This window comes from Tachypleus tridentatus, unplaced genomic scaffold (assembly GCF_004210375.1).
Source record: "Tachypleus tridentatus isolate NWPU-2018 unplaced genomic scaffold, ASM421037v1 tig00000122_pilon, whole genome shotgun sequence".
Classification (NCBI taxonomy): domain Eukaryota; kingdom Metazoa; phylum Arthropoda; class Merostomata; order Xiphosura; family Limulidae; genus Tachypleus; species Tachypleus tridentatus.
The window spans coordinates 1-63,416 of record NW_027467791.1 but is presented as its reverse complement, the minus strand read 5'-3'; the positions used below and the strand labels follow the sequence as shown (position 1 = coordinate 63,416).

The following is a 63,416-nucleotide window of genomic DNA, read 5'->3' as shown; positions in this document are numbered from 1 at the left end:
ATACAAGTTTATCAACGTCATCTGGTTCTGCTGGTCATTGGTTATCATGAGTAACTCTTTGTTATAATCCATTTATTTATGCCATATATAATGTAAGTATGTTTTAAACGTGCGCTGTCGTATGCGACCTAAAACTACAAATTTGTTCGTTTATTACTTTGGCTTATGTATAGAATTACAAAATAATAACGTTCAAGTCTTTGCTGCTGTTTGTCCCAAAATACAGTTTCAAAACCTAAGTAGTTCAGAAGGATACGTTAGCAGACAAAGCACGCGGTGTAGCTTTGTGCTTAGCAATGTGTAAACCAAACCAAATTTTAAAGAAAATATATAGAACAATGTTTTAGTTTTGATCAGCGTTGAGTGGAATCTGTATTCATAAACAATGTCAAGAGTGGTTTGAGACAAATAGATTTTAAGGTGGTTATCAAGATAATTATTCCTGGAAATAAATGTTACAAATAAATATCAGTTATAAGAGTCATTTTGTGAACTCTGATCTGTTCTTTCTTCATTTTGTAAGTCGCGAGTTCGAAACCGTCACACCAAACATGATCGTCCTTTCAGCCGTGGAGTGTCATTATGTTCGCTCAATCACACTATTCATTGGTAAAAAAGTAGCTCAATAGATGGCAGTGGGTGTTGGTGAATAGCTGCCTTCCTCTAGTCTTACACTGCTAAATTATGGATAACTAGCGCAGATAGCCCTCGTGTAGCTTTGCGCAAAATTCAAAACACAAACCATTTGATATACCAACATGAATACAAAGTGTATAAAGACTCAAACTGTTTAAAGAAATATGGGAAGGTATGTGTATTATACACTATACAAACATTCGTATCTAAAGCTATTTTAAAATCCCTGGCGTAACACGGGCCAAGCTTGGTTAAAGAAACAACAAAGTTCCTGGTATAAGCTGCAGTACTTAGCTGTGTTTTATCAAATATAAGCTGAAGTTTGCCTGATATAAAGTGAATTATTTATGTAAACGAAGTTCCCGCAGATACAGTGGTAAGTCTATGGATATTCCCTGGTGGACTGAGCTGATAGCCCGATGTGGCTTTGTTGTAAGAAAACACACACACAAACATAAAAACGAAAAGCAGAATGTAAACATTTCTATTTAATCCACGTTATTAAATTTGTTTTAATCTTAGGGAGTGCTTGCGTATTACTTCCTTCAGAAAGATCATTAAATATAAGTTAAAACTACCTTACCATTAAATGATAAATCCCATGTATTATGTTTAAGTTATTATAAATAAAATCAAACATTTTAATGTAGTACCTGTCACATCATAAAAGGTGTTTAAATTATTTCGTTTTCGTCTTACGTTATCATGTTTCTTTTTAGACTAATAGTAGAACATCTACATGTGTTATTTGTAAGTTAAAGTTATTTTCAAATATTATTTTCCAGGTATTTTCAACGTACTAGTTTGTTTATAAATGAAATTTTGAGCTACGTAGTTTATTTACGGTCGAAGCCGTATAAAAAGGTACATTTTTATAGATCAAGTTGATATAAAAAGTAATAACTACAAACATATCAAAGTGGAAAGAAATTCACTAAATTACGTAATGAGTTAATTTCAATAGCTTTATATTTTCCTGATAACATGACACAAGCCACATTATTAATTTAAGACTGCTTTGATCGTTTTTTAATTTTAGCGTGATAATTCCAGAAACTGTTACTTTTACCAGATGTTAATTATTTTTACAGCTTTAAATTGCATTATCCACGTCCTACAAAAGCTGCCCTATTAACCAATGGTAAAGATGTTTAAACCGTTTATTTAAATAGTAATATATTTTTTATATTTTATCACAAAAACCAGTTTATAGTGAGAGAAAATGTTTCTCAGAGTACGGCAGTAACTTTTTTATGGCGTGGATTTTTCCTTATATTTTTTTATATTATATTTCTGTTAAATACACGCACCCCATTAGCACAGTTAGAAATCGGGTTTCGATATCCGTGGTAGGCAGAACATAGATAGCCAATTGTGTTGCTTTCTGCTTAATTTCAAACGACCACCATAAAATTATAAATATAAAAGTCTATATTTTTCAAAATAGCTTAAAACTCAATTTTTGTTTAGCTTTGATAAAAAAATACGCATTTTTTTTTCAGGTGGGGCCAATACGGAGAACAAACAGATACAAACGACCAGTACGTTTGTTTTGAAATCTGATAATTTTCATAGAATATTTTAAAGAAATAAACGTTTAGAAACGAAACTGTTCCTAGTTTTAAAATATAATAAAAATCAATAGTTTCATTTTGAGTCCACTTACTTATAATAATACTTATAAGTATTATTTCACTTAAAGCTACTGCTTTTACAATAAAAATATTTTTTCCCTATGAGTTCATTTACTGATTACAAGTATTATTTCATTTGAAGCTACTGCTTTTACAATAAAAATATTTTCCCTATGAGTTCATTTACTGATTACAAGTATTATTTCATTTGAAGCTACTGCTTTTACAATAAAAATATTTTCCCTATGAGTTCATTTACTGATTACAAGTATTATTTCATTTGAAGCTACTGCTTTTACAATAAAAATATTTTCCCTATGAGTTCATTTACTGATTACAAGTATTATTTCATTTGAAGCTACTGCTTTAACAATAAAACTATTTTTTCTCTATGAGTTCATTTACTGATTACAAGTATTATTTCATTTGAAACTACTGCTTTTACAATAGAAATATTATATCCTATTATAAAGTCGTAATGTGTAATGAAGTAAAATAATACAAAATTGTTTTACTTCATAATTTTAATCGATGATGACGAAGTGCGTCATTAAAATATGATGGGCGTATGAGACCGTTCCCATTGTTTTATATTACCTTTAAACTGCATAATTATTACGTAAAGCAGTTTTATTGCATTTTGAAAATATAAATATTTTTAAACATTTATTGTACACTGTTTAACGCAGTTGTGTGAAATCTTACATAAGTGTTCTCATAGTTGCTTGATGTAGAAATTGCGTTTATGTATATTATTTCTGATTGAAAAATGTCAACTTGTAAATAAAACCTGGTTAGAATTGCATAATTATATCATTTTATTTTAAATAAAATTGTACATTTAGCATATTTTTTTATCTTTTTTAGTATTCAACGTAACTTGTTTAATTCTGTTATAAAATAGATTGTCGTTTACTCTTTTCGTATGTACAACTTACTAGATTTATTTAACTTACACAGTCATTATATGCTACAAAAATGACCTATGTGTAAAACATCTAATTTAAAATATTTGGAAATAAAATATATTTTAGTCCATGTTAGATTCTATGAAGACTCTATTTTACTGATTGCAAAATCCAGGTTTGAGAATAAAAGTATTTGAAAAGAGTTTTTTTTTAGTTACTATCTCGACCTTTAAACTGAACTAGCTAGCTTAATTAAAAGGGTCAAGCATTTCCTATTGCTTAGTGAGGCGGACTATAGAATTAAAGTTCTGTATTCCGCGTTTCATTCCCGCTTTCCTTTTTCCAACAAAAGGAGAAATCGCCCTCTGCTCATTGGGGGGACACGTGTACTTTATAAGAATGAGAGAGAAATAGTAGCTCAAGTGTTGACGGTGGGTGGCTCGATTAGCTGTCTTCTCTCAGGTTTATCTTATCAAGATTAGAGGACGGCTGTTGCAGGTAGTTCTCTTGTGTGATTTTGCGAGAAGTTCCACAAATAAAGAAAAAGCCGAAGCTTTCAAAGCCCAATTACAAAATACATCTAAAACTCATTCTGATCCAGACATGAATACCTATTTATATAATAAAGCTACCAACTATACACTAAACAGTAAAAAAACAATTTGAACCAATTTGCCCAACGAGTATATCTGAGAAAAATACAAGACACATCACAAACTACGAAGACACGATCCTAACGAAAAAAATATCCATACATGAACTTCTTGAAGCAATAAAAACACAAAAAACAAATCTCCGGGTGAAGATGAAATACAAGTCATCCTTATAAAAAAAAGGGCAGTTTGAAATTGTTTAACCACATAAAAGCGCTTTTTGATCTATCACTATCCTCAGGATACATACCAGTTTTTTGGAAGCTTGCTGATATATCAATGTTCCATAAGGAAGGAAAGCAAGCCAATAAACCTAATAACTACTGACAAATCAGCCTGACCAGCTGTGCAGGCAAAATTCTTGAAAGAATAATCAGTAACAGACTATCCACATAACATCGAAATTACCAGAAGAACAAAATGGATTCAGGATATTTAGACAAACGACAGATCACTCAAACAGATTAACCGAAACTATAATAAATAGCTTCAATAAAAAAAGAATGCACTGTCGCTTGTTTCTTTGATATCGAGAAAGCATTCGACACTGTATGGCACGATGGTCTAAGGTTCCGAATGAATGAAATGGGACTACCACGTGGAATTATTCGCTGGTTATCTAACTTTTTGGAAAATAGAAAGTGTAGAGTGAATGTAGAGAGTACCTTTTCTGAGTACTTTACTCCAGAAGTTGGTGGCCCTCAGGAGGGGTGGTTAGCCCTATACTCTTTATCATGTATGTAAACAATGTACCATTGAAGGATCCTAATCATGGATTCTCTTCACAGTTCGCTGATGATGTGTCAGTCTGGAAAAGTGCCACAACACCAACAATAGCAGCCACAACATACAACCGCAACTAAATAGAATAAGCAAACACTGTCAAAAATACAGAATAAAAATAAATACAGCAAAAACACAACTGGTTGTCTTTACAAAATTGACAAAATACAAAAAACTACATCCTGAAATATATATGAATGGAACACTATTTCAGACTGTCACATAGACAAAAGCTTTAGATCTAACCTATGATTCAAAATTAACTTGGATTAACTATGTAAACGAAATTAAAAACAAAGTCTGGCAAAGAACCAACTGTGCTAGGAGTCTAACTGGCAAGAACAGTGGAGCATCAACAGACAATATACTAAAAATCTACAAAACATCTATTAGACCAGTAATCGACTATGCAGCTCCAGCATGGAAAACTGTAAGTGACAAAACAATTATAACCAAACTACAAACAATCCAAAACACACTCCTCACAACAGCATACAGAGTTCCTAGAGCAACATCATCCCAATGTCTACTTAAATATTCTAACATACCAACCATACCAGATAGACTCCTACGTAACACAATAACGTATTGTTAAAAACTGGATGATAAACGAATTACTATGCGAACTAGACAGGTACCTCATACATGATGAAGACAGTCCTGAACATCTCTCCCCGATCAACATATATTCTAAACACAAAAATAAGTAAAATGATAATAATAATAAAATAAAAATATACATATGAAAATATAATGTAATAAAAGTGTCACCAACAAATTATACATCTTCCGGATAGGGCAAAACAATATCTATACATGTATATCAATACATGTACATTGCCCTGATAAGGGTCGGAGTAAATTCAACTCACTCTGACCCAAAATGCAGTAACTACCACCATCAAACACTGCACGACAACACAAGTACAGGAAGGAGGAAGAGGTCAAAGAGCACCTGACCCTCCAGGGTACGTACATATCATACCCAAACCCCGAGAGAGAGCGAGAAGTTTATCAAATAAGCTAGGTTAGTTAGTTTAGGACATTTTAGGCTTGTGTATTTATAGTGCAGAAAATAATTACGTTCTAAGGCTCTAAAATGATGTATTATTATATGTTATAATAATCAAAGATAAGATACAATGTTCTAAAACAACACTAAACTATTAATTAAAGAAACTTCCAAATAATTTGGCTTTTTCCATGAACATCAAACTTTGTTACGTTTATTTTATGAATGATTTTCTTCTATTATTCTCATTGCAATTACTGACTTTATCGCCCATAAACTTTATCGATCACTTATCTTTAATTAGGTCTTCCATCATCTACCCTTTATCTAATTTAATTTATTTGCACTCACATAATTACATATACCATCCTTAGTTGTCTCGTGTATTTTTACACACACCACATTTAATTTGATTAAATATGACTACACATAGTAAACTTATTTGTCTTAAAATCCTCAAACTTTTAAACTATAAATTTCTGTATTTTTTGTACAATTCTTCAAATACAATCCAGTAATTTTGGTTATGTGTTGTTAATGCATTACAGTTTCTTGATAATCTTTTGTAATCCAAACATCCGGGTATAAAATTTTGTTTTATCTTAAATCTAGAATCGTAAACTCATTTGAAAAGATATTCTGTTTCCTTCTTTAGAGAGTTATTATAAGTATTACTTCTCTTCCTACTTCTATTGAATCTAGTTTTAAGCTCATTAACTTTTCAGCTATCTACAAACTTTATCAATTTTCAGTTAGCACTGAACATATCAGATTTATTTTTACATTATTAAACTTACAAATGCTGAACTGTTTAACCTTTATATTTTTTTTCTTTTCGACTACTTTACAAATCCCATCTTTTCTTATATTTAACGCCCTCACATTTACAACACTTTTTCCTGATTTAGAATTTTAAATGAAGTTTCAGTTTATGTCTAGTCTAATATTTACTTGTTCTTCTTTAACTAAGTGATGAAAATACATTTATTATCGCTTATTGGCTCTTATATAGGAAAGGTTCAGGCGAGAATTCAGAGACAGAATGAATCAAATTAACCAATGCCAAAGTCTCGAATTGCACGACACCAATTCTTTGATTCTTCAGCCTCAACGGCCAATCCGTGGATCGAAAATGGAACCAAGTGTCTGTCATTTTAAACGTTATCTTTTACACTTGTCGTGATAGTAAACTGCTAATAAAATATTGTAATTATAGTGCTGTATATAATTATCATTTATCACAGCTTGATTCTACAGTATCGTTCACTTGTTTTTATAATTATAATACCACGATATGATGGCTTAATAACGTGTTTTTTTAAATGTTATTATGCTATCTTTAATTAAGTCGTCTTCATGTATTTCTCTATAATGTTAGACTTGAATTCTTCCATTGCTTAAACATAAAAAATGTTTATTTTGTTTTTGAAAAACAGCTCATTTTTAAATCACAAATACGTTTATACATTATGCATTTTTATAAGTTTTGTTAATATATAATTATATTTCATACTCTAAGATATGTGCCATTTAACACTTCATTTGAACTACTTAAACTTGAATGCCAGTTGCTACGTTTAACTGGTGTAATTAGAACACTGCTTAATCTAGTCTTAACGTTAAAATATCTCGTCAAATATCAAAAACTTGGAAGCATAAATGTGTCTATAGGAATGTGAAATAAAGTTAAGTGTGTGTTTGATGCATTTGTTGCTTAATCATTAAGTAAAATTGGTAACAAAACTTGTATGTTTGCTTTGTAAGCGTGATAAATTGCTGCTGAGCCACAGGGGAGCAAGAAATCACTCAAAGGATAGTGGATATAAATATAATTGTACTATCAGTGGTCTGTTGTATATCTATGTAACTGCTCCTAAGGTTGTAAGTGGATCTTCACCACTACTAAAATGGAGGTTCAGTTGGTCCATACGTGGTTACACATAATGTTTCAGTTTGCATTTTGCCGATTTAAAGGGCGTTTTTGCATATTTTATTACTACCTCACCTCACGTTGGAGTATCTTTACCAAACTTGGCGTGAAGGTTTGTTGGGGTCATGCGGAAAAACACGCTAACTTGTTATTTCACATTTTGTGTTTTATAGTTTTTATGGGCGTTTTCTTGCATTTATTTACATGTCCTAAGATAATCCTTTATTAAACAGGCATTCACATAACTTCCGTCCAGGGGGACGAGTACTCCAAATAGTTTGTAATAACATATAGCTGATTAAAGATCATCGTATATAAGTTATTTATACATTTAAACGTTGTGAATGAATTTCTCTGTTTCTGAACTCGTTTCTGCCTTAGTACTTTGAATTAATATTATGTTCGAGAAAACAATCACTATTTCTATTCTTCATGTTGTACACATTTTACTTACGAAACTAAATATAAATTCAACTTGTAGCTTTGTAAATATGTATGTCCAACTAGCTTTTCTACATTTCTGGCGCTAATAGGACCAAGTTCGGCAGACAGACTCAGAATGGTATTGTGTGGTTTATCTATATGGTGTAGTTCTCTTTCAAAGAGGTGTCAGAGGGGGAATAAAACACATCTGGAATGGCACACAGGTATGATGATGGTGTAATAGTAGTTTTACAGGGTTGCCTAAATCGAATCTTCCGTCGGATTTTCTGTTTATGGTTCTCGCTTAAGATTCCGAAGGCGCGCCATCTTTGAAATTGTGTTCACACCATCGCTAACAAGTTAGTCGGACCGAATTTGATGCACGAGCTCAGGTATCACTGACGGATGCCCTCATGAGACTTTTCTTTTTAATATGTGCTATTCTTATGCTTCACCTTTCCTTCTCGTGTTCATCAGCTTTATTTACGTTGTACCTTTTTTTCTACTATGAACTGACTCATACATTTGTAAAAAAAAAAGACTTGTTATTTATTACTTGTAATTCGTAGCATATAGATGAATAAATATGTTTTATTTCTTACTGGAAATATAATACTCCCTTTCTTTCTCTCTGACCTCATTTGTTAGTTCTCTCTCACATCTCCCGATCTTTTCTTTCCTTTATTAAACTACTGTCTTTTATATTCCTTTATTAAACTACTGTCTTTTATATTCCTTTCTCAAACCCACACTGAACGATACCCTTACTTTCTGACCTTACATTTGTTATCCGTATAATAAATGATAGTATTTCGCAACCATAGAGAGTCATATGGACTGAAAATAAAAAGGCGGCTACTCCTTAAAATATATTTTTTAATTCCTTAGGGCCTGGTAATAGGCTATTCTCTTTTTCACTCCTACAAACTGCAACGATGTCCTTACACGAGCTTTTCATGTTAGTTCTTGTAGCTCATTAAAAATATTATTATTACGTAAAGTTGTAATTCATAATCTCCGTTTGGTAGGCTTGAAACTTCGTGAGTAGTTTCATTTCAGAAACGTGAAAAATGTTTGTAAAAGTCTTATAAAAGTTAAATAACTTATATTTCTGTTTAACGACAGCATTGAGTTTTATAGGAAGTCATTTTATTATTCGACTTTAATAAATTTCACACAAAGTATCATTTTCATTTGTAAGGAAAATATGTGCGTATAACATCACGATTGTAAAGTATGTAGGCTTGTATAACACTAGAACATTGTAGCGTCTCAGCTCATTTGAACAATTTAATATTGCAGGGTTCCAATTGGAGGAATACAACCCTGACACACAGTTTCAACGACTTCAAACAGAAACATCTTTCAACAAAGTGTACCAACGACGTGTAGAGATGTATCTACCAAATCAAACCAACAATTCCGTATTATGTTCTACCAAATCGTTTAACGAGTTTATGTATTCACCTTGCCAGAATGTACGAGATGCAGTCTGCTTAAACGCAGACTGGATTATAAAATTACCTTAATTGAAATGAATTTGTAAGGATAGTTTTCAAACTCACCAAGCTTGTTAGCATTTATTCCAACTATAACGTCTTCTAATAAATTATAATATTATAAAAGTTCTAAAGAAAGATGCTTTTATGTAACTTAAGCATTTTGGCTTTCTATCAAATTTAGTTTTAGTCAATACAAAGATTTTCATAAGCATCACAAAAAGTTGTTTCTTTTTATTAGGTACTCTTATTTCAAAGGTAAAGTGAAAACAAAAGAATGACTTGATAATTTATGACTAAAAGTTAGTAAAATCATATATAATAAGAAACAATGTATCGACACCTGAAATATGTGCACTAGAGAGACAACCTGAATAATTGTGCAACTCGGGAAAAGTGTTTAAAGCCAAGAGTATTATTGACTAATAGCTCTAATAAAGCCATCATATCATGATATATGAGATCATATATTTATATTAGTTTGTTATAACTAAAATAAGCCGAAACAAAATACATTAAAATTAAAAAAATCTTATGTCCCACAATATAGCCTGTACTCTGGGATCCTTTCAATTGGGGCAGCGTTTTTTTTTTTTAACTTATTGTTGTTTCCGCTTGCTTTTGATTATAACAAACTAATATATTTAGTCAGAGGTTGGAACTTGCTGTTTTTAAAGCAGTCCTTTTGTTTTTATTTTGTTCGTTTAGCTCTATCAGTGTTAATTTTAGTTTAAAATATTATGTATATATGTATGATTTCATATCATGATAAATGATTTTATTGACTAGATATTTTATGAATAAAAGTCAATAAAATTATATGTCATGGTAAACATTGTATCAACACTCTGAAATATGTGCAATAGAGAGACAACCTGAATATCTGTGCAACTTAGGAAAATTGTTTAAAACTCATAGAGTATTACCGAGCTGTTTACTTTATTAACCACAAGTTATAAAGGCTTTATAGTAGCTCATAACCAAGTAGAAAATTACGTTAATTTATGAAAAAATGTATTGAGTGGTGAAAAATATTTGTTAAGCTTTTAGTCACTATTCACAATATTTTTACTCTGTTATTTATTAATTCTTTTTAAATGTTCGCAAGTTTACAATACAGGTTTGTATTACCTTATTGAACATGAAGACTATAACGTTTCTGCCTTACATAGAATGAACCATATCTACTGTTTTAACATATTGTGATGATTCACCGGTAACGAAGGATTCTAAACTATAAAAAAAATGTTAACCAAACTTGTCTTAGAACTACGTCCAAGTTTTACTATGAACATAAAGTACGAACTTTGACCAGTCGTGAAGTGATATTATGGTTGCTCCGATATGGCTATCATAATCTGGCACATAGCTACTTTGAAAATATATCAGAATTGTTTATTAATAAAATTAAAATTAGTTTAACGTACGATTAAATTAACAAAAATGCATACACTTAATTACATATTAAACTACAGTTAAGGACGACAAATACTACATTTTTGTATCTAAATTTCGTGCAAAGCTACTCGAGGGCTATCTGCGCTAGCCGTCCCTAATTTAGCAGTGTAAGACTAGAGGGAAGGCAGCTAGTTATCACCACCCACCGCCAACTTTTGGGCTACTCTTTTACCAACGAATAGTGAGATTGACCGTCACATTATAACTCCCCCCACGGCTGAAAAGGCGAGCATGTTTGGTGCGACGAGGATGCGAACCCGCGACCCTCAGATTAAGAGTCGCACGCCTCAACCCACCTGGCCATGCTGGGCCTAAATACTACATGGGATCAGTGTTAAAACTAAAGCCAGTCTTAGCTTTTTTGGAATATTAAACTAAGAAATGTTTTTTTTTATTAACTTTAGTTATGTTTTCCTTTTTTGTATATAAATATACTAGATAATAATGTAAAAATATTTTTAAAGAAAGATATTAATGTGCGTAGCTTTGCACGAAATGAAAAACAAACAAACAATCATTAATTTAAAAAATCAATTGACTTTTGAAATGGCAGGAACATCAGCGCCCTCTGCAAAGATGAGCTATATATGCTGATTCGCTATCCAGATACTTTATAGCGATAATTATTCCATTGGTTTATGCAGTGTACTTTTTCCCTTATAATAAGGATATTTAAAAATTATCCACCAGTTTTCTAGTATAAAAGAAGTCCCAAAATATTTTTGAGGGGGAATGGGGAATACTACCATATTAGGAAAGAAGAAAACGAAAATTTACCATGGACTTTTTTTTATATTATTAAGGTAAATTACTACTTCCACATACTTTAAACATGAAAAAAATCTAAGTAAAAATGTAACATTAGTTTTTCCACGATTTTCTTTAAAACGTATATCTCAACAAAAGACATACATTTTTAATCTTTCAGAGTAAAAGAAGTTGCCTAGGATTTATTTTGGAAAACTAAAGCCGCGATTCAAGGTCAAGGAAAGATAAAACAAAATTTCAAAGTGCTACAGTTTGAGAAACATTACTCAAGGTATACGCAGTTGAAAACAAAATAGATATCAACCATTACCTTAAGTTCTTTGTCTCGTTCATCACACAACAGTGCCAACACTATACCCCTATCATCTACTAGAGTATATATAAATTCTTAAAATTCTAAGTCTAAAATATTACCTTGTCATTTTTCTTTTATTGTTGTTAAAATATGGTGTGTAGTAGTATTGTGAAAACGTGTCATATGTTGAACAGAGATTTAAAACGACGTTTATTTATTATACATCCTCGTGGTGTTATATTCAACAAGTCCTTAACGTGTTAAGTTTTGAATTCTGTCCAATATATAAACACAAATCAACTACAGTAACAGTGTTCGTGTGTGTATTTTTTTGTTTGTGAATATGTTCGTAGTATAAATCGTGTTTGTTTTGTGCACAATGAAACGTGAGGTGAAAAATAAACAGCAAAATATTAAATAAAATGTTTGTCTATTTTACGCGTTTAAACTACAATTATGTCAAAATATTTTTAATGGAATATATTAATATATCTATTTTTTAGTTGACTCTTACTTAAAAGAGTTTCTAATAGTAGGGTTCTGTATCTCACAATGGCTGGTACGGGTATTAACACTTATTGATAAGCAGAGAATGTGAACTTCTTAATCTGAAGATGACTTAGGAAAGTCGAAACGTTGTTCTCTTCTTATCAATAAGTGTTAATACCCATACCAGCCGTTCTGAGATACATCTTTAATTCAAGTGGGTTTCTCGTTATCAAGGATAGTAAAGTTAGGTTTATGTCATTTTGTCTGTCTCATACCATCACTCTTGTATTTTTCAAGTTCATTTGTTTGTGTGTATATTTCTAATATAAATCATGGTATTATTTGTGCACAATTAAACGTGAGGTAAACACATACTACAAAATATTAAATAAAATTTTGTCTATTTTCTGCGTTTTAACTACGATATAATACTGACTGTAAGTGAATGTTATAGATGTTTTCTTCTCGAAATATTTATATATTAAATCATTTTCTTAATGTATGACTTGAACATCTCAATACTTCTATGTACAACTACTATGAATAAAGCAAAAATGTAAAATTTCAACAAAATCTGTGTTACCACGCTTCCTAACTCAGAATTGTTCCTCACATAAAATTATCCAAAAATATCAATAAAACTCTACTTTGATTAATTCTACCTTGTTAAAAGTACATTAATTGTGTTATTCGTGATTATGAGGAAAGACAACTTCAAGTAATATATATATATTAGAGACGGCTAATAAAAATAAGACGGCTGGGTATTAAAAACTTTCATTTGAAAATATAAAACAAGTTTCAACCTCCTTAGGTCATCATCAGGTTAGGGTCATTTTAGAAATATCTCAGAGTCATTTATTGGTAAAATAAAAATTAGTTTAACATGCGATTAAATCAACAAAAAATGCATAAACTTTATTACATATCAAACTACAGTTAACGACGATAAAAACTACATGGGATCAGCATTACAACTAATGCCAGTCTTAGTTTTGTTTTGAATGTTAAACTAAGAAGGGTTTTATTTTTTTATTAATTTAGCAGCGAAAGACAACACTAGAACGAAAGCAGCTTAGTCATCGTCAACTCTTTTACCAACAAATAGTGGGATTGAGCGTCACTTTGTAACGCCCCCACAGCTAAAAGACTGAGTATGTTTTGTGGGACGGGGATTCAAGCCCGCGACCCTTCGACCCTAACCACCTGACAATGCCAGGTCTGCACGGTAAAAACAACGATTAAATCACGCTATTCGATCAGACAACAAACATTGGCGATGGGTGATATCGATAAGCTGCTGTCCCATTAATTTATTACTTCAAAAGTATAGTTTATTTGATTTAGCGTAAAGATATACAATAAAAATATGCATCCTGTCCACCATATAGAATCAGTTCCTAGACTCTTTTTCTAAAAGTCCATAAACTCACTGGTGACGCACTAACATCAGCACTAAGTTTGACGGACACAAACGTAGGAACACCTACGTGAAAACAACGCTTGCATAGCTTTATAGGAATAACCGAAACAATCAGTCATGAACATAAAGGCACTAGAATGGGCATCTTACTATAAGATGATTCATTATGGGTGTGTATTAGCATCCATTACTCACAGCTGGCTGGCTGGATTATAATAACTTGTTTATGGTAAATGTAATGTGTCAGACCTTGTATGTTGGCTTGCTTGTTTTGAGATTTTATTTTTTTTCCGTAAAGGGAGATTTAAAAAAAGGCATACTGAAAAACAACAACTCTATTTTCACTTTATTACAGACTTTGGCGTTGAATTTAAAGGCGCAAGTGCTCAATTAGTTAAATGAGTCAATTAATTTCCAAGTGCTTGATTAGTTAAATTAGTCGTTTATCAACTTCCACAAAGCAGAGTATGTAATTAGCAGCTAACGAGACCACTGGGGATTTAATAGCCAAGAATTAGTAACATTGCTCTAATATACAATATTTGCCTCTTTAATGAGTACCCATAATTATTAATAATAACAATAACAATTTGGTAGCAATAACGACAAAGCAAAAGTTTGAGATTGTTTTAACTGCGAATTTCATGAAAAAATGATATTTTCTGCTCTAAAATAGTGTTTGAAAATATTGATTTAGTTCATTTTAGAACCGTTGAATAAACTAATAATAGTGGTTCAAGCGCTTAAATCATAGTTGTGATACTGTAAGTGAGATGTTTATTTGTTTCTTTCATTTTAAGATAGAAAAATAAAAAATCCATTTCAGTTCGTTTTATTCGTACAAAAGTGGCTGGTTGAAAAAAAAATGTTCTAAATCTCGAAAAGCAATGAAAAGCTGATTTGGTATTTTGTGACACTTGGATTTATTTTACACTGCTAAATTAGGGACGGCTAGTGCAGATAGCCCTCGTGTAGCTTTGCGCGAAATTAAATAACAAACAAACAAACAAGCCTATTCCTCTAAATCAGTGGTTCCCAAACTTTTTCAGCTTGTTACCCAATTTAACATGCCACATTAAGCATGTTACCCCTTTCACAAAATGTTTTCAACATTGATACATATGGCTAAATTAAACTAGAGATATATTGCACTTTATTTATTACACTTTATTTATTTACAATTTATTTATATAATTTATTTACACTGAATTACACTTTTAATTATTGTATTTGATCATTGTGCATTTCTAATGAATATTGCCAAAGATGTCAAGAACATCAGTGGGATGGATGGAGTTGCATACTTGAAGCTAGTTTAGGAATTATTGGCTTTGTGGTTGAAAGTGCCAGCCTGGTATCGTTTGCAACATTCAAGCGAGTCTTTTTTTTTGTTTTCATCCCCAGCACGGTTGAGAACCCTTCTCACAGATACGTTGTTGAGAATGATACCAACAACTTCAATGTTCTCTTGGACAGAGTTGGCGAGTCAGCTAGTTGTGAAATCCAAAAGGAATCTGCATTTTGGTTTTGGAATTTGACTTTCAAGGCTTCATTTGCTCGCATTGTGATCCACTCCTCCTTTGCAGGGAAATCATCATCATGAATGGCCTCATCAGGTACAGAAAAGGGATGAATGATCCACTGAAGACTGGCTGTTTTTAGGTCACTCTCTGGAAAGTAGTGCTGCATGCTTGTTTCAAGCCCCTTCAAATGGTCGCTCATCTCTTTGTTGATGGTTTGTAAAAGTGATCCAGTATCATAACTATTCTCCTCAACAAACTGGTCTAGGGTGGGAAACTGAGCGATCACTCCTTTCTCCAAGCGTCGAATCCAGAGTCTCAGTTTTCCAGAAATGCAGTCACAGTGTGATGGGCGTCAATGACAGTCGTGTTTTGGCCCTGGAGTTGCAGATTATCACTGTTCAGCTCCGCAAATATGTCAGCCAAGTAACAAAGTCGAGCAGACCACTCCTTATCAGTGAACTTGGTAGCAAAAGGAGATTCTTCTTGTTTCAGAAATTCCTGAAGAGCAGTTCGGAGCTCAATGACTCGACGTACAACCTTGCCTCGTGACAACCAGCGAACATCGGTGTGGTAGAGCAGAACTTGATACTGCTCTCCCATTTCCTTGCACAGCTCCCTGAATATGCGCGAATTCACATCCCTGGACTTGATGAAATTGACGATTTTCAACACATCTTCAAACACTAATTTCAGATTACCAGGCAGGCTTTTTGATCCAAGAGAGTACCGATGAATGATGCAATGATCTACAGAAATTTCTGGATTCACAGCTTGTATGAGGCCCCGTAATCCACGATTACGACCCATCATCGACGGTGCTCCATCGACGGAGACCTAGATTAAAAAAGAAAAACTATTATAGATTGCGTCAGTTAGTCATTCTTACTTATCTTTTGCATTATAATTATATGGTTTTAATTTAATTTAATTTATTTTGGTACTTTAGTATTTCAGTACGATAGGCACGATACTTTTTTGTGAATTATGTATAAAATATTAGCTACACTACAGCTACTTGTACAATAAATAAAACTATATGACTATACGCCATGTAATTCATTGTATTTATACTAATCTAGACTTTATATAAACATCTCTCCCTACCTGTTGAACGCTGTTCCAATCCATTTGTGGTAAAGAAACTGATGATATTGAAGATATCTCTCTCTTCGTGGTTGTCAGCAGATCTTCGCATAATAGGAACTCTTCTTTGATCTTGTCCTGGTGGACGTAACGAACGAACCCAAGGAGAACAACACAACTGGCTACGTCACACGATTCATCAAATTGCAAGGAGAATTTGCTATATGAGCTTTCCTTGACCTCTGTTGTAACTTGGGACAGAATATCTGATGCCATGTCATCGACTCGTCGGCGGATTGTGTTGTTTGATAGAGATATGACACTCGCTTGATCCTCCCCACATACCTTGCTTACCATCTCGTATGCATAAGGCATAATCAGATTCTCTGCAATGGTGTGGCATTTTTGTTGTTCGGCAACTTTATATGCAACAAAGTAAGATGCTTCGACCGCAGCTTGAAGCTTTTGGTCTTGAATTCCAGATGAACCGAACTGGATATTCCTCAGTGCTACAGCCCGGCGCTGAAAATAAGCCTGATCCTCATTTTGAAGATTTGGATGGCACTTCTGGAGGTGAGCTGAGAGTTTTTATGGCTTGAGGCTTTCATTTGTCAACACTTTGTGACATACTACACATTGTGGCCGATCCTCTCCACCAGAAGGTAAATTCACAAAGCCATAGCGAAGAAAGGCGTCAGAGTAGGTGCGCTTTTTAGACATTTTATTGTTTAATCTGCAGAAAAAGAAAAAGAAAAACTGCATAAAAAAGTGTGAACAATGTGAACTTATTATTTATTTTTTCATGGCATTCTAGATAGCATTAAAAGAGCTTATTCAGCATAGGAATGATGTAATAGTAGGTAAATACTAACTATACTGCACAGGGCAGTACACATACATACCAGGTTTTGTCTACCTCGGCTGGTGCTCACATAGAAACTGACAGTGTGAAATAGAGGCAACCTCAGGCAGTGAGTGACGCGTACTGGACACGTGATGAGTCATCAGGGTTACTGAGTGACTTGTGTTCTGAAGCATACTTGTCAAAATACTTTTAGGTTACCACACACTTAGATACATATTTTTTCTTTTCTACTACTGTATATTAGTTTTTGATGTTTATTGTTATTTGGTTTAACTTTATTACATACTTAAAATAGGTTTAATTTACAACTTTACATACTAAGACTAAGTTAACATTAATCCTTATACCAGCTACCTCAATGTTTTCTTGATGTTCAGAATTTTAACTCTTTTTCTGTCACCCCTCCATTACCCCCGATATATTGTTAAATTACCCCAAGGGGGTAATTTACCCCCAGTTTGGGAACCACTGCTCTAAATAGTATACAATTACGTACATTTGTGTATTAGTTTATTTATTAGCTACTAGATGGCAATGATTACTACTTAAGCCTCATTTCCTCATACAAAAACACAGCAGTGTTACTTTTTCTAAAATATTTAAATAAAGAAAGGAAATTTTATTCAAGTTTATTTGCTTGATAAACCTCTCCTGGTAATGTGCAAATAATAGTTGTTTTTAATCCTTAACTACTAGGGGGAAATTATTTGTATCGTAAGTCGTAGGTTGGGGTCACAATGGCACAAGTGTAATAAAGTTCATTTCTGTAATCCGTGAAGCCATAATGGCCCCCACAAATAAAAATCGAACTATTACAGTGGTGAGAAAGAAAAACACATCCACTTTGTTTAACATTCAACAACTGTTTTAAGAAAAACTACAGAAAATATCAGGTACAAAACATCACTATCTGAGTTGGAATGTTGGCTTGCAAAATCAACACGTGTCTTCCTAGCCCCAAATTGCTAGTTGAGGGTTAAGTGTCATACCATCACTTAACAGAAGTACCAACCGGAAAAGTATTTATGTTGTCATATTATAAATGTTCATTTTATCAGGTTACAAGTTTATTGCTGGCATAGTAGAAGATAAATATCTTAGAGTAAAATAATTCTTCTTTCCAAATAACTTCTTAAAAAAGCAAAATAGTTTTCGAAGAATTGAAGATCCATTCTGCATTAACAGTATGTTATCATTAGAAGGTTTTCGGTTTTACAGTTGATTATAAAAAACTAATTCTTTCCGAAGTATGTATAGAAAAAAAACTTCCTCAGTTGGATCAGGTTATTTCATAATGATTTCTTTCTTAGTTTGCGTTCTAAGTAGCTGTAACTTAGTGATCTATCATTTTCATGTTTAAAAGTTGACTCCGTCATAAACATTTATAACTATTACCTCTTCTCTCTGAGGGAATTCTTAAATACTGGATAAAAAATTGATTATAATTGAAGTATTGAAAACATCACTATTTGTTTTAAAACATAATTCATTAGAACTACTCACAACTTACATCTTCTAAACCCATTACTATTAATTCATACTTTTGAGTTGATGGCTACTGTTTTATGGTTATCGATCTGTTGGCAAAATTGTCACAAGAATTGAGTAACATAAATAAATATTTTTCTGCGACATTTAATTTTCTTTAATTAACAAAGAAGTATATATGTTATTAATAGTTGTACATATCTGTTAATTCATTCACCCCGCTTCAATACCCCAGTGGCACAGTGGGTAAGTCTGCGGATTTGCAATGCGAGAAATCAGCATTCAATGCTCGTGGTGGCCAGAGTACAGACAGCCCATTGTGTAGCTTTGTGCTTAAATAACAAACAGTAACAATCTTCACATTAATCGTAATGAGAATTGCGTATTTTTATTAAATTTAGTAGTGATAAAAAATTTGACTTTTTGTCTTATTAACTGACCTTTAACAGTGAATGTTCAGAAATGTTAACTAATAGTAATCACACGAAAGAACTTTCTTTCGTTTTAATTTTTCGTTAATTATTGTCTAATTACTAAAATGAGTATGGCTACACTAAAAACTTATTTCCTTTCCATACAGTTCTTAACTAAGTATATAATTTAATAAAATGTTACCTTTTTGTTTTCAAAAACGTAAAATGCTCGTTAACTTAACATAGATTTTTGTACTAATCTCATAATATCTATATATATATATAGTTCAATTGTTTATGAGAACGTGTGTTTAATTTACTCTTGTTCGTGTAAATCTAGTCACTTTTTGGCATCTCAGAATATATCAGAACTTTCGTCCTCGTCTTAAATGACAAATCAGATACAGTTTGATTTTGATGAATCTATCACAAATGAGGTAAATACGTCTGTGATTAATCGAAACACCAATAAACGGTTTAATCACATAAAAATATCTTAGTGGATAAATAAAAAAAAGTTATGAATGAGTAAAGAACAAATATAACTTGCTATTGTAGTTTAACAATTAATTCATTTGCTATATTACTCTACAATAATATACGAAGCTAAAAGGAAAATTACGATGATTTAGTGGTAATTGGCTGACATTCACTCGTATTGTCTTTTATACGTTTGTTTAAAATTTCACAAATATGTATATGTAATGTACTAATAATATTTTTTAAACCAAACTTCAATGTGGACATCAATACAAGAATTCATTTTTAAAGAAAGAAAAAAGGACAATAACAAACATAACAAGACTGAGTTCAATTTCCCAAGTTGATAAGAGTTGCACCAATACAAAAGGATTACGCTTTCGGCCAGTTTGTGAGTTTGTTTGTTTTGGAATTTCGCACAAAGCTACACGAGGGCTATCTGTGCTAGCCATCCATAATTTAGCAGTGTAAAACTAGAGGGAAGGAAGCTAGTCACCACCACCCACCGCCAACTCTTGGGCTACTCTTTTACCAACGAAAAGTGGGATTGGCCGTCACTTTATAACGCTCCCACGGCTGGGAGGACAAGCATGTTTGGCGCGAACCCGCGACCCTCAGATTACGAAGCGCACGCCTTACGCGCTTGGCCATGCCAGGCCAGCAGTTTGTGAGACCGAAAATAATGAAAAAATACTTACTGTAACTCAAGTAGTGTTTTCGCGCCACTATTTTGGTTGAAATGAAAAGTGTGGCTAAACGTTGTATAAACTGTTTCAAAAACGTTAAAGAAGGTGGTGGAAAGAGAAACAGAAATAAAATTAGGAGTACAATTTATATGTTAAATACATTCGTGGATTTGGCTAATTGGATATGTATATATCGTTATCCACAATCGCGGTACTGAACAAATTAAGTGATTAGAAGTTGTGTCTCATTGAATTACATTGTCTGAAAAATAGTCTAATATGGTAAAATGAGATACTGTTAAAAATTGGACTTACTCCTTGCTATTTATAAGTTACGCTTCGAACCAGTGAGAAGACGCCATTTTGAAAGAACCTGTCATACTCATCAGGAAGTGTAACACAAGTTTTCTGATACTGGTAGCATCGGGTTTGAAGTACAATGTTCGAAGAATATTCTTAAAGGACTGACTTTAAGCTGATTACCTTACAACGGCTAATAATTTCTTGCTACAGAATAAAATCTAATCTATTGCAAAGTCATTAAAATTGCCTCTAAAATATATATGTATATTGAAATCTCCTCGCATTTATGTGTTAGGGAAAACAGAATTTAAGATGTAAAACTCCGTGTTCTATCAATCTATAGATGTTTAATAAATTTTCAGTAAATTAAAGATAAATAATTTACAGAAGAAGCAGTTTTTTAAAATATCTCAGATTTAATAGAAATTAATTTGATCTATAATACAATAGCAATATATGTTTTCCTAAATTATTTCGCAATATTAAAACTTCAAGTTTTTTTACATGTGAAGTCTCACGAATATTGCCTAGTATATCTAACAATATATATATATATATACAGAATTGTATTTATTGTCTCTTCTTGCGTACATTAAGTTCATTGTTTGTTTGTTTTGGAATTTCGCACAAAGCTACTCGAGAGCTATCTGCGCTAGCCGTCCCTAATTTAGCAGTGTAAGACTAGAGGGAAAGCAGATAGTCATCACCACCCACCGCCAACTCTTGGGCTACTCTTTCACCAACGAATAGTGGGATTGACCGTCACATTATACACCCCCACGGCTGTGAGGGCGAGCATGTTTAGCAAACCCGCGACCCTCGGATTACGAGTCGCACGCCTTACGCACTTGGCCATGCCAGGCCACATTAAGTTCAATAAATTTTCTGGTCACATATGTTCACTGTTTTCTAATCAAGGGCAAACAATGTGGGTGTTACTAGTAAATCATGTTCTAGAAACGTTTTCTTAACTTTATTTGTCATATATGTTAAACTGAGTTTAGAAGATACTTATATGGCATATTGTGTTTGTGGCTCATTCCAAAGAATTATGTTTGTTTTAAAAGAAAGCCGCATTGGACTATCTGCTTAATCGAAAGCAGCGAATCGAGTCGCGAATGTTAATATTTTAAGTCCATAAACTTCCCACTTTCCAAATATTCAGTAACACAATAGTTTACTATATGAAAAACGCAGAACAGCTCATATTATTGTGTTACGTTATATCATGGCAATCGTGTAGAAAAGTAACGTCATAAATATGATTTCTTAACAAGAATTACGTACACAGGAGAGGTTACGATAATATCATGTCGGAGAGGTTACTACAATATTATGTCGGAGAGGTTACTGTAGCATCATATCGAAGAGGTTACTGTAATATCATATCGGAGAGGTTACTATAATATCATGTCGGAGAAGTTACTATCATATCATGTCGCAGAGGTTACTATATCATGTCGGAGAGGTTACTATGATATCATTTTGGAGAGGTTATTATAATATCATGTCGGAGAAGTTACTGTATCATGTCGGAGAGGTAACGTTAATATAATGTAAAAGAGATTACTATAACATCATGTCGAAGAGGTTGCTACAATATCATGTCGGAGACGTTACCGTAGTATCATGTCAGAGAGGTTACTACAATATCATGTCGGAGCGGTTACGATAATATCATGTCGAAAACGTTTCTGTAGTATCATGTCAGAGAGGTTACTACAATGTCATGTCGGAGCGGTTACTACAATATTATGTCGGAGAGGTTACTGTAACATCATGTCGAAGAGGGTATTGAAATATCATGTCCCATAGATTACTATATCATGTCGGAGAGGTTACTATTATATCATGTCGGAGAGGTTACTATAACATCATGTCAGAGAGGTTACTACAATATCATGTCGGAGAATTTACTACAATATTATGTCGAAGAAATTACTGCAACATCATGTCGGAGAGGTTACTGTAATATCATTTCGGAGAGGTTACTATAATATCATATCGGAAAGGTTAATATAAAATCATGTCGGAGAAATTACTACAATATCATGTCGGAGAGGATACTATAATATCATGTAGGAGAGGTTACTATAACATCATGTCAGAGAGGTTACTACAATATCATGTCGGAGAGATTATTCTTATATCGTGTGGGAGAGGTTACTATACATCATGTCGGAGAGGTTACTACAATATTAAGTCGGAAAGGTTACTACAATATTAAGTCGGAGAGGTTACTGTAACATGATGTCGGAGAGGCTACTGTAATATCATGTCGCAGAGATTACTATATCATGTCGGAGAGGTTACTACAATATCATGTCGGAGAGGTTACTAAAATATCATGTCGGAGAGGTTACTATAACATCATGTCGGAGAAGTTACTATCATATCATGTCGCAGAGGTTACTGTAGCATCATATCGGAGAGGTTACTGTAATATCATGTCGGAGAGGTTACTATTATATCATGTCGGAGACGTTACTGTAGTATCATGTCGGAGAGGTTACGATAATATCATGTCGGAGACGTTACTGAAGTATCATGTCAGAGAGGTTACTACAATATTATGTCGGAAAGGTTACTGTAACATCATGTCGAAGAGGATACTGAAATATCATGTCGCATAGGTTACTATTATTTCATGTCGCAGAGGTTACTATATCATGTCGGAGAGGTTACATTAACATCATGTCGGAGCGGTTACTATAATATCATGTCGAAGAGGTTACTGTAATATCATGTAGGAGAGGTTACGATAATATCATGTCGGAGACATTACTGTATTATTATGTCAAAGAGGTTACTACAATATCATGTAGGAGAGGTTACTATATCATGTCGGAGAGGTTATTGTAATGTCATGTGGGAAAGGTTACTATATTATCATGTATGAGAGGTTACTGTAGTATCATGACGGAGAGGTTACGATAATATCATATCGGTGACGTTACTGTATTATTATGTCAGAGAGGTTACTACAATATCATGTCGGAGCGGTTACTAAAATATCATGTCGGAGAAGTTACTGTATCCTGTCGGAGAGGTAACGATAAAATTATGCAGGAAAGATTACTATAATATCATGTAGGAGGGGTTATTGTGATGTCATGTCGGAAAGGTTACTATATTATCATGTAGGAGAGGTTACTGGAATATAATGTCGGAGACTTTACTGTATTATTATGTCAGACAGGTTACTACAATATCATGTCCGAGCGGTTACTATAATATAATGTCGGAGAGGCTAATGTATTATAATGTCGGAGAGTTTACTATAATAACATGTCGGAAAGGTTACTATAATATCATGTTGCAGAGGTTACTATAATATCATGTAGGAGAGGTTACTCTAATATCATGTCGGAGAGGTTACTGTAATATTATGTAGGAGAGGTTACTATAACATAATGTCGCAGAGGTTACTAAAGCATCATGTGGGAGAGGTTACTACAATATCATGTCGGAGAGTTTACTGTAATATCATGTCGGAGAGGTTACTATAATATCATGTCGGTGAGGTTATTATAATATCATGTAGGAGAGGTTCCTACAATATTATGTCGGAGTGGTTACTGTAACATAATGTCGGAGAGGCTACTGTAATATCATGTCGCATAGATTACTATATCATGTCGTAGAGGTTACTAGAATATCATGTCGGAGAGGTTACTATAATATCATGTTGGAGAAATTACTATAACATCATGTCGGAGAGGTTGCTATAATATCATGTCAGAGAAGTTACTATAATATCATGTCGGGGAGGTTACTATAATATCATAAAGGAGAGGTTACTATAATATCATGTGGCAGAGGTTACTCTAATATCATGTCGGAGAGGTTTACTGTAATATCATGTAAGAGAGGTTACTATAACATCATGTCAGAGAGGTTACTGCAATATCATGTCGGAGAGTTTACTATAACATCATGTCGAAGAGGTTACTATAATATCATGTGGGAGAGGATTCTTTAATATCATGTCGGAGAGGTTACTGTAATATCATGTCGGAGAGAATACTATAATATCATGTAGGAGAGGTCACTATAACATCATATCAGAGAGGTTAGTACAATATCATATCGGAGTGATTACTCTTATATCGTGTGGAAGAGGTTACTATAACATCATATCAGAGAGGATACTATCATATCATGTCGGAGAGGTTACTACAATATTATGTCGGAGAGGTTACTGTAACATCATGTCGGAGAGGCTACTGTAATATCATGTCGCAGAGATTACTATATCATGTCGGAGAGGTTACTACAATATCATGTCGGAGATGTTACTATAATATCACATCGGAGAGGTTACTATAACATCATGTCGGAGAAGTTACTATCATATCATGTCGCAGAGGTTACTATATCTTGAGGGAGAGGTTACTACGATATCATGTTGGAAAGGTTATTATAATATCATGTCGGACAAGTTACTGTATCATGTCGTGGAGGTAAGGTTAATATCATGTAGGAGAGATTAATATAATATCATGTAGGAGAGGTTATTGTAATGCCATGTCAGAAAGGTTACTATATTATCATGTAAAAGAGGTTACTATAGTATCATGTCGGATAGGTTATTATAATATCATGTCGGAGACGTTACTGTATTATTATGTTAGGGAGGTTACTACAATATCATGTCGGAGAGGCCACAATAATATCATGTCGAAAAGGTTATTATGATATCATGTTGGAGAGGTTATTATAATATCATGTCGAAAAGGTTATTATGATATCATGTTGGAGAGGTTATTATAATATCATGTTGGAGAGGTTATTATAATATCATGTCGGAGAAGTTACTATATCATGTCGGAGAAATAACGTTAATATCATGTAGGAGAGATTAGTATAATATCATGTAGGAGAGATTAGTATAATATCATGTCGGAGAGGCTACTATAATATCATGTAGGAAAGGTTTCTATATCATGTCGGAGAGTTTACTACAATATCATGTCGGAGAGGTCACTATAATATCATGTCGAGAAGTTACTATCATATCATGTCGCAGAGGTTACTATATCGTGTCGGAGAGGTTACTACGATATCATGTTCGAGAGGTTATTATAATATCATGTCGGAGAAGTTACTGTATCATGTCGTAGAGGTAACGTTAATATCATGTAGGAGAGATGAATATAATATCATGTAGGAGATGTTATTGCAATGCCATGTCGGAAAGTTTACTATATTATCATGTCAAATAGGTTACTGTAGTATAATGTGGGAGAGGTTACGATAATATCATATCGGAAACGTTACTGTATTATTATGTCAGAGAGGTTACTACAATATTATGTCGGAGCGGTTACTATAATATCATGTCGGAGAGGTTACTGTAATATCATGTCGGAAAGGTTACTATTATATCGTGTAGGAGAGGTTACTATAATATCATGTCGGAGAGGTTGCTGTATTATTATGTAGAAGAGGTTACTATAATATCAAGTCGGAGAAGTAACGTTAATATCATGTAGGAGAAATTACTATAATATCATGTAGGAGAGCTAACTGTAATATCATGTCGGAGAGGTTACGATTTTATCATGTCGGAGACTTAACTGTATTATTATGTCACAGAGGTTACTATAATATCATATCGGAGAGGTTACTGTAATATAATGTCGTAGAGGTTACTATAATAACATGTCGGAAAGGTTATTATAATATCATGTTGCAGACGTTACTATAATATCATGTAGGAGAGGTTACTATAATATCATGTCGGAGAGGTTACTTTAATATCATGTCGGAGAGGTTACTGTAGTATCATGTCGGAGACTTTACTGTATTATTATGTCAGACAGGTTACTACAATATCATGTCGGAGAGGTTACTATAATATTATGTCGGAGCAGTTACTATAATATCATGTCGGAGAGGTTACTGTAATATCATGTCGTGGAGATTTGTATAATAACATGTCGATGAGGTTACTATAACATCATGTCGCAGAGGTTACTATAACATTATTTCAGAGAGGTTACTGCAATATCATGTCGGAGAGGTTACTGTAATATCATGTCGGAGAGGATACTATAATATCATGTAGGAGAGGTTACTATAACATCATGTCAGAGAGGTTACTACAATATCATGTAGGAGAGGTTACCATAATATCATGTCTGAGAGGTTACTCTAATATCATGTCGGAGAGGTTACTTTAATATTATGTAGGAGAGGATACTATAATAAAATGTCGGAGAGGTAACGTTAATATCATGTAGGAGAGATTACTATAATATCATGTTGAGGAGTTTATTGTAATGTTAGGTCGGAAAGGTTACTATAATATCATGTCGGAGAGGTTACAATAATATCATGTAGGAGAGGTTTCTATATCATGTCGGAGAGGTTACTACAATATCATGTCGGAGAGGACACTATAATATCATGTCCGAGAGGTTACTATGATATCATGTTGGAGAAGTTACTGTATCATGTGGGAGAGGTAACGTTAATATTATGTAGGAAAGATTACTATAATATCATGTAGGAGAGGTTATTGTAATGTCATGTCGGAAAGGTTACTATATTGTCATGTAAGAGAGGTTACTCTAGTATCATGTCGGAGAGGTTACGATATTATCATGTCGGAGACTTTACTGTATTATTATGTCAGAGAGGTTACTACAATATGATGTCGGAGAGAATACTATAATATCATGTAGGAGAGGTTACTATAACATCATGTCAGAGAGGTTAGTACAATATCCTGTCGGAGTGATTACTCTTATATCGTGTGGAAGAGGTTACTATAACATCATATCAGAGAGGGTACTCTCATATCATGTCAGAGAGGTTACTACAATACTATGTCGGAGAGGTTACTGTAACATCATGTCGGAGAGGCTACTGTAATATCATGTCGCAGAGATTACTATATCATGTCGGAGAGGTTACTACAATATCACGTCGGAGATGTTACTATAATATCATATCGGAGAGGTTATTATAACATCATGTCGGAGAAGTTACTATCATATCATGTCGCAGAGGTTACTATATCTTGAGAGAGAGGTCACTACGATATCATGTTGGAAAGGTTATTATAATATCATGTCGGACAAGTTACAGTATCATGTCGTAGAAGTAACGTTAATATCATGTAGGAGAGATTAATATAATATCATGTAGGAGAGGTTATTGTAATGCCATGTCGGAAAGGTTACTATATTATCATGTAAAAGAGGTTACTGTAGTATAATGTCGGAGAGGTTACGATAATATCATATCGGAGACGTTACTGTATTATTATGACAGAGATGTTACTACAATATCATGTCGGAGCGGTTACTATAATATCATGTCGGAGAGGTTACTGTAATATCATGTCGAAAGGGTTACTATAATATCGTGTAGGAGAGGTTACTATAGCATCATGTTGCAGAGGGTAGTATAATATAATGTTGGAGAGGTTACTATAATATCATGTGGGAGAGGTAACGTTAATATCATGTAGGAGAGATTCCGATAATATCATGTTGAGGAGTTTATTGTAATGTCACGTCGGAAAGGTTACTATATTATCATGTAGGAGATGTTACTGTAGTATCATGTCGGATAGGTTATTATAATATCATGTCGGAGACGTTACTGTATTATTATGTTAGGGAGGTTACTACAATATCATGTCGGAGAGGCCACAATAATATCATGTCGAAAAGGTTATTATGATATCATGTTGGAGAGGTTATTATAATATCATGTCGAAAAGGTTATTATGATATCATGTTGGAGAGGTTATTATAATATCATGTTGGAGAGGTTATTATAATATCATGTCGGAGAAGTTACTATATCATGTCGGAGAAATAACGTTAATATCATGTAGGAGAGATTAGTATAATATCATGTAGGAGAGATTAGTATAATATCATGTCGGAGAGGTTACTATAATATCATGTAGGAAAGGTTTCTATATCATGTCGGAGAGTTTACTACAATATCATGTCGGAGAGGTCACTATAATATCATGTCGAGAACTTACTATCATATCATGTCGCAGAGGTTACTATATCGTGTCGGAGAGGTTACTACGATATCATGTTCGAGAGGTTATTATAATATCATGTCGGAGAAGTTACTGTATCATGTCGTAGAGGTAACGTTAATATCATGTAGGAGAGATGAATATAATATCATGTAGGAGATGTTATTGCAATGCCATGTCGGAAAGTTTACTATATTATCATGTCAAATAGGTTACTGTAGTATAATGTGGGAGAGGTTACGATAATATCATATCGGAAACGTTACTGTATTATTATGTCAGAGAGGTTACTACAATATTATGTCGGAGCGGTTACTATAATATCATGTCGGAGAGGTTACTGTAATATCATGTCGGAAAGGTTACTATTATATCGTGTAGGAGAGGTTACTATAACATCATGTTGCAGAGGTTACTATAATATCATGTAGGAGAGGTTACTATAATATCATGTCGGAGAGGTTGCTGTAATATTATGTAGAAGAGGTTACTATAATATCAAGTCGGAGAAGTAACTGTAATATCATGTCGGAGACTTAACTGTATTATTATGTCACAGAGATTACTATAATATCATATCGGAGAGGTTACTGTAATATAATGTCGTATAGGTTACTATAATAACATGTCGGAAAGGTTATTATAATATCATGTTGCAGAGGTTACTATAATATCATGTAGGAGAGGTTACTATAATATCATGTCGGAGAGGTTACTTTAATATCATGTCGGAGAGGTTACTGTAATATTATGTAGCAGAGGTTACTATAACATAATGTCGCAGAGGTTACTAAAACATCATGTCGTAGAGGTTACTGTAACATCATGTCAGAGAGGTTACTGCAATATCATGTCGGAGAGGTTACTATAATATTATGTCGGAGCAGTTACTATAATATCATGTCGGAGAGGTTACTATAATATCATGTCGGAGAGGTTACTGTAATATCATGTCGTAGAGATTTGTATAATAACATGTCGATGAGGTTACTATAACATCATGTCGCAGAGGTTACTATAACATTATCTCAGAGAGGTTACTGCAATATCATGTAGGAGAGGTTACTGTAATATCATGTCGGAGAGGATACTATAATATCATGTAGGAGAGGTTACTATAACATCATGTCAGAGAGGTTACTACAATATCATGTAGGAGAGGTTACCATAATATCATGTCTGAGAGGTTACTCTAATATCATGTCGGAGAGGTTACTTTAATATTATGTAGGAGAGGATACTATAATAAAATTTCGGAGAGTTAACGTTAATATCATGTAGGAGAGATTACTATAATATCATGTTGAGGAGTTTATTGTAATGTTAGGTCGGAAAGGTTACTATAATATCATGTCGGAGAGGTTACAATAATATCATGTAGGAGAGGTTTCTATATCATGTCGGAGAGGTTACTACAATATCATGTCGGAGACGTTACCGTAGTATCATGTCAGAGAGGTTACTACAATATCATGTCGGAGCGGTTACTACAATATCATGTCGGAGCGGTTACGATAATATCATGTCGAAAACGTTTCTGTAGTGTCATGTCAGAGAGGTTACTACAATGTCATGTCGGAGCGGTTACTACAATATTATGTCGGAGAGGTTACTGTAACATCATGTCGAAGAGGGTATTGAAATATCATGTCCCATAGATTACTATATCATGTCGGAAAGGTTACTATTATATCATGTCGGAGAGGTTACTATAACATCATGTCAGAGAGGTTACTACAATATCATGTCGGAGAATTTACTACAATATTATGTCGAAGAAATTACTGCAACATCATGTCGGAGAGGTTTCTGTAATATCATTTCGGAGAGGTTACTATAATATCATATCGGAAAGGTTAATATAAAATCATGTCGGAGAAATTACTACAATATCATGTCGGAGAGGATACTATAATATCATGTAGGAGAGGTTACTATAACATCATGTCAGAGAGGTTACTACAATATCATGTCGGAGAGATTATTTTTATATCGTGTGGGAGAGGTTACTATACATCATGTCGGAGAGGTTACTACAATATTAAAACGGAAAGGTTACTACAATATTAAGTCGGAAAGGTTACTGTAACATGATGTCGCAGAGGCTACTGTAATATCATGTCGCAGAGATTACTATATCATGTCGGAGAGGTTACTACAATATCATGTCGGAGAGGTTACTAAGATATCATGTCGGAGAGGTTACTAAAATATCATGTCGGAGAGGTTACTATAACATCATGTCGGAGAAGTTACTATCACATCATGTCGCAGAGGTTACTGTATCATCATATCGGAGAGGTTACTGTAATATCATGTCGGAGAGGTTACTATTATATCATGTCGGAGACGTTACTGTAGTATCATGTCGGAGAGGTTACGATAATATCATGTCGGAGACGTTACTGAAGTATCATGTCAGAGTGGTTACTACAATATTATGTCGGAGAGGTTACTGTAACATCATGTCGAAGAGGATACTGAAATATCATGTCGCATAGGTTACTATATCATGTCGCATAGGTTACTATATCATGTCGGAGAAGTTACTTCAATATCATGTCGGAGAGGTTACTATTATTTCATGTCGCAGAGGTTACTATATCATGTCGGAGAGGTTACATTAACATCATGTCGGAGCGGTTACTATAATATCATGTCGAAGAGGTTACTGTAATATCATGTAGGAGAGGTTACGATAATATCATGTCGGAGACATTACTGTATTATTATGTCAAAGAGGTTACTACAATATCATGTAGGAGAGGTTACTATATCATGTCGGAGAGGTTATTGTAATGTCATGTGGGAAAGGTTACTATATTATCATGTAGGAGAGGTTACTGTAGTATCATGTCGGAGACTTTACTGTATTATTATGTCAGACAGGTTACTACAATATCATGTCCGAGCGGTACTAAAATATCATGTCGGAGAAGTTACTGTATCCTGTCGGAGAGGTAACGATAATATTATGTAGGAAAGATTACTATAATATCATGTAGGAGAGGTTATTGTAATGTCATGTCGAAAAGGTTACTATATTATCATGTAGGAGAGGTTACTGTAGTATCATGTCGGAGACTTTACTGTATTATTATGTCAGACAGGTTACTACAATATCATGTCCGAGCGGTTACTGTAATATAATGTCGGAGAGGCTACTGTATTATAATGTCGGAGAGTTTACTATAATAACATGTCGGAAAGGTTACTATAATATTATGTTGCAGAGGTTACTATAATATCATGTAGGAGAGGTTACTCTAATATCATGTCGGAGAGGTTACTGTAATATTATGTAGGAGAGGTTACTATAACATAATGTCGCAGAGGTTACTAAAGCATCATGTGGGAGAGGTTACTACAATATCATGTCGGAGAGTTTACTGTAATATCATGTCGGAGAGGTTACTATAATATCATGTCGGTGAGGTTATTATAATATCATGTAGGAGAGGTTCCTACAATATTATGTCGGAGTGGTTACTGTAACATAATGTCGGAGAGGCTACTGTAATATCATGTCGCATAGATTACTATATCATGTCGTAGAGGTTACTAGAATATCATGTCGGAGAGGTTACTATAACATCATGTTGGAGAAATTACTATAACATCATGTCGGAGAGGTTGCTATAATATCATGTCAGAGAAGTTACTATAATATCATGTCGGGGAGGTTACTATAATATCATAAAGGAGAGGTTACTATAATATCCTGTGGCAGAGGTTACTCTAATATCATGTAAAAGAGGTTTCTATATCATGTCGGAGAGGTTACTACAATATCATGTCGGAGAGGTCACTATAATATCATGTCCGAGAGGTTACTATGATATCATGTTGGAGAGGTTATTAAAATATCATGTCGGAGAAGTTACTGTATCATGTGGGAGAGGTAACGTTAATATTATGTAGGAAAGATTACTATAATATCATGTAGGAGAGGTTACTGCAATATCATGTCGGAGAGGTTACTGTAATATCATGTCGAAGAGGTTACTTTAACATCATGTCGGAGAGTATACTATAATATCATGTAGGAGAGGTTATTATAACATCATGTCAGAGAGGTTATTACAATATCATGTCGGAGAAATTACTCTTATATCGTGTGGAAGAGGTTACAATAATATCATGTCGGAGAGGCTACTGTAATATCATGTCGCAGAGATTACTATATCATGTCGGAAAGGTTACTACAATATCATGTCGGGGAGGTTATTATAATATCATGTCGGAGAGGTTACTATAACATCTTGTCGGAGAAGTTACTATCATATCATGTCGCAGAGGTTACTATATCATGTCGGAGAGGTTATTATGATATCATGTTGGAGAGGTTATTATAATATCATATCGGAGAAGTTATTGTATCATGTCGGAGCGGTTACTATAATATCATGTCGGAGAGGTTACTGTTATATCATGTCGGAGAGGTAACTATAATATCATGACGGAGATGTTACTGTAATATCATATCAAAGAGGTTACTATAATATCATGGCGGAGAGGTTACTGTAATATCATGTCGGAGAGGTAACTATAATATCATGTCGGAGATGTTAATATAATATCATGTCGGAGAGGTAACCTCAATATCATGTAGGAGAGATTACCATAATATCATGTAGGAGAAATTACTGTAGTATCATGTCGGAGAGGTTACTAGAATATCATGTCGGAGCGGTTACTATAATATCATGTCGGAGCGGTTACTATAATATCATGTCGGAGAGGTTTGTGTAATATCATATCGAGAAGTTGCTATAATATCATGTCAGAGAGGTTACTATAATATCATGTCGGAGAGGTTACTACAATATCATGTCGGTGAGGTAATGTTAATATCATATAGGAGAGATTACTATAATATCATGTCGGAGAGGTTACTATAATATCATGTCGGAGAGGTTACTGTAATATCATGTCGGAGAGGTAACTATAATATCATGACGGAGATGTTACTGTAATATCATATCAAAGAGGTTACTATAATATCATGGCGGAGAGGTTACTGTAATATCATGTCGGAGAGGTAACTATAATATCATGTCGGAGACGTTACTGTAATATCATATCAAAGAGGTTACTGTAATATCATGTCGGAGAGGTTACTATTATATCATGTCGCATAGGTTACTATAATACCATGTAGGAGAGGTTACTATAACATCATGTCGGTGAGGTTACTATAATATCATTTCGGAGAGGTTACTGTAATATCGTGTCGGAGAGGTAACTATAATATCATGTTGGAGAGGTTACTGTAATATCATGTAGGAGAGGTTACTATAATATCATGTCGGAGAGGTTACTCTAATATCATGTCGGAGAGGTTACTGTAATATCATGTAGGAGAGGTGACTATAACCTCATGTCGGAGAGGTTACTACAATATCATGTCGGAGAGGTTACTGTAATATCATGTAGGAGAGGTTACTATAACATCATGTCGCAGAGGTTACTATAACATCATGTCAGAGAAATTACTAAAATATCATGTCGGAGATGTTACAACATTATCATGACGGAGAGGTAACTGTAATATCATGTCGAAGAGGTTACTGTAATATCATGTCGGAGAGGTTACTGTAACATCATGTCGGAGAGTATACTATAATATCATGTAGGAGAGGTTACTATAACATCATGTCAGAGAGGTTACTACAATATCATGTCGGAGAAATGACTCTTATATCGTGTGGAAGAGGTTACAATAACATCATGTCGGAGAGGATACTATCATATCATGTCGTAGAGGTTACTACAATATTATGTCGGAGAGGTTACTGTAACATCATGTCGGAGAGGCTACTGTAATATCATATCGAAGATAATACTATATCATGTTGGAGAGGTTACTACAATATCATGTCAGAGAGGTTACTACAATATCATGTCGGAGAGGTCACTATAATATCATGTCCGAGAGGTTACTATGATATCATGTTGGAGAGGTTATTAAAATAACATGTCGGAGAAGTTACTGTATCATGTCGGAGAGGTAACGTTAATATTATGTAGAGAAGATTACTATAACATCATGTCGCAGAGGTTAGTATAATAACATGTCGATGAGGTTACTATAATATCATGTTGCCGAAGTTGCTATAATATCATGTTGCCGAAGTTCCTACAATATCATGTAGCAGAGGTTACTATAATATTAATGTCGGAGAGGTTACTCTAATATCATGTCGGAAAGGTTACTACAATATCATGTCGGGGAGGTTATTATAATATCATGTCGGAGAGGTTACTATAATATCTTGTCGGAGAAGTTACTATCATATCATGTCGCAGAGGTTACTATATCATGTCGGAGAAGTTATTATGATATCATGTTGGAGAGGTTATTATAATATCATATCGGAGAAGTTATTGTATCATGTCGGAGCGGTTACTATAATATCATGTCGGAGAGGTTACTGTTATATCATGTCGGAGAGGTTACTATAATATCATGTCGGAGATGTTAATATAATATCATGTCGGAGAGGTAACGTCAATATCATGTAATACTATAATATCATGTAGGAGAGATTACCATAATATCATGTAGGAGAAATTACTGTAGTATCATGTCGGAGAGGTTACTAGAATATCATGTCGGAGCGGTTACTATAATATCATGTCGGAGCGGTTACTATAATATCATGTCGGAGAGGTTTGTGTAATATCATATCGAGAAGTTGCTATAATATCATGTCAGAGAGGTTACTATAATATCATGTCGGAGAAGTTACTGTATCCTGTCGGAGAGGTAACGATAATATTATGTAGGAAAGATTACTATAATATCATGTAGGAGAGGTTATTGTAATGTCATGTCGGAAAGGTTACTATATTATCATGTAGGAGAGGTAACTATAATATCATGATGGAGACGTTACTGTAATATCATGTAGGAGAGGTTACTATAACATCATGTCGCAGAGGTTACTATAACATCATGTCAGAGAAGTTACTAAAATATCATGTCGGAGATGTTACAACATTATCGTGTCGGAGAGGTAACTGTAATATCATGTCGAAGAGGTTACTATAATATCATATCGGAGAAGTTACTATAATATAATGTCGGAGAGGTTACTATAATATGATGTACGAGAGGTTACTATAACATCATGTCAGAGAGGTTACTACAATATCATTTCGGAGAGATTACTATAATATCATGTCGGAGAGGTTACTACAATATCATGTCGGAGAGGTTATTATGATATCATGTCGGAGAGGTTACTATAACATCATCTCGGAAAGGTTACTATAATATCATGTTGGAGAGGTTACTACAATATCATGTCGGGGAGGTTATTATAATATCATGTCGGAGAGGTTACTATAACATCTTGTCGGAGAAGTTACTATCATATCATGTCGCAGAGGTTACTATATCATGTCGGAGAGGTTATTATGATATCATGTTGGAGAGGTTATTATAATATCATATCGGAGAAGTTATTGTATCATGTCGGAGCGGTTACTATAATATCATGTCGGAGAGGTTACTGTTATATCATGTCGGAGAGGTTACTATAATATCATGTCGGAGATGTTAATATAATATCATGTCGGAGAGGTAACGTCAATATCATGTAGGAGAGATTACCATAATATCATGTAGGAGAAATTACTGTAGTATCATGTCGGAGAGGTTACTAGAATATCATGTCGGAGAGGTTACTATAATATCATGTCGGAAAGGTTACTATAATATCATGTCGGAGAGGTTACTATAATATTATGTAGGAGAGGTTACTGTAACATCATGTCGGAGAGGTTACTATAATATCATGTCGGAAAGGTTACTATAATATCATGTCGGAGAGGTTACTATAATATTATGTAGGAGAGGTTACTGTAACATCATGTCGGAGACATTACTGTATTATTATGTCAGAGAGGTTACTATCATATCATGTCGCATAGGTGACTATATCATGTCGGAGAGGTTACTACAATATCATGTCGGAGAGGTCAATATAATATCATGTCAGAGAGGTTACTATGATATCATGTTGGAGGTGTTATTATAATATCATGTCGGAGAAGTTACTATATCATGTCCTGTCATGTTGAGTAGTCTGGCTTGTGTTTGTACTGCTTTAGGCAAGCTTTGTACTTAGAAAAATATCAATTTCATTGTAACTGAAAGCCATGTCCACATACACCTAGTCTACAATGATTGTGTAATACAGTTGTTTTAAAGCAATCTCGTCTTTCGCTCAAAATAAGCCTATGTTGATGTCAACATAGACCACGTCTATTTTAAATAACAGGATCTCTAGGGTGGACAAAAAGCCTGAAATATCCACTCCCCTTTTACATTTAAAGCTCTTGCTAAAATGTATTTATTTTTTGCGTTTTAATAATCATCATGGCATAGGTTTGGTTTGTTTTGAATTTCACAAAGATACACGAGGACAATGTAAACAGATGTCACGAAACCTTCCGTAAGCCTTTTTGACAATTGAATTGGAATATCAGAAGCTAATGCAAATAAGAAAGGTACAAATTGCCTATTGAAAAATCTTTCTTAACAACTGATGAGAACCACGAAGCTCCAAAACAGGAAAACTGGCTACATTCTTCCTTGCATGTTACACAAAAAAAACAGCACTTTGAAATAAACCACACTGAAAATGAGTCTATATATTGACCTTTACTGAGCTAGTAGTTATGCGAAGTCACAGATGTATGGGTAAATGGTTATTTGGATAAAAAGGATCAGTGTTTGTAAGTATTGGAGACACTTTTCTGTCAAAAGTTGTTATTTAAAAATTTAAAAAACAAACAAATATAAATGGATTTAATTACAGTGATTTATTACGATATTGTTCTCTCGCTTTCCATTCTTTTCTCTCCCAGTGGTTTCCAAAATGGGGGCCGCAGAAAAGTTTCGGTGGGAGGGGGTCGTAGCAAAAATACATTATGCTGTTAATCCGTGATAACAAGAAAACCACTTGCAGATAAAATATATATGTAAAAACGGCGGGTATGGGTAGAGAAAACTCTACCTATACCAGCCGTTTTTACATATATATTATGCTGTTAAGGTACTTAGTATCCATAGATTCATTGGTTTGTTAGGGCTTAATGTGGAATGTTATCGAGTGTTTTATGCGAAGAAATTTTGGTACCTATGCTGTATCCTATAAAACACGCCTCATTTATTGTATAGATCTAAAAGGAAGCTTTAGCGTCTTGGAAAAAATAATAAGGTTGCTCCACTTTAAGAAGTGAACACGTTAATGTTATTATGCAAACTACATCGTTATCAAAAATGTCCAGAAAGAATAAAGGCATATATGCAAATATAAAATAGAAGAAAAGAGCGACCAAATCACGTATTTAGGCTTAGATGTATAGTTATCATAAAAACGTTGTTTAAGAGTTCGATAAATCTTTAATGTAAACAAAAACCCAAACTTAATTATTAAACTAACAATAAGCAGGATTTTAGAGTTAAATGTACAAATATTGGAAGATATTTTCTTAATGTTTAAAAATATAATCAATACTTAATCTGGTGTAAAACACACGAAACCGTGTATTTTAGCTAATTAACGTTTCATTTGTTTTGAATTTCGCGCAAAGCTACACGAGGGCTATCTGCGCTAGCTGTCCCTAATTTAGCAGTGTAAGACTAGAGGGAAGGTAGCTAGTCATCACCACTTACCGCCAACTCTTGGACTACTCTTTTACCAACGAATATTGGGATTGACCGTAACATTACAATGCCCCCACGGCTGTAAGGGCGAGTATGTTAGGTTGCGACACTTAGATTACGAGTCGAGTGCCTTAACCACCTGGCCATGCCGGGCGTATATGCATGTGCTTTTGTTGTAAAGCCACATTGGGCTATCTGCTAAGTCCAGCGAGGGGAATCGAACCCCTGATTTTAGCTTTGTAAATCCGTAGACTTACCGCTGTACCAGTGGGGTACGTTAATTAACGAAGTAAAACATCACAATGCTGAAAACATATTAATAGAACGACTGGGAAACTATTTTAGGCGCTTTAATGTGCTTTTAAGTCCTATAGGATCTTTTTTAAGACTGAAGATTAACCGCTTCGTTTCAGTATGGTATTGAACTCTTGACCAACTAGTATTTAGGCTAATTTCATAGTGTTCACATTTTCCCTATTAAATGCTAAAAACGTTTTTATATTTTTATTTTCCCTTTTCTTATTTTCATCTTTCAAAGCTCTACTCAAATAAGTGGTTGAGTTTAACAACGCAAAATGCATATTTTTTCTTTATGTTCATTGGCCTTAAGATTTCGGCCAGCAGTGTATAAGCTATATATTAGCATAAGTGGTATTCAAACTTAGTCTTTAAATTAATTACATAATGCAGAATTGAGCACGGATTAACAGTTAACATTAGAGGTTCGAGTGTGTAAGGGACGAGTTCTAGACGTGATGCTACAAAACTCGTTTTGCATTTACACCTGTGTGTCATTATGAGAATGACAGTCGCTCCTTCCTTTCCGTTAGCAATAGCCAGTTAAAGTGGAGAGTGCTGCGCATTTGTTGCCTTCATTCAAAGCTATAAACAGCTATGCATGAGCCTTAGGGTATGTTTGTTTTGAACATCTACTGCAAATCAGAGACTAAATCCGTAAACTTACCGCTGTACTAGCGGGAGACTACTGATGTGAAAATTGGTTAAAGCCAGAAAAGTTATTCCTTTTTCATTAAATTTTACGCAATAAACTCTTGTCGATTAAATTATTACTTTTAAGGCTGACAAAGAAAACATAAATCAAATGTTTTCGTATTAAAGTAAATAATAATGCTGTTAAAATTTAATTTGAAATCATAAAGTAAATTAATATCATTTAGATGAATATATATTACTGTGTAACTGTAAATAGTTCGATACGTCTGGGAGAATAATCATATACGTTATGCAAATAAAGGAATATTAACAAGAGGTGTTTTAATTAAATATATTTAGACGATAGTTTTATTGGTAATTGCTACTTACACCCAGCTCTACAATATACGAGTTTATAAGCGAATTATAAATTCTATAAACAGATGATAGAATTTAATCTATGTTGGTGACATAAACACTGATTTATTAGAAGGAACAACTTATGATAGTGAGTATATAGATTCAATGACTGTTTGGATTTGAACCATACATAAATGAAACAACTGAGGAAGCGAACAAATCAATTTCATGTTTAAATCGTGGCTTTCTAAAGCAAAGTAAAAGCAAACGTTAAATGCATCAATTATAAAAATGCTCATAAAAAATAGTTACCCTATAATTTTAAAAGTAAGTAGTGATATAAAACCACAAAATATTTTATTATATGAAAACGTTTATCACCAAATAAAAAATAAAGTAATATTAATCGAGAAATATTTGTATAAATATTTGTATGGATATAATGCGTATGAAGTATATATAGAAGTCTAAATGAAAATAAAATCACGTCACTTTATAAAACAATATAAAACAAAGATATTAAATATCATGGATCACTAATGTAATAATAGCATTGATAATTGTTAGGGATATAATGGGAAAAAAGTATAGAAGATATTGCTTTTAGAAAAGACATGATGATAATTTTACAAACTATGGAAATACAATTAATTAAAAGCTGTAAATACTACAAATATATATATTTTTAATTTTGTGGTATTTTGTTAGCAGTCTAATTGATATAGAAAATAAGGAAATAATATACTTACTACCTTACTATGCAGATGTTGGCGCAGAAAATGATAATGAAGTACGTATAGATTCAGTCAATAAAGTTAATAATTATTTTACCCATTTAGCAGAAAAAATATTAAAACAAATCTATAATGAGCTATATAGAACATTTGATATAAATAGAAGTAATAATTTCACGTTTTACTTCCTATTGAAGATGTGGAAACTGTAGTCATGAAACATTAAAAAAAAACAATCTGGGAATTCTAAGGCTTGATGTAATTTCTTTCAGAACAGTAAAATAATATATTTAATAATTAACGAATTACAGCGGGAATGTTTCCCAAAAACCTGATAGGGCGCTCGACACGCACTTTGCAGTCGAAGTTTTGAATCATGCTCACCTTTTCAGCCATTAAATCATTATATCAGATTTCTTTTTATTTGAAATAAATGCTTCACAAATCATTGAATTTTATTATTAGATCATTTGAATAATCGTTTAAATTCTAAATATGACGGAAATATACATCATTGGTGAACGGTAAAACAGCGTTGTGGATGAAACGTCTTAAATTAAGCCACTCATCATAAAGCGATTTCATATTGTGCGAAATCAGATACCTTTAATCTGTTTTTCTTGTAATGAAGTACCTGGCTGGCTTTAATAGCAAATTATTTGAAATCCACAAAATGAATTTTCCTAAAATATCTACTTTGCAACCATAGAAAATTCAAAGATCCTTTCTTAGCTTAAAGTTGTTCAAAAAACAAATGAGAGCATAGGTAGCGCTTTGATCATTCACATTTGGCCTATCATATGGTGCGTTTATACACGTGAACAATTTAATACAGAAAACTGACATAAAATAGTTTTCTTAAGCAGTATTCTAAAGAGTATTAATCGTTCATTAATAGTATTCTAATGAAAAAAAACTAATTTGAACTATAATTTCTTTTTTCAGAGTGTACAATAAGAATGTGATATTAGATAATTTTTACTGTTAGTTACATTTCTTTGTTGTGTGAACTAGTTGATTTTTTTGCCCCATATTTGTCGCAGTAACTTCCAAGTTAAAAATGCTATTCATCATTAAATACAACATTAAAGGTGGGTTAAGGCGTTCGAATCGTAATTCGAAGGTCGCGGGTTTCGAATCCCCGTCACACAAAATATGCTCGCCCTTTCAGCCGTGGGGGCGTTATAATATGACGGTCAATCACACTAAAGAGTAACCCAAAAGTTGGCGGTGGATGGTGATGATTAGCTGCCTTCCCTCTAGTCTTACTCTGCAAAATGAGGGACGGCTAGCGCAGATAGCCCTCGAGTAGCTTTGCGCGAAATTCAGAAAACAAAAATTTAAGCTCATAAGTCTGCCTACTACGAGTATCAACACCCAATTTGTACCTCAGAAAAGCTGGTATGGGTATTGACACTTTCGTTGATAAGAAGGGAACAACGCTTCGACCTTCCTAGGTCATTTTCAAGTTCAGAAAGAACAACACCCTTGGAGTCTGCTGGGAGTAGAAAAGGACAGTTGCAACGATATTTCCAGAAACAAAAAGCAAAATGCGAAAGAAGTTCTTTCTTAGAAGTTTTCGTTCAATTGTTTTTTCGACGAAAAGAGAAATTCTTCCTGAATTTGTTGACATCTACTGAAATCGTCTTTGAGGAGAGAAAAGATGGTAAAAAATTAGGTCCATCCGTTTCTTTAGTTCCATTTCACCACTAGTACCGTACGACTTCAGCCACTTGTAGTAACTCTATCTGCATAAAACAAGGTAATTCATATTAACTAATGGTAAGTTGTGTAAAAAATAAGATAAAATAGTCAATTTCAGAGACTAATGACAGATATTTTCTTTGCTTGCAGCGCCACCTTGTACTTTTATATATTGTTTTTTATATTCTTTTAAAATATTTATTTACGAAAATCAAAGACGAAAATACGACTTTCTCAGATGTTTAATATTTACTTTTGTATAAAAATATTCTGATATTTGAAACTGTTAGGTACCCGAAAGTGTCGCTTAAGCAGCGACAGGTTGCAAAAGTTGACTTAACATTCTTTAATCTAAGTAAATAATCATGCAAAAAATAACTTTTTTGAGTGTATCGTAGATTCTGAAAAAAGTTATTTATCGGAAATTGGTATTTAAATATGTGATTAGAATATAATTATTAAGAATAGTATTACTATAAATGTTACTTTCTGCCTTCAAATCTCAGAATATGAGACGTTTCTTTCATTGTTACACGAGAGTCACTCCGAATTTAAAAATAAAATGTTACATCTTTTACAATATTTATTTTGTTTTGTTTGTTTGTTTTTGAATTTTGCGCAAAGCTACACGAGGGCTTTTTGCAGTGTAAGATTAGAGGAAAGGAAGCAAGCCATCAGCACCCACCGCCAACTCTTGAGCTTGTCTTTTATCATCGAATAGTTGGATTGATCGTCACGTTATAACACCCCACGGCTTAAAGGGCGAGCATGTTTGGTGCGACGTGGATTCGAACCCGCCCTTTTACAATATAAACAGCGTAATAACTATACAATGATATTCAGTGTCTATGCTGTAAATATATTTTAGGAACTCGCACTAACTGAAAGAAATTGCTTAGCGCGGGTAAATTACAAAAAAATAGACAAAATGTTAACCATATCAAGAAATGGATATTGTACTTCAGAGAAAAAGATGTGATTATAAAAATGAAAAAAAATAGATTCGTAGTTAAAAGTAGTTTAATTTTAAAGTACCATAAACCGTGAGATTCTCGAGGTGTATACCCAGTATTGTTGATTTATATTGACTGATTATATTTTATACAAATTTATTAGCACTCTCGTCTGTAGAGATGAGATGTTACAGAAAGACACCATCTTCCGTTAGTAACGGGCCTGGCACGTTTATTTATGGCGATTGTCTCCTAATCTCACTGAAAATACTTGTCCTTTGGGACGTAAGGGGGTTATAATGCTACGAGGCAGTTAACTGTTTGAAAAATAAAACAAACGATTTTTTTTGTATGCGGGCAGCTGACTGTTGAAGTATAAAACAACAACATAAAAACAAACAAACAGACACATATGTATATGTGATGTGTTCATTGTGCACGACTTCTGAGTAGGGAGAATTTAAAACTGAAATTTCTATAGCGAAAACCGTAAAATGTATCTCTTTTTTTATATGATGAAAGTAAGTGTTATGTAGAGAGTAGAGGAGCAAGTGTTGATATAATCAGTAAGATAATTATATACGTGAGAGAGATCCGAAACTGTTGTGAACGTTGTGAGCGTAGACGAATCGTTCTATTACTAATACTGCTCTTTACTGTCAGTTACAGTGAGATACGAAATTCCAGTCGCAGTTAGATCAAACATGCATGGTAGTTTCAACTCTTCAGAACTCAAGCAAAGTCTCTGATGGAGAAAATAACTGTTCTTGGAGTAGAAAATCAGCTGTTTTAAAGAGTATGATGCTATTTATATTTTGTAACGAAAAAATTAGAAGACTGAAACTCTATATAAATGCGCTATACGTTTTGTTTTGGTTTTAAAACTTTCAGAAGCGAATATAGTTAGATTAGGCCTCTTTGGTTAACTTTCTGTTCAATTAGGTATAACGAACTGCACGTAAGCAAAGCTTGTAAAGTCTGACATTTCAAGAAATTTTCCCTTCAAGATTAAAATATAAATAATTTTTGTAACTCGATAGATCTAACGAAGGACGGTCACGCTAAACATTATTTTTCTAAATTAAATTAAATGTTGCATATGGATTTATAACCTTTCTCAAGTGCAGTGCTAATTTCTGAATTCATACAATTATTAAAACCAAGTAGTATTAATATGATACACGGATCATCTGAGACTTGTGGGTTTTAGGGGTAAGTTATAATACCAATTTTTCATCAGTATGTATCTGTGTTTGTTTGTAATTAAACACAAATGTACCCAATGAAATCTGGTGTCTAGCGTTGTAATTCGAAAGACATAACGCAGTGCCACTGGTGGGCTAATAATTATAAACAATGTTCCCCGCTTGTATAGCGGTAAGTCTATGAATTTACAACGCTAAAATCAGGGGTTCGATTCCCCTCGCTGGACTCAGCAGATAGTCCGATGTGGCTTTGCTATAAAAAAAAACACGCACACAAGTATAAACAAGAAATGAGAACAATGAACAAGAGGCGACGACCTGTAGATACTTTTCTCACATAGAATAATTGATAGTAAGTAATGTTTATTTAAAACGCATCAGTGTTTTAGTGAAAATGACTTTAATAAAGTTACCGGCATTAAATGTTATGCAGACGAAAGCTTAGGATGTGAATAAAGGTGACGTAGTTACAATCTGGCAGAAACCTAACAAACCAGATCACTATGTGTCAAATATTAATACTTTTCAAGAAACTTTGATTATCGTTTTAAGTTATAGTGAAGAACGTAAGACGTTTCATTACGTGTAAGTAGGGCTATATATTACACATATATACAAACATTAACAAGAATAAAGCAGATCATTTCTAGTGATGCTCGTGTTAAAAAATAGAAAGAATAAATCCCTTTTGAGTAACGATCTTTAAATTCCATAATGTTGATGCGAAATCTATAGTGTCAACTAGACGTCACACCTTGTACAGTTCTTTTGGGATTCTACTAGCATAATATCAACATTACATAATCACAAAGGAAAACGTTTTTACTTTTTTTCTTATCAGAACACTCTATCAAACTATTTATTTTAGATGTCTGGTAATAAGTAAAGATTGTTTTTATCTTCTTTGACATATAAAACGAATAATTATATTATTCTTAAGACGACAATATTAAAACAAAAGTATTTTAAAGAAACGTGGAAGATGTTTCATTCACAAGATGAAAAGTGAATTTCTCTGTCTAACACTTTAGTCATATTATTTGCTTTCCATTTTCATATACAAGGCAGATTTATCTCTACTTTAAATGGGCAAGAAATCCAAGACTTAAAATCAACTAAATATTTTCTGATCGGTGGATAATTATATATATATATAATTTATCTTATTTACTGCTTATATTTGATTTGTTGCTTTTTTTCAGTTATCTTATCGTAATTATTGAAATATGTAATTCTATAGTATGAAATATCGGTTACCTAATTGTTTTTAAAGATAAAACATGTAAACTTTTAACATAATCAGTTTAACGCTGAAATATATGTAGGATTTATGAACTAATGTGATATCTGATACATTTTGGGTTTGTTAAAAAATATTGAATTAAATGTAACTACATAGTCATCCTAGCATCAAAGACAACTGAAAAATGAATAAGATAAACAAACTACACCATTCCTCTAGAATTCTTGCATATTTCTTGTAGTGAAAGTACTGTGTAAAATGAGAAAAAAATATTTCCCCACTTATTACCAGTTCAGTCTTTAATAGAACCGTATTTGCTTATTCGAAGACAATTTGATTCTCCAATTTTCCCAAAGAAAGCAATACAGTCCAAACTTTGGCATGTAGTTTGTTTGCTTAATGGTAAATGCGAAGCTCAGGTGAGAGACATAAAGCCTCTAAATGAATAAAGACAATTGTTTTGTAGTTTCGGATTTCCTTCATTTTCCACTATACATCATATGATGAACGATTACAATGATTAATAGTGTAGCATTAATGTGATAATAGAATCAGTGAAGACAACAGAAATACATTTTTTTGAAGATCACGCAAAACATAAAATTACGAATACTTTAATTCTAGTAGGTTTTATTAATAGTGTCATTTCGAGTTTACTTGCTGAAGATTTTGCCGAAAGGGGTCACCTGTTTTAACCACTATAACAATAGAATGTGGTCTGTCTGTCACTCAGTCAGTATACACTAAAATAGCATCACATGCTTGAACCACGAGAAATGTTATGAGCTCTGTAGGTTACAACACAGCAAAGTATGAATTTTATAAGCTGGAAATGAAAATATTTGCTACTCCTAATTTTGGTTTTATTTACTCTTGAAACCAAACACTTTCGAGGATTCCGCAGAAACACATCTAGTAAGTATTGTGTTATTACAAGTGGCAGATCTGACGGTAAGAAAATATATTTTAGAAACAGATACGATGTTAGGTTGTTGAATGTTGATTGACGTATCAAAACCCTCTTTACCATTAAAACCTACCTGTTTCAAAACTGTTCTCCCTTGATGTAAAATCTGTAATTGTATTAACATAATACTAACGGTGTTCAAGAGACGTACGAAATGTATACACGAAATTACCTCATGTATAGAAATTAATAGTAATGTTGTGACATGAAGTACGAAATGTAAACATGAAATTATTTCATGTATAGAAATTAATGGTAATGTTGTGACATGAAGTACGAAATGTATATATGAAATTGTTAATTGTAATGGTGTAACATGACTGCAAAACTTTATATACTCGTGCTTCCAATATTTGAAACAACTATTGAAAGGTAGGCTTAATAAAAGCCAAAGAAAACATTTATATGGTAAAAGTTTTCAGTGACTGACTAGATTATTATATTTTATAATTTTGAAACCGAGTCTTATTCAGCGGGACTCTTCAATAAAAGCAACCAATCACTATAATTATTTTGTATATTACTCCTCAAACATTTATTAGGGTTACTCTAAATGAAAAAAAGCTTCTAAACTTACGTCCAATGTCGTAGCTTTCTTTTCTTATTACAGGGTATACATTATTTCATCTACTGGAGCAATAAATATCAATGTACAGAGAAAAATACACATACATGGTATTCAGTATTTCTTTCTGTTATAACCACAGTTATTTCTTTCTGTTATAACCACAGTTATTTTTTTCTTCTTTATAACAAGACTTTACAATATAATTGGATTTTTTTCATCTGGAAAAAATCAACAGATTTTATATATAAATTGGTCATCGTCGTCTCATTTTTCTTTTATTTACAAACGGGTTTCTGCTTGATGTCAGCCGTACCTACAGGACAAAGAATAATCAAATTCCTTCTTGTCCTGTTGCTGTCCTCTGAAGGATCTCGTACAGCAAGTGAAGCGATTTTTGAATTCTGTGTTGAATCTTTCCTGAAATAATTATAACAATATGTCAAGGTACAGACTTTTATTCGGTACTCAAACACAAGTACTTAAGGTACAATGATTATAACAACAGTAAGTTGTGTATATTAACTCTGATGAAGTCGTAAAGGTGAAACGTTGGTTTGAAATATTTATACATATATCTCTGGAGTATAAAGGTGATTTTTAAAGCTTTATAACAATAATATATCACGGCTGTATTGAGTTATATTGTAAAAGTACAATATAATCCAATGACAAAATCAGGTTTGTATATTGTTGAAGTTGAACTAATAATGTAATAGGAAGCCTAACCTTTTACATTTATTGAATGATTCTGATATTACTTTATTTATATTTGCTCTGAAAAGAAAGTTCGATACTTATGATATCCTACAAAAGTGAGTGTTATAAACAGTTTATAATATTAATAAAATTGTTTTCCTCTTCTCATTTGTGAAACAGTAAAATGGTAAGTTTTTTTATTTTCCTTATCACGCATACTTTATAACATAAAAAAGTATACAAAGCTATAACGTTGCTTAAATATGATTATCTTTTGTTTGTTCCGTTAATTACATTTTGTCTAGAGTTATTATTGTAAGATAAAAAATCACTTACATTACTGTCGTAGAAGGAAGAGGGGATTGGTTAAAAAGAATGTGAAAATTATATTAAAACGACTTCCGATACGCACATCAGCACCTGACAACCACAGTCTACATAAAGTGTCGAAGAAAGACACGTACCAAAACCTAAATTTTGGCATTTTTTTATTGTTACGTAGGTTGTGTGATGTAACAGAAATTGTCGCCAAATATTCATACACTCAAATCATAAAAATGTGTTAGAATTTCCAAGGCGGAGATAGGCCTCGTACAAAAAAGCATTGAAAAAGGAAAGATCAAGTGAGAATCCACGAACTCTAAAATCAGAGGCAAAGATTTGCTCAAGTACATCAGGCAACAACACTACAGAGCATCAGGAGGGATCTTAGAATGGGAAAGCGACAAGTCAACGAGCATTGAAGCTGCTTCAACGACGCTTCCATTCAACTGCTGCGTACTTCATCCAGCTGGAGAAAGAAATGGATGTCTATGCTGTTTCATTCGTAGGTATTCCAGTAAAGTCGTTTGACACAATGTTTGTGGATTTCTGCGCGAACGGATACAGGGAAACCGTCGTTTTCGTACACCAAAAATTTCGTAAGCCTACAAGGAGAAATGGTGTGCTTTGAACGCGGAAACCTTTCGAATGATCCTTTTGAAATTGAAACTGAGTTGTAGAGCTATTGTCAAGCGCATGGTTGCATGTGTCAATTTGGGCACGTGATGACGCATGCTAATCGTTTTAACATAACGTACTCAACGACTATACAAAATTTTAAGCGTCTTTGTACCATTTCTGTAAAAACATTTTTTGTGCATTGCTATTGTTCACCAATCTCTTTATAATCTAGACTTACATTGTAGATAGCATAGACGAAAGGGTTGTAACAAGAATTGCTCATGGCCAGCCAGTGACAGCAGAACCAAATGACATTGATATATCTGTAGCTGTCAAAGAGAAACAAACAATTGGAAAATAGGAAAAAGAAAAAAGACAAACTACTTTATTTTAAACATTTATTTAGACTGCTATTTTTTAATAAACACCTTTTAGAGAAAAGAATGAAAAGAACAAGACAATATGTTAAGTAACGTAAAAGATTATAATACTTCTCAACCAACAGGGTAACATATTTCACTTTTTATAACCGTACAGCGGGAAGTTTAATTTTTCACGTGCATATTATTTAGTTCACTACAAAACTGTCAAACAATATCAGTGCATTAGAACTTGAGCTCTTATGAGTGTTAAAGGTAAAATATTACATACTATGTTCGTACCTAATATGGAATAAAATTGAAAGACTCATAAGTAACAACTTAGGTTTTTGAAAGAGGATAAGCATTATATAGGTGTCCAGGGAGAAGAAATATAAAATCATAAGATAGCTATAAATTTCAATATTGGAGCAATGACAAAACCAATCATTATTATATTATAAAGTAATGGTGATAACTTATTTTATTATCACGCAACATTCGCTGATCACTTATGTAGCCTAAACTGTAAATGACTGCTTCTTCGCATATTCTTTATACAGTGATCTCATACAGACGGCCTTCTTTCATCGGGTAATTCATCACTCTGATTAAAGTGTTTTTTAATTATTAAAGAACTATGGGTGAGCTTTTAATAATATAACAGATATTTCAATCACTTTAAAAGCTACAGAACAAATGGAAGCCGTTCAGTTCATGTAGATTTAAATACAGGAGTCTCAAATTGTTATTAGCACAACAGAGAATGGCTTCCAAACCGGCTACTCAAAGAATTCAACTGGATAAGGCAGACCCACGTTCATGACTGAAGGTGATTCCTATTAATCTGTTATGACTTACTGCAATTGCAATCTGAATCAACATGTTTGGAGAGCAGTGGAAACCATGTCATTATAAAAATGATTAAAATAGATTTTACAAATGCCACACGACCAGTGATATTATTTCTACTCCCAACAAATCATAAAACAACTCCTCAACTCCTCTGCATAGTGCACGTCTATTAAACCAACAATATGAGAAACAATATTGCATTGGTAACAATAATATAGGTAAATAAGATCAACAATATGTGAAACAGTATTTCAGTTGTATCAATAACACGTATCAATTGAATTAACCATATGGGGAACAATATTCTAAATTACAATGATACGAATAACACGTGCATAGATCAACAATACGTACAACAATATTTATTTTTCACTTCACCTTGTATACGAAGGGAACTGCTCGCACGCTTATCATAGTTTATTCTCATCAAGAATGCATGACGCGTTTTTGGAAGACACTTCACACTTCTTCAAGTGATTGCAAAAACTAAAGATACCTTTGGAAAGAGCTCCCTCAAAAAAGTGATCGAAGATACTTCAATGTGCCACTTGAGGGCTTAGCAGTAACCCTCAGTTCGATATCCGCAGTTGACAGCAGACGGATACGCATTGTGCAGCTTTGGGATCAACAACAAACAAAGAAGTTTTTACACTTTGTGACTGCGTTTTAAATGTTAGGCCATTTGAATGAAAGAATGCTGTACTTGGTATTTAAAACTGAAGTGTTATTAACACCAATAACCTATACACAAAAAGGTGTATTTAATTAAAAATAAAAAATCGGTATTTAAAAATAGTTATATATAGCAAGTTTTTCTAGCGAAGTTATTTAAAGAAACCTGTATATGTTTTAATATTTCAGAGGTTGCCTTAGTTATAATCTTCGTTTTCATAGATTATATTATAAAGAAAAGTAAAAATCTAGGAATATATTAAGAACCAACTGTAAAATTAAATATTGTATTGGCTTTACTTTGTTAGACAGAGTAATAAAGTGCTAACATTAAAAGCTGCTCTTATCATAAATAATGCCTCTCAGTTTTTTACTGTTTCAGGTGTATAAGAATTAGTATTTTGACGAAGGAAACACCAGGATCGCATGCAAATTCGAGTTATGAATAACTAACTACTCATTGCATTAAAGGATCGAATAAATGCAAGATAAAATTTTTAATGCTAATCTTACAAAATTCGATAAATAAAGAATAATGATTATATTATTATCAAAAATTACCTTAAAATGCTATATTGAACAGCTCATTGTATTATAAATTCCACAAAAATAACCACAGAAGGAAAGACTAATCCCTCCGTTAGAAACTTTTAACATATCTTAGTAAAAGAACGTTTGTGAAACTGAGTGTATAAAAAAATAGTGGATAACTTTTTACGTCACATTTTTTACTCTTTGCGCAGATTATAAAACGCGGTAAAAATATAGCGTCGATTATTTCAATGCATACTTACTTGTTGATTGTGGGATAGACTTCTTGTAAGATGTTATACGTTTGGAATGGTAACCAGCAGATGGTAAAAACAGCAACAACTATAAACAGCATCTTAATGACCTACAGTAAAAAATAAAATAAAAACGGATGTGTATAAAAATTGATTATATTTATTATAATTCAACTTAACACTCAACATTTTATTTTGCAATAAATCATTATCTTAATTTCAAACGTAGATCATTAGCTTTAGAAGGTACTGCACATGAGACAGTTCAGGCAAATCTGCTAAGAATAAATAAACCGATGAGACATTGGAACGTTCTGCACATGTGAGGTAAGCAGTCAGGGATTCCTGCCTCGGAGATGTAATCGTTTCTAATTATGAGCTAGTGAAACGAGGAAAGATAACCTTCCATCAACAAATAAGCCCGGCATGACCAGGTGGTTAAGGCGCTCGACTCGTAGTCTGAGAGTCGCGAATTTGAATCCCCGTCACACAAAACATGCTCGTCCTTTCAGTCGTGTGGGCGTTATAATGTTACGGTTAATCCCACTGTTCGTTGGTAAAAGAGTAGCCCAAGAGTTGGCGATGATGACTAGCAGCCTTCTCTATAGTCTTACACTGCTAAATTAGGGACGGCTAATGCAGATAGCCCTCATGTAGCTTTGCGCGAAATTCAAAAACAAACAAACAAATTTTATTCTCATAAAAAGAACAGTGAATTATTCGAAAGTGCTCGAGTTTTGGTTCACGTTAAAAAACTATTACAGATATTGTATGTGATCCTGTGTGCTAACTTTTTAATCAAATTTTCGAATATTTAGTTGGATAAACTTACTCTGAGTCTGAGAAATTAGAATCGCAATGAAATTTAATATATGCTGTGAAATACTAGAATGAACTTAAATTTTAGTTTTTAGATGATTTTCCTCAAAACATTGTACTTAGAAATTGTAATATTTCTAAATTTAATACGGGATTCAGAATTACTTTTTAAAAAACAAATATTTCAACGTGTTTTTGCAAACTGAGTTTCATATTTGTCTTTTTTTTTAGAACAGAATATTTTCAAATCGATTTTCGGCTCTTATAATTTGTTGGTTTTTATTATTTTTGTTTTGTCAGTTTTCATTTTCTTGTTACGGTTTGCAACGTTTTTATTACAACGGCCACAAATTCGAAGTTATATAGTTAAATGAAATCGAAGCAAACTAAAACAAAATTTCACTTCCAAGGGGATTGAACATCGAATTGATCGTTGAAATTCCTAGAGATTAATGTTAGTCACTGAGAGTAATTCAGAAATGGATACTGAATAACTAAGATATTCACATAATTTGTGATTAGTGTTCGATATTTCCTTCAAAAAATGTAACCTGTGTCGAATGAATCCGCCATCTTTCCTCTACCATCTTTTCTAAACTCATTGAAGATCTTATTAAGACGAGAGTGTAGAAAAATAAATTCGTTTCCAGATATATAATTTCACTTTAAAGTGTTGAATATTTTAACTCCAACATTTTCACGTAATTTTTTGTTGTAAAGTAACTGTGCTGTGATAAAATGTAAAAAAATGATAAGTATTAAAATGTATAACTTTATGACATAATTAGAATTTAGGCCAATTAGGAATGTTATAAACACTGTATTGTAGCAATAGTTCTATCAACGCTCTTTAATCATTTTATATAATAGTACAGTTCGTAAAATTTCCCTTCAAAATGTGCAGTCACAAAAGAATTAGAAAGGTTTTGGTTTGAATTTCGCCCAAAGCTACACAAGGGCTATCTGGGCTAACTGTATCTAATTTAGCAGTGTAAAAGTAGAGGGAAGGCATCTAATCATCACCACCCACTACCAACTCTTGGGCTACTTTTTATCAACGAATAGTGGGGTTGACTGTCACATTATAACGCCTCAAAGGGCGAGCGTTTTGGTACGACGGCGATTTAAACCCTCGCCCATTAGATTGCGATTCGGTGGCCTTAACCACCTGGCCATGTTTTGCCGAATTGGAAAGGAATACAATTATAAGTATAGATTAACTAACTAACGAGCCAGTGAATGTTAGTATTTATAGTTTATCTTCTTATTTATGTTATACACTTTATTATGTTGATTGTTAATAAGGGCAAAACTCAAAAAAGGACTATCTGTACTCTTCTCACCACAGATATAGAAATTCAGTTTTTAGCGGTATAAGTCTACAGACATACCACTTCACAATTCTTGGGCAATTTATTACGTTCGTACTTCATCATAATTTCAATATGAAAGCCAAGTTTTTGCAATTATAAATCACGTTTAACAACGTTATGCTTTCATTTTTATGTTGATTAGGAATTAAACATAGAAGAGAAATATATTCAAAGCATGATTACCTGTTCTATTTAGCGCAAAGCTTCACAATGGGATTGTGCTCTTTCTGTTGCAGATAATCCACGAGTTTAGCATTGCATGTTCTGAAACTTACCACTTAGTCCACGCTCCACAGCACGATTAGTAAAACCGTTTGAATTCACATAAAATCATTGTAAGTTTTGAAACAATTGTTAACCTACGAGTTTAGGCTTTTGGTGATTAAGAACGTTAAGAAAAAAATCAAATTTTCAAATATTTTGTTAAAGCTCATACAGAAATGATTCACACTCGTAAACATTTTTAGTTGTTTGGGGCAAAGTCACAAAATCGTGAATCGAACATTGGATATTAGTGTAGTAAGTACAGAAATTTAACTCTGACCTTCTAGTGGACATTTAAAAAAAAGAAATTTGTTTCTGCAGAAGTTCGAAAAATAATCCAATACTTCTAAAAGATAAAGCATTATATTAATACTGTATGTTAGACATTTGGAAAAATGTCACAAAAATCACAAATTTTATACATTTGAAAAACGTTCGAAAATATCATTTGTATCATATATAAAGGAAAATGCTTTTGTAAACTTAAATTGGACAGATTTATATACCCTCAATAATCACCCTTGAGTTTTCGGACTTTAAAAAATACTCAATGAGCTATTTTTGGTTAAGAAGAGGTCATTTAACAGCGTGGCACTACGTTATGCGGATATACAACTTGCCACAAAACAAGGCTTGTTTAGAGCGTGATAGTCACAATCGTCAAAATATATAAAGCTTATGTTCGCTCCCTATTATAAGACGGTTTTCTGGTTACATAAGATATGTCCAACAATACATTACACAAGATTTAAATACAACAGAACAAAGTACTAAGAGCAGTAACTCGACTGTCAACTATCTACTCAAAATCAGCAACGTATCTACCCTCAGAATCAGGGTAACCGAATTAGCACACAAATACTGCAAGAAAGAACACAGAAATACAACAATTGCACCATTAGGCAAAATAGCCAGTGCTCCCACAGAATACGCATTACCATGTAACGTATTTCAACAAATACAAATCACTTAACACTCACAATACACTTTTCTCCAATAACACATAAATGGCCTCCAAAAATTTTTAACATAACAACAAACACTAAACAAATTGTTGTCTATTAATCTTCTATAAAATGTCTTTTATTTATCAATTTCAGCTTCGGGCACAGAACAGGTAGATTATTCGGTGCCTGTCCTGTAAAGTGGATATTCTCGGGGTACTCCTGTTCCTCCCACAGCAAATTCTTAGGCACTTGAACTTATTGACCCCAGCCGTGGCATTAGATCCCAAGATCCCAACCACACCATGACCCTGATCATTGGCCATTTGAGAGAAAAATAATTTAAAAAGATATTCGTTTACCACCTGACCATGCCGGGCCAGGTGGTTAAGGCACTCGACTTGTAATCCGAAAGTCGCACGTTCTAATCCCCATTGCACCAAACATGTTTGCCTTTCAGTCGTGTGGGCGTTATAATGTGATGGTCAATCCCAGTATTTGTTGGTAAAAGAGTAGCTCAAGAGTTGGCGGTGATTGGTGATGACTAGTTGCCTTTCCTCTAGTTTTACACTGCTAAATTAGGGACGGCTAGTCCATATAGCCCTCACGTAGCTTTGCGCGAAAATAAAAAACAAACAAGTATAGCATATCCTGCCTTGTTTCTTCTTGGTCTTCCTTCGTTGGTCAAATCATCGGTCACCACAACCAACGACATGCCATCGGCCCTGCTGATCTTCACTCTGCCACCCTAAACCGACTAGACAGCTCAGACTTTGTCAAAACTAATCGAATAACTCATGGTAAAACACAACTAACCAAAACTTCCTAAGCAATCAAACAGAAACCAACAAGTAAAAATAATAACTAACCCAAATCGCGAATGGGGCAAAAGGGGATACCGACATCTCCGATCCAAATTGGGAAAGCCGATTTTCCTTTAAAATTTAATACCAGTCACAATTTCCTTGCGTAGCGGTTAACTCAAAATTCCAGAGGAGGGTTTGAAAAGGAACAAGGAAATTCCTGAACGCCCCATTTGGGGAGAGAAGTCCCCTGGCATGTCTCTCTTCAAACTAAACCCCTGCCACAAACGTGTAGTTGTATGAAAGTCATAGTAGACTTGAACGGTTGGGACATATGTTAGTTTGGACAGCTGGATGAGATGCTTCATGCTGGTATAGTTCGTTTCCTGTGCTGTCAGTTAGTACCTTTCTACCATAATGGGGGCTCGAATGGTAACATCAAGAGATAAGTTTTCATCTTACTTAACCCAGAATGGTAGTACTTTATTTAGTTACTTACTCTTTTTTACAATTAATTCTTTACTTGGGAGAGCAGACACTTTTATACAACTGTCTGCAGGCAGTAAAGGGTGATATAGATGTGGGATTTCTATTTCTACTTCTAAATCTATTTCTATTGTTATTCTTTATTGCTTATAAGAGACTGGCAAATGGAAGTTTAGGCTGATAGACGGTGTATCCTTACCGCTATGTGGGTCCTATTTCTGTTGTCACCTCCAAAATCTAGGATACATTTTATAATCCCACATTGTTTTTTGTACTCTGGGATATTTTCAGTTGATACAGCGTTTTTTCTTTAATTTGTTTTTGTTTCGGCTAGTTTTCAAGTTAAAATAACAAAGTTATATATATATATATATACTAAACTTTAAAAAAATCAATTTCAATAATAATTTTCAAACACATTTTTTGTTACAAACATGTATTTGAAATTTCCTGAACTTATTGAATCAATGTTTGGGGTTTACATAGAAAGAAGACAAGATGACGACATTTAATTGGAAAACAACTAAAAGACATTGGCCTAGCCGATGCAAAAAACGAGGAAAAATGATTCAGTTCACATTTTGTTTATGAGAATTTTCAAATAAGCACTCATTATGTTACATGACAAAAACAACGAATCATTAAACCAAAAGATATTATTAAACACCAAAACAATCTAATATTATTTGAACACTTTTCTTGAAAACTCGCTCTACATTCTTTGGGCCAATTTAGTGTAAGCTCGCTTATAAACCTACTAAAATGTCTTTGCCAGTAGTAGCTTTTGCCGAAAGATGCAGTTAACCTAAATATTATGCGTGCACATTTCTTGCTGGAAACGTATCAACACATTACTGTGATTGTAGGCTTCAAAGTGCTACGTTATAGAACTGCTATTTGCTGTTAGTAAAGTTTTATAAAGACCTGAGAACATAAAGAAAATTTCATGATCCACCGCTCTCTCCATTAAACTAAGAATTTTATCTTCGCCGGAATAAACGACTTCTTAAGAAAACGCTGTTATAACTCTAATATTTAAAGTAGTAGTGGATAACGCCACAGCAATCATTGTACTATACACCAATAGATAAGACCTAATATTTTAAAATTCAGTTATCATTATTCTATGAAAGATGGCCTCCTTAGAAATGTAAATAGCTTGTTTTTATGTCGGCAGATCTCAATTTTAGAATATATAAAGTATTAATAAGTTAACAAACTGATAATTTAATATAATTTGATACAGAGTATAACCGCCACAAAAATACACTCGGCAATTTCTTTATATTAAAAGTGTTTGAGTAGTAAGGACGTTATGTGGAACTTTGTTCTTTTGACACAAAGATAGGTATGTACAAAAGAGTCTTTTCCGCTATTCTGAATAGGATTTACTAAATTTATAGGCAATAAACGTTGGTTCATGAGAAGTTAAGAGGTACCAATAAGGCAGAAGATAAAATCTCAATAAGTTCTTAAGATTTATTTGAATGAAAAGCAAGAATGTAAAGTTCATTCTTAAAACAAATTTAGAACAGCTATTCGTTTAAGATGTTATAAGAGACGTTGTCTAATTTTCACTGATACGATTCCGTCACATATAAAAGTCATAGTTTCAGTGAACGATCTCAAAGAGTTATTTATTTAACAACTACGAAATAATTGAGATAATCAATATCCAAGTTGAGGTTTAAATATAAAAATTGGATTTTGGGCATATAGAAATATTATTTCTGCATATAGATTTTATTCTAAGCCTACTGTTGAATGTGAGGGGTCGGTATTTCTGTAAATATATATATATATGCCTAATTAATGTTCAATATCTATTTTGGAAAATCTTTTTCTTCGGAACGTATCTTTTAAATTTGAAATTGAAATCAACTGAGTGAGTTTCTCTTATCTATAAAGATTTTTGTGATAACTGAAGAGTTTTATGGTTGTTGATCGTGTGAAATGAAATACAAACATGGGAAAAGTCCTGCATAAATAATAAGCTAATGGCGTTGTAATTTTCCTTTCCCATGAATTTAACTTTCTCTCTTACAGACTAAAAAAAAAAAGTGAAAACCAAAGAACAATTAAAACGATACTTTTATAATGAACCATAGAACATGAAGATCGTTTTTCCATAGAAGTTGTTTAAAATCACAGACAATAAACATAGACAATCATAGCAATAAAGTTATCGTTTTTAATTTTCATTTCGGTTTGGCAAACACATTTCGTCGTTTAAATTCAGATGATGTCAGGCACGCCTTCTTTAACCTGTTGACTGCCAAGTATTTCAGCTGCTACGGCAACTCCGAACCAAGGTCAAAATACAACTCTAATGCTTCTTCATTTGGTAACTTTTTCGTGACACCATTTTGGATCTAAAGTGAAACAATTTGTAAGTAGGTCAAATGCATGTATGGTGCTGACATATTGCGTTGAAGTTAGGTATTGTTGAGAACGAATTAACTCATCCATGGCACTGTGTTACCGATCGGCTTGGACGAGTTATCTCGTCTACAGAACTGAACAGGTTAAAGCAAACTTATCTGTAATTCTACATTTTTTAAGAAACAAACAAAAATCATTATTCATAAAACGTTATGGAACAATTTTGGAGCATCTCAGATTTTGTTTTCAGCTTAAGCCAATGAAAGCTTAGATGACGTTTTACTCTTGATGACGAGAAACCCACCTGAAATAAAAATGTATCTCAGAACGGCTGGTATAAGTATTAACACTTTTATTGATAAAGAGAAAACAACGTTTCGACCTTCTTAGGTCACCTTCAGCTTAACAAAGAGAGTTTGCAACTGATCGTTGTCAGACACATCTCTTAGAGACGAGAGTATAAAGAGGTACGGAATTGTAGGGGGCATTGCAGTTGGATGCTGGATTATTAATTAGTATGGTATAGAGGTGTTCCTTTACATTGATTTAATTTTGGTTTTAGAACTAAATGACCAGCAGAAACAAAAATTATTCTAGACTATCAGCTGGTCTGCTGGATTCAACCAGACATTTATGGGCTCATACAACGCACAACATCAACCAACTCAATGATAAGAACGAAAGGAAAAGAAGGTCCGCCACAACAAGAAACTAGATAAACTAAGGTGCCAACAACAAAAAAAAGACACCAACACGACGAACCACCAACAAACTTCGTAATTAACAAATTTCACCGAAAATTAAGCAATGAAGAAATACATCTACTGAACAAAGAACTCAACTTCACTGTAACACCTAGAAATATTTCATCCATCGAAATAAAAGTCTGTCCGATAGACCTAGCTAGAACACTGGTGATACACTCTACAGAAACTGAAAACACCAACACAACAACGGAAAACAACCACCAGAAAGAAGACAACTTCGACAACAGTTACATCGACAACCAACAACCTATCTTTCCAGGTAGAACTGAAACATCTATTGACCTGAAACACCTCAAAACAGTATCTTAAATAATCTTTTCAAAGAATTTTCAGACAAAACTATCAACATAATTTCACAGAAAAGAAAACTAAAAAACAACCTCACACGAAAAGATATTAATTCTATAAATCACTTAAAACAAGAGAACAACATCAAAATTCTAAAAGCAAATAATTTGTTTGTTTGTTTGTTTGTTTTGGAATTTCGCACAAAGCTACTCGAGGGCTATCTGTGCTAGCCGTTCCTAATTTAGCAGTGTAAGACTAGAGGGAAGGCAGCTAGTCATCACCACCCACCGCCAACTCTTGGGCTACTCTTTTTTTACCAACGAATAGTGGGATTGACCGTAACATTATAACGCCCCCACGGCTGGGAGGGCGAGCATATTTGGCACGACGCGGGCGCGTAACCATGACCCTCGGATTACGAGTTGCACGCCTTACGCTCTAGGCCATGCCAGGCCTAAAAGCAAATAAAGGCAATGCTATAGTTATAATGAACATAAATGAATACATTAAGAAAATGAACAACATCTTATGAGATAGAAACAAATTTAAATTACTAAACATAAGTCTAACAAAAACACATGAAAACCAATTAAACAAAACACTACTGCAAGTGAAAAAAACCAAGGCAATCTTAGAAATCATTTATTCTTATCTACCAAAGACCGACTCACGCGCACCACAATTATACGGGAACCTCAAACCCAATTGTTTAACTATAAGCTCGATAAAATATAGCGTGGGCATCTTCTAAATATGTAACATCACCCGGCTTCTTTTCCAAAGATTATTTTAACTTTAAATATATTCTTAATCAACTAAATCATAAAGCCTTAATGGCCAGTTTGGATCTAATCTCCCTCTTTACAGAATTCCCCACAACTGAAGTCTGCAAGATAGATTAAGAACTTTATATCCAAGACCCCAACCCATTAATACACATCCCCAGCAATCAATTAGTAACCCTCATAGAATTTACTAACCCCGAAACTAACTTTATGTTCAATAACCAAAACTACATTTAAATAAATGGCCTAAGTATGGGGAATCTCGTGTCACCAGTTCTAGCCAACATTTTTATGACGCAGATTGAATCACAAGCTATCAATTCAACCTTACACCCACCACTATACTGGTACAGGTATGTTGATGATACAATTGCTGGAGTCACATCTACAGAACACACACTTAGTTTTTCAATCACGTTAACTCGATACACCCTATCTATCTAAATTACCTATCTAAATCCCAGCGTTTAGTTCACCTGTTAACAGGAAAAACTAACCAAATAGCGTTTCTTAACCTCAAAATAACTTGAACTGATGCACGATTCAAAACAGAAATTCATAGAAAAATAACCCATACTGGATTATACATACCATGGGACACTGAAATGAACAAAATAAAACAATACTTCATCAACATCAACAAATTGCCTCAAAAAACCGTGGAAAGAATTATACACACACACCTTGACCAACAAGAAACAAACCACAATAAATCCCAATATACAACAAACTACAAAACCTTATACTGCTGCATACCATATGTTCCCGACATCAACAACAAGATAGTCAACATTTGGGAAAACTTATAACAAAACACAACATTCTAGTGAACACCAACTTTATTCAAAAGCCAGGTACAAAACTAAACTCTATATTATGTAAAAACTACACTGACAAACACAATACCAACATAATTTATAAAATACAATGCAACAAATATCACGACTTCTATACTGGAGAAACAAGCAGAAAAATGGAAACTAGATTCACAAAACATACAAAAAACACCTTTACACGTTTTTAAACACTGCAAGTCAAATAAACACAACATAACCATAGAAAACTCCCAGATACTTAGTAGAGAAACATATATAAACAAAGGCAAAATCAAAGAAGCCCTACTTATACAGCTACTAAAACCAATATTAAACAAATGTAAAGGAACGCCTCTTTTCCTATACTAATTAATACCCTAACATCCAACTGCACCGCCCTCTACAATCCCGTACCTGTTTACACTCTCGTCTCTAAGACGTGTCCGGCAACGGTCAGTTGTAAAGTTTCTTTGTTAACCTGAAGATGACCCAGAAAGGTCGAAACGTTGTTCTCTGCTTATCAATAAAAATGTTACTTCCCATACCAGCCGTTCTGAGATACTACGTTTTATTTAGTTTTGTTGGTCAAACAGCAGAAGGAAACTTCTGGTTCCTGTGGTATAAATGTTGTCGACTATAATTTATCAGTTATTTAAAATTTATCTTCAATGTTTCAAGAGTTCCTTTCAACTTTCTAAACTTATAATTGTAGTTTCAGCATGTAAGATTTATTGATACTTATTCCAGGTTATTCACTTATAATAATGCCATTCGCTTTTGTAAGGTTCGCATACTTAAAGTTATATTTGTTTCTAATTTCTCTTTTTTCTCAAAGTTAAAATATAACTTTTTCGTTTTAGCTTGGAAGGTAAATTAACAATACGATCTTAATACACATATTGTTGTCGTCTCTTTAAGCTTATAAATATTTAATCAAGATGTAACAAAAATGGAAAACTGAATAACACTACAATGTCTGGTTTAATAAACGGCCTAGGGCCTGGCATGGCCTAGCGCGTTAAGGCGTGCGCTTCGTAATCTGAGGGTCGCGGGTTCGCGCCAAACATGCTCGCCCTCCCAGCCGTGGGGGCGTTATAATGTGCGGTCAATCCCACTTTTCGTTGGTAAAAGAGTAGCCCAAGAGTTGGCGGTGGGTGGTGATAACTAGCTGCCTTCCCTCTAGTCTTACACTGCTAAATTAGGGACGGCTAGCACAGATAGCTCTCGAGTAGCTTTGTGCAAAATTCCAAAACAAACAAACAAACACACAATAAACGGCCAAGTGGTTAGGGGGGTTAGACTCGCAATCTGAGGGTCGCGGGTTCGAATCGCCGTCACACTAAACATGCTCTCCTTTCAGTCGTTGGTCCGTTATAATGTGACGGTCAATCCAACTAATCGTTGATAAAAGAGTAGCCCAAGAGCTGGCGGTGAGTGATGATGATAGCTGCCTTTCCTCAAGTCTTACGCTGCTAAATTAGGGACGGTTAGCACAGTTAGTCGTCTTATTTTGAGCTAAATTCGAATCAAACAAATCGTTCTAATAAGAATTCCGATAAGTCCTTACTTATTCGCTCTTCTCATAAATAGTCAACATGGAGCTTTTTTTAATTGTTTCTATCTCTCTGTCTTGTAAACAGAGTTTATCCATATTGTAAAATAATATGATAAGAATGAAACATTACCATCAGGGTTGCGACTCAGAAATCTACGAAAGCTATAGTGGGCCAATAAGTAAAATTCTGATTTACCTTTTAATTATTTCTGCGTGTTATAATTCACAACTTTATAAAACAGTGTGAGTTCTCAGAAGGCATTGCAATTAATATAGTTAGAAGAACAATTAGGTGAAAGGTTTTTGTCACATTTTGGTTTGTTTGTTAAGCACAAAGCTAAAAATGTATCGTATACATACAATATATGTATCGTACTACCCCGAAACTAACTTTATGTTCAATAAGCAAAACTACATGCAAATAAATGGCCTAAGTATGTGGAATCTCGTGTCACCAGTTCTAGCCAACATTTTTAAGACGCAGATTGAATCATAAACTATCAATTCAACCTTACACCCACCACTATACTGGTACAGGTATGTTGATGATACAATTGCTGGATTCACATCTACAGAGCACACACTTAGTTTTTTCAACACCATATTTTGGGTATCGAAACTCGATTTCTTAGATTTTAAGTCCTCAAAGTACCACTGTGATACAATCACGTAAGTTTTGGAAAAACTGCTTTAACAGTTTTGTTAATATCACAATTC

The 63,416-nt window shown here is 33.6% G+C and overlaps 1 protein-coding gene across 1 annotated transcript; it reads right to left on the bottom strand.

The window, feature by feature from the left end:
* Positions 1-15,749: 15,749 nt before the first annotated feature.
* LOC143243662 (protein FAM200B-like) lies at positions 15,750-55,723 on the bottom strand. The gene is made up of 6 exons (XM_076487293.1): positions 55,688-55,723; positions 51,428-51,528; positions 47,427-47,526; positions 16,863-17,039; positions 16,539-16,655; positions 15,750-16,268 (listed from the first exon to the last, which is right to left on the bottom strand). Exons 1-6 carry the CDS (start codon positions 55,721-55,723, stop codon positions 15,750-15,752), a joined length of 1,050 nt encoding a protein of 349 aa, XP_076343408.1.
* Positions 55,724-63,416: the final 7,693 nt, after the last annotated feature.

Excerpts from the sequence above, each read along its gene's own strand:
- LOC143243662 (XM_076487293.1), bottom strand. The coding sequence starts at position 55,723 with ATGTCGGTATCCCCTTTTGCCCCATTCGCGATTTGG. Across the intron at positions 17,040-47,426 it reads ATTTGATTATTCTTTGTCCT|CGCCGGGCTGTAGCACTGAG; the intron begins GTAGGTACGGCT and ends GCTTATTTTCAG. Across the intron at positions 16,656-16,862 it reads CATACGAGATGGTAAGCAAG|GACAAGATCAAAGAAGAGTT; the intron begins GTATGTGGGGAG and ends TACGTCCACCAG.